Source organism: Scyliorhinus torazame, chromosome 24 (assembly GCF_047496885.1).
Source record: "Scyliorhinus torazame isolate Kashiwa2021f chromosome 24, sScyTor2.1, whole genome shotgun sequence".
NCBI lineage: Eukaryota > Metazoa > Chordata > Chondrichthyes > Carcharhiniformes > Scyliorhinidae > Scyliorhinus > Scyliorhinus torazame.
Window position 1 is genome coordinate 32,352,762 of NC_092730.1, and position 72,089 is coordinate 32,424,850.

The 72,089-nt window shown below is 46.8% G+C and overlaps 3 non-coding genes across 3 annotated transcripts; 1 reads left to right on the forward strand and 2 right to left on the reverse strand.

The window, feature by feature from the left end:
• Positions 1–14,290: 14,290 nt before the first annotated feature.
• On the reverse strand, positions 14,291–14,372 carry trnas-gcu (transfer RNA serine (anticodon GCU)). The gene has a single exon. It is a non-coding gene; the product is annotated as a tRNA-Ser (tRNA).
• Positions 14,373–15,646: 1,274 nt separating this feature from the next.
• Positions 15,647–15,728, reverse strand: trnaa-ugc (transfer RNA alanine (anticodon UGC)). Its single transcript has one exon. It is a non-coding gene; the product is annotated as a tRNA-Ala (tRNA).
• Positions 15,729–16,414: 686 nt separating this feature from the next.
• trnak-cuu (transfer RNA lysine (anticodon CUU)) lies at positions 16,415–16,486 on the forward strand. The gene has a single exon. It is a non-coding gene; the product is annotated as a tRNA-Lys (tRNA).
• Positions 16,487–72,089: the final 55,603 nt, after the last annotated feature.

Consider the following 72,089-nt stretch of genomic DNA (forward strand, 5'->3'; position numbering starts at 1 on the left):
CGAGAAGGTGATGAGTTTTCTTCTGTGACGTCATTCTGATGGGATAGTGAAAAGTGACTGGAGCCACATTTACAGAAGGGGTTCGACTGGAATGTCTGTCGCTCTTTTCACCACAGGACGGCCCAAACATTTACAGACAATAAAGTACGTTTACAGTGCACAGGTTAATGTCCAACAGTTTTTTTTCAAATCACCACAGAACATAGAACATTACAGCGCAGTACAGGTCCTTCAACCCTCGATGTTGCGCCGACCTGTGAAACCACTCTAAAGCCCATCTACACTATTCTCTTATCATCCATATGTCTATCCAATGACCATTTGAATGCCCTTCGTGTTGGCGAGTCCACTGCTGTTGCAGGCAGGGCATTCCACGCCCTTACTACTCTCTGAGTAAAGAACCTACCTCTGACATCTGTCCTATATCGATCGCCCTTCACTTTAAGGCTACGTCCCCTCGTGCTAGACATCACCATCTGAGGAAAAAGGCTCTCACTGTCCACCCTATCCAATCCTCTGATCATCTTGTATGCCTCAATTAAGTCATCTCTTAACCTTCTTATCTCTAACGAAAACAGCTTCAAGTCCCTCAGCCTTTCCTCATAAGATTTTCCCTCCATACCAGGCAACATTCTGGTAAATCGCCTCTGCACCCTTTCCAATGCTTCCACATCCTTCCTATAATGCGGCGACCAGAATTGCATGCAATACTCCAAATGCGGCCGCACCAGAGTTTTGTACAGCTTCAACATGACCTCATGGCTCCGAAACTCAATCCCTCTACAAATAAAAGCTAACACACCTAACGCCTTCTTAACAACCCTCTCAACCTGGGTGGCAACTTTCAGGGATCTATGTACATGGACACAGATATCCCTCTGCTCATCCACACTGCCAAGAATCTTACCATTAGTCCAGTACTCTGTCTCCCTGTTATTCCTTCCAAAATTAATCACCTCACACTTTTCTGCATTAAACTCCATTTGCCACCTGTCAGCCCAGCGCTGCAGCTTATCTATGTCCCTCTGGAACTTGTAACATCCTTCCGCACTGTCCACAACTCCACCGACTTTAGTGTAATCTGCAAATTTACTCTCCCATCCTTATACGTCCTCTTCCAGGTCATTTATAAAAATGACAAACAGCAGTGGCCCCAAATGGTTCCCTACCGGGCAGAATGAGAGCATTCGGTCCAAAAAGTCTGCACCAAACCTCCGACGGAGCACCACAGCTCGGCCCTATCCATGCCCTACCCCCAAAGCTCTAACTAATGTTTGGAAAATAAGGGTCAATTAAACATGGCCCATCCACTTAACCTGCAGATAGTTGGACTGTGGGAGAAATCCGGTGCAGTACCGAGGTCCAACTGCCTGATCGCTTCCCATTCTACTCATCCTTCAGCCTCTGATTTGAGCAATAAAGTAATATCCAGGAATTTTACTCATTACTTGTCTGCAGGACAGAGCTCCAGGCACAGCTTTTCTGTGGTCTTCTCACAGACAAGTCCACTCTTCACTTTTTCACAAGGAAAATCCAGGTGATCTGTTGCATAGCGGAAGATAGCTTCGATCCATTGACTTCTGGATCATGCGATCAGTCCGCTCCGCTGCGCTATTCTGCTCAGGACCAAGTTGCTACAGTCGGTACTGCTGTACGGTAGCCAGGCAACAAAGACAAGACATACCTGTTGCCGAAGCAGTGGCACCCATGTGAAACTCCAGTGAAAGCACGACTGGATTATACTTCGTGTGAGTGTAAATGATTCACTCTGTATCAGTCATTCTCTGGTTCAATATATCTGTGTAATATTCAGACTGTTTTTGCATTTCCCGCTGCTGTGTGAAGGTTGGATCACTTGCTAATTGTGTCGGTGTCGGTCGGTTTCTTCAAACCAGCCCCTCCACCCGCCCACCAAGGTCTCAGGTAGTTTAAGTGTTTCTCTGGAATTCGCAAGAAGAGGATCACAGTGTCTGTGAGGGCATATAAGGGTTTAATCCACACTCACATACAGACTGATAATGAGGGACTGACACACAAACACACACACACACATCCCGCCACGGCAGATGGTGAAATATGAAATCAATAAAAATATCTGGAATTAAAAGTTTGATGACCATGAACCGATTGTCCGAAAGCCCAACTGGTTAACGGATGTCCTCTAGGCAGAGAAATCTTACCTGGTCTGGCTGTACATGTGCCACCAAGCCGCTCAGTTCACGGCAATTTGTGATGGGCAATAATTTCTGGCCAAGCCATAAATGAATTTAAAAGTTCGGAAATGCAGAACGAGGAGATACAGAAACTCGTTTCCAGTACCAGAGATTGACATATACAAAATTAATTCCAAACTAATTTACAGTCCGGAATCTGGCAATCAGAATAAATCGCTTGTACATGCACGGTTCCACCGACACAATTAGCAAGTGATCCAACCTTCACACAGCAGCGGGAAATGCAAAAACAGTCTGAATATTACACAGATATATTGAACCAGAGAATGACTGATACAGAGTGAATCATTTACACTCACACGAAGTATAATCCAGTCGTGCTTTCACTGGAGTTTCACATGGGTGCCACTGCTTCGGCAACAGGTATGTCTTGTCTTTGTTGCCTGGCTACCGTACAGCAGTAACGACTGTAGCAACTTGGTCCTGAGCAGAATAGCGCAGCGGAGCGGACTGATCGCATGATCCAGAAGTCAATGGGTCGAAGCTATCTTCCGCTATGCAACAGATCACCTGGATTTTCCTTGTGGTAAATGTTTATCAGACTCCCCTCAATCGACTAACAATCTCCAGAGTCATTTTTATTAACAAATTGACGCGAGCAGTAAGTGCTTCAAAAGCACACCCGCCGAGGATTTCCCCTTTCTCTCAGCCCATTTCAGGCCATACTCAGAATTACATGGAGCATGGAGTGCCGCAGGAGGCCACTCGGCTGATCGAATCTGCACCCACCCACTTCCACCCTGCCCCCGTAATCCAACAGCCCGTCCTAACCTTTTTGGACACGAAGGGCAATTTATCATGGACAATCCATCTCACCTGCATGTCTTTGGACTGTGGGTGTAAACCGGAGCACCTGGACGAAACCAACGCAGACAGGGGGGGACGTGCAGACTCCGCACAGACAGTGACCCAGCAGGGAATCGAACCTGGGACCCTGGCGCTGCGAAGCCACAGTGCTTGTGCTACCTTGCACCCTAAGGCTATTGGCCAAGTGCTGGGACATTGGATTCGGTCGCCAGGTCACGTGTTTTTCATGCGTCGGTGTGGATTCGATGAGCCAAAGAGCCTCTTCTGCATGTATAATTCTGTGATTCAGTGACATCGAGAAGGAGAAGAGGGTCAGCACAGCGGAAACAGCATCACTTTAAATACACAGTTAATAAGTATTTGACGACTTCCGGGTGCGGCGATGACCAGCTAAGTCGCACGTTTCGGCAGCTCCCGGTGGAACGGACTTTTGGGCTCTTGAAAGGAGCCCCAACGGCAATTTTAACGGCTAAAAACACCGTGCGGTAAACCAGAAGGGAATTCCCCCTGGACACGGATGGAAAAAGGAGAGGAAAGTGGCCGGATTGCAGCGGATCCTTTGGAACAACGGCAAGGAAGGCAAGCAGAAACCAAGATGGCGTCGGAAGGTGGCAGTTTCATATGGGGCCCTGAACAACAAGAGTTTTTGAAACGCTGCGTGGAGGAGATAAAAAAGGAAATGAAGAAAGAGTTGTTGGCCCCGATATTACAGGCGATTGAAGGGCTGAAAGAGGAACAAAAGACCCAGGAGCAGGAGCTTCGGGTCGTGAAGGCGAAAGCAGCAGAGAATGAAAACGATATACAGGGCCTGGTGGTGAAGTCGGAGATACAGGAGGCACACCAGAAACGATCTGTGGAGAGATTGGAGGCACTGGAAAACAACGCAAGGAGGAACAACTTGAGGATTCTTGGCCTTCCTGAAGGTGTGGAGGGGGCGGACGTCGGGGCATATGTGAGCACGATGCTGCACTCGTTAATGGGAGTGGAGGCCCCGACGGGTCCGTTGGAGGTGGAGGGAGCATACCGAGTTATGGTGCGAGGATCGAGAGCAGGAGAAGCTCCCAGAGCCATAGTGGTGAGATTTCTCCGTTTTAAGGATAGAGAAATGGTCCTTAGATGGGCGAAGAAAACCCGGTGTAGTAAATGGGAGAACGCGGTGATCCGCGTCTATCAAGATTGGAGTGCGGAGGTGGCGAGAAGGAGGGCGAGCTTTAATCGGGCCAAAGCGGTACTTCACAAAAAAAAGATAAAATTTGGAATGCTGCAACCGGCAAGACTGTGGGTCACATATCAAGGGAGGCACCACTACTTTGAGACGGCGGATGAAGCGTGGACTTTTATTGTAGAAGAAAAATTGGAATGATTGGACTACGAAAATGAACGTTTGGACAAAGTGGTGGGACGAGTGGGGGGGGGGGGGGCGAAGAGGGATTGTATGATTAATCCTGCGGTATGGTAACTTTTCTTTCTCCCACAGGTGGTGATGGGGGAGGTGGGGAGGGAGAGGAGATGGGGCGTTGGCCATGGGAGGCGGGGCCGAGGGAGAGGCGCGGGCTTGGTTCCCGCGCTATGATAATTATGGCGGGAATAGAGAAGCAGGAAGGAGGGGGCGCCGTACGGGGCGAGCCGTGATCACGGGGGGAAGCCGAGGTCAGCCAGAGTTTGCTGACTTCTGGGAGCAACATGGGGGGAGTAATTACGCTAGCGGGGGGTCTAGCGGGGGGGGGGGGGGGGAGGGGGGAATTACTGGGTTGCTGCTGCTGGGGAAAGGGGGGAGTGGGTACGGGAAAGGATGGGCGGGGGGGCACCGTCTGGGAGAAATACAGCTGCGTGGGAACTGGGCGAGAAGCTGGGAAAAGATGATGGCTAACCGGCAAGGGGGGGGGGGGGGTGGGAAGCCCCCCAACTCGGCTGATCACGTGGAACGTGAGGGGGCTTAACGGGCCGATAAAGAGGGCACGAGTACTCGCACACCTTAAGAAACTTAAAGCAGATGTGGTCATGTTACAGGAAACGCACCTGAAACTGATAGATCAGGTTAGGTTGCGCAAAGGATGGGTAGGGCAGGTGTTCCATTCGGGGCTGGATGCGAAAAACAGGGGGGTGGCTATATTAGTGGGGAAGCGGGTAATGTTCGAGGCAAAGACTATAGTGGCGGATAACGGGGGCAGATACGTGATGGTGAGTGGCAAATTACAGGGAGAGATGGTGGTGTTGGTAAACGTGTATGCCCCGAATTGGGATGATGCCAATTTTATGAGGCGAATGCTAGGACGCATCCCAGACCTAGAGACCGGAAAGCTGATAATGGGGGGAGACTTCAACACGGTGTTGGAACCAAGGCTGGATAGGTCGAAGTCCAGGACTGGTAGGAGGCCGGCAGCAGCCAAGGTGCTTAAGGATTTTATGGAGCAGATGGGAGGGGTGGACCCGTGGAGATTCAGTAGACCTAGGAGTAAGGAGTTCTCGTTTTTCTCCTATGTCCATAAAGTCTATTCACGCATAGACTTTTTTGTGTTGGGTAGGGCATTGATCCCGAGGGTGAGGGGAACAAAATATACGGCTATAGCCATTTCGGATCATGCCCCACACTGGGTAGACTTGGAGATAGGGGAGGAAACAAGAGGGCGTCCACCCTGGAGAATGGACATGGGACTAATGGCGGATGAGGGGGTGTGCTTAAGGGTGAGGGGATGAAATAGGGGGGGTGAGAGACGAAGATGGAGAGACGGAGCGGGGAGCGGAGAGAGTGAATGAAGTGTTCAAGACATTTTATAAAAAATTGTATGAAGCTCAACCCCCGGATGGGAGGGAGAGAATGATGGAGTTTTTGGATCGGCTGGAAATTCCCAAGGTGGAAGAGCAGGAAAGGATGGGATTGGGAGCACAGATCACGGTAGAAGAAGTGGTGAAAGGAATTAGGAACATGCAGACGGGAAAGGCCCCAGTACCGGACGGATTCCCAGTTGAATTTTACAGAAAATATTTGGACTTGCTCGTCCCGCTACTGACGAGGACCTTTAACGAGGCAAAGGAAAGGGGACAACTGCCCCGACTATGTCAGAAGCAACGATATCGCTTCTTTTAAAGAAGGAAAAGGATCCGCTACAATGCGGGTCCTACAGACCAATCTCCCTCCTCAATGTAGATGCCAAGGTCCTGGCCAAGGTAATGGCAATGAGAATAGAGGAATGTGTTCCGGGGGTGGTTCATGAGGACCACACTGGGTTTGTGAAGGGGAGACAGCTGAACACGAACATACGGAGGTTGTTAGGGGTAATGATGATGGCCCCACCAGAGGGTGAAACGGAGATAGTAGTGGCGATGGATGCCGAGAAAGCATTTGATAGAGTGGAGTGGGATTATCTGTGGGAGGTGTTGAGGAGATTTGGGTTCGGAGAGGGGTATGTTAGATGGGTGCAGCTGTTGTATAGGGCCCCAGTGGCGAGTGTGGTCACGAATGGACGGGGATCGGCATATTTTCGGCTCCATCGAGGGACAAGGCAGGGATGTCCTCTGTCCCCATTACTGTTTGCACTGGCGATTGAGCCCCTGGCGATAGCGCTGAGAGGTTCCAAGAGATGGAGGGGAATACTTAGGGGAGGAGAAGAACACCGGGTATCTTTATATGCGGATGATCTGTTACTATATGTGGCGGATCCAGCGGAGGGGATGCCAGAAATAATGCGGATACTTGGGGAGTTTGGGGATTTTTCAGGGTATAAATTGAACATGGGGAAGAGTGAGCTGTTTGTGGTGCATCCAGGGGAGCAGAGTAGAGAAATAGAAGACCTACCGTTGAGGAAGGTAACAAGAGACTTTCGTTACCTGGGGATCCAGATAGCTAAGAATTGGGGCACATTGCACAGGCTAAATTTGACGCGGTTGGTGGAACAGATGGAGGAAGATTTCAAGAGATGGGATATGGTAGCATTGTCAATGGCAGGGAGGGTGCAGGCGGTTAAGATGGTGGTCCTCCCGAGATTCCTCTTTGTGTTTCAGTGTCTCCCGGTGGTGATCACAAAGGCTTTTTTCAAAAGGATAGAAAAGAGTATCATGGGTTTTGTTTGGGCCGGGAAGACTCCGAGAGTGAGGAAGGGATTCTTACAGTGTAGTAGGGATAGGGGGGGCTGGCACTACCGAGCCTAAGTGAGTATTATTGGGCCGCTAATATTTCAATGGTGAGTAAGTGGATGGGAGAGGAGGAAGGAGCGGCGTGGAAGAGATTAGAGAGGGCGTCCTGTAGGGGGACCAGCCTGCAGGCTATGGTGACAGCCCCATTGCCGTTCTCACCAAGGAACTATACCACGAGTCCGGTGGTGGTAGCTACACTGAAGATTTGGGGACAGTGGAGATGACATAGGGGAAAGACCGGAGCACTGGGGGGGTCCCCGATAAGAAACAACCATAGGTTTGCCCCGGGGGGAATGGATGGGGGATATGGAATGTGGCAAAGAGCAGGTATAACGCAATTGAAAGATCTATTTGTGGATGGGAAGTTTGCGAGTCTGGGAGCGCTGACCGAGAAATATGGGTTGCCCCAAGGGAATGCATTCAGGTACATGCAATTGAGGGCTTTTGCGAGGCAACAGGTGAGGGAATTCCCGCAGCTCCCGACACAAGAGGTGCAGGACAGAGTCATCTCAAAGAAATGGGTGGGGGACGGTAAGGTGTCGGATATATATAGGGAAATGAGAGACGAAGGGGAGACTATGATGGACGAACTAAAAGGGAAATGGGAAGAAGAGCTAGGGGAGGAGATTGAGGAGGGGATGTGGGTAGATGCCCTAAACAGGGTAAACTCGTCGTCCTCGTGCGCCAGGCTAAGCCTGATTTAGTTTAAGGTATTACACAGGGCACATATGACTGGAACACGGCTCAGTAAATTTTTTGGGGTGGAGGATAGGTGTGCGAGGTGCTCGAGAAGCCCAGCGAATCATACCCATATGTTTTGGTCATGCCCGGCACTACAGGGGTTTTGGATGGGGGTGACAAAGGTGCTTTCGAAAGTAGTAGGAGTCCGGGTCGAACCAAGCTGGGGGTTGGCTATATTTGGGGTTGCACAAGAGCCGGGAGTGCAGGAGGCGAAAGAGGCCGATGTTTTGGCCTTTGCGTCCCTAGTAGCCCGGCGCAGAATATTGCTAATGTGGAAAGAAGCCAAGCCTCCGGGGGTGGAGACCTGGATAAATGATATGGCGGGGTTCATAAAGTGAGAGCGGATTAAGTTCGTGCAAAGGGGGTCGGCTCAAGGGTTTACTAGGCGGTGGCAACCGTTCGTCGAATATCTTGCGGAAAGATAGATGGGGGAGAACAAAGAAGGCAGCAGCAGCGGCCCAGGACTTGGGGGGTGGGGGGGGGGGGGGGAGGGATGGGGGGGGGGGATGGGGGGGGGTGTGGCCTGAGACAAGGCAGTTGCCAATTAGGGCTAGTTTTTTTTTTCTTGTTATTTAATATTTATTTATTTGTTGTTGTTTTTGTTTAAATTAAAAAAGGTCATTATTATCTGTATTGTTACAATGTTGTGTAAAGGATGCACAATGTACTGTGTTGGTTGACCAAAAATTTTCAATAAAATATTATTTAAAAAAAATAAAAAATAAGTATTTGACAAATATGATCGTTCCTCTCAATCACTGGTTTAAATTTGGAAATAAATCTCCAAGTTCACCATGAGCAATTTTCGTATCTTGAGGTTTACATGAGAAACATATATTAAATCATTCTGTGGGTGTTTCTGGTTGATGAACTGATGATGCTCGGAGTTCCCAGCGTTTACTCATTGATCCTTATAACAGTTCATCCAGTTTTAATTTTGACTTGTTCTCGGGCAGAGGATAGTAACACATGTCAGTGAGCATCCACATTTATGGATGATGCCTCAAAACCCTTCACGGCTCACGGAGTGAAGAATATTATCGACATGGAAAATGACCAAGTTTGGCAGCTGGAGCTCCCCTTGTATTTTCTGCGATCTGGGTGACAGCGGATCATGAAAACTGAAAAAGCGTTGCAGCCGTTGGCCGCGCGGCCGAATGGATAAGGCGTCTGACTTCGATGATGTCAGAAGGTTGCAAATTCAAGTCTTGCCGCGGTTGCTTTGTACCGAAATCCAGTCCACCTTGCTGAGGTTTTTCCTCGTCAGCTCAAAGTTCCGCCTTTCCTTCCAAACATTGCAGGGCTTTTCTCAGAATGTATTTCCTTGTTATTTTGTGCATTCAATTCTCTTTACTCGTCGTACTTTGTTTGGCTCCGAACTAATCCACAATATATGTTTCACCCGGATAAAGTATTGATGCTGCCAACTAGAACAAAATGCTTTGTCTCAATCGATTTAATAAAATCCTGTGGAGGGAATTCCTTTCTCCTCAGGAATGAGCTGAATTACCTGTTTGTTTGTTCACGGGGGTGAAAGCTTATGTCACCGCTTATCATCGTTGTTGCTTTTTGATTGTTATTTCACATGCAGCTGTTATTTTTTTAATAGTTTTAAATCCTGCTCTCGTGGCAGCGGCCTGTGGAGCAGGTGGCTGTGGCCCCAGCAGAATATTCAATCCCCAACTCATTGGTAAAGGTTTCACATGCACATTTCTCCCTAAAATTTTCGAGATTGCCAAACATGATTGTATTTTTTCATCTGTTCTTTGGTTTGTCAAGTGAAACACGTGTCTGTTGAGTTTTATATTCTTCACCGGACGGCAAATATTTTCTTGCTTTATTTCAATTACTTCTGGGGTCCACTTCCTCCGCCTCCATTTGAAAAACAAACCACCCAAACTTCTGGCTGCCATCGGAACCCGCTAAGTTTAGTAATGTGACAACTTGTATCTTTATTGACTTGTCAGAGACACCACAGTAAATACGCCACTCCTGCACGAACTGCACCTAACTGTACGCAATGTGGTGGTCAGACACAAGTGAGTCATGTGGGGAAGTCCTTGTGCCGTACATCCCACTCCTGACACCATGGAGATCAGCTAATTCCTCAAAGACTGGCGACCAAGGTCTTGTAAGAAACAACAATGAGCGGCAGGAGCCCAGTGGTTAGCACTGTTGCTCCACAGCGCCAGGGTCCCAGATTTGATTCCCCGCTGGGTCACTGTCTGTGCGGAGTCTGCACGTTCTCTCCGTGTTTGCGTGGGTTTCCTCCGGGTGCTCAGGTTCCATCCCACAAGCCCAGAAATATGTGCTTTTAGGTGAATTGGACATTCAGAATTGTCCTTTAGTGAACCCGAACAGGCGCTGGAGTGTGGCGACTAGTGGTTATTCGCACTAACATTATAACAGTGCTAATGTAGGCATGCTTGTGGCACTAAAGAAAAGGGCAGCACAGTGGCGCAGTGGGTTAGTTCTGTTGCCTCAGGGCGCCGAGATCCCAGGTTCGATCCCGGCTCTGGGATCCCGTCTGCGTGGAATTTTCACAACCTAAAGTGGTGCAGGGTAGGTGGATTGGACATGCTGAATTGACCCTTAATATAAAAAAATATAATTGGGTACTCTAAATTTCAAAAAAGGAAAAGTGGCTGAAAGCGAGTTGTGCAACAAGGCAACGATGTATTCATAACCCGTTTGAATTGCATTGAAAAAACATCAACTTAATAATCATCTTTATCAGTGTCGTAATTCCGATTCCGTGATGATGCTGTGAAAATCCCCTAGTCGTCACACTCCGGCGCCTGTTCGGGATAACTGAGGGGAATTCAGAATGTCCAATTTGCCTAACAAGTACATCTTTTGGGAGGAAACCGAAGCAGCCAGAGGAACCCCACGCAGACACGGGGAGAACGTGCAGACCCGGCACAGTCAGGGAATCGAGCCCAGGTCCCTGGCACTGTGCAGGAACAGTGCCAGTCAATGTGGTACAGTGCCGCCCAACATGGCTTTTAGCGGTTAACATTATTGTAAAATACCAATTAATCATTATTAAAGCCCCAGACATCTGCTTTCTGACTGAGCGAACCTGCTCATCCCGGTCTGTCAGAAAATGTAAGGCTCCCATTCCAGCCATATTGTTGCAAAACAATCTAATCTCTGATTTAATCCATTATCCCGGTTCATTGCTTGTGTATTCGTTTTATAAATACAGAGGGGGTGACATAGCCTGGTGAAGGATTATGGTAAAGTGGTGTCTGTCCGAACATTTGCCACAGGTTCAGTTCCTGGCTATCACAGTGGTGAATTATTGAATTAGATATCGCAGGTCAGGACAGAAAATGAGGGGACAGTCCTCAAATAAAATTCATAAAATATTCTCATCATCTAATTTAATCTATCCAGCTACCATTTGTTTTCCGTAGAAACTTTAGTAAACAATAGTAAATAGAAAATTGAAACATTAGTAAAAGGGTGGGTTAATCGGGTCAAAAAATGACACAATCAAAGTTCAATTTACAAACTGTGTTATGGATACTCCTGGGGCCAGATGAAATTAGCAACTAAATTATTTACATAATAAACAATAATAAAACATATATGATCCGTGGCTCTATGGAGCAAGTAATACAGTGTAGGACTTGTATTTCGTGTTCTGCTGAGACGTTCTGACGTTATTGGTACGAATTCCGCCAGAGTCGGCTTTTTAAAATAAATTTAGAGTACCCAATTCACTTTTTCCAATTAAGGGGCAATTCAGCGTCGCCAATCCACCTAGCTTACGCATTTATTTTGGGTTGTGGGGGCGAAACACACGCAGTCACGGGGAGAATGTGCAAACTCCACATGGACAGTGACATAAAGCCGCGATCGAACCTGGGACGCGTGGTTAGCGCGTGAGACCACAGTGCTAACCACTGCGCAAGCGTGCTGCCCAGTGGAGTCGGCTTTTGGGTGGGACCCAGGCACAGTGGTTAGCACTGCTGCATCACAGAGCCAGGGATCCGGGTTCAATTCCAGCATTGGGTGACTGTGTGCGGAGTTTGCACGTTCTCGCCATGTCTGAGTGGGTGTTCTCTGGGTACCCTGGTTTCCTGTCACAGTTCCCTCCGCTGACTCAATTCCTGAGATTGACTGGCCCGGCTAAATTGCCTCAGGTGAGGTTCCAGGGGGAGGTTAGGGTTTTGGACCAAGGTACAGTCCTCATTCCGAGGGTCAGTGCCGATTCGAAGACCTGTGTTACCCCGGAATTGAACCCGGGTCCCTGTCTCTGTGAGGCAGCAGTGCTAACCCCTGTGCCACGGTGCCGCCCAAGAGCAGACTCTTGTGGAATTCGAACCGATAACGTCAGAATCCACTGGAGGGACTGTAGATTACTGAATAATGGTGAAATACACAGGATCAGGACAAGGTTCGGTCTCAGGCCGGAGTAAGAGTCCTATGTCAGAACACACAGAACATCGGAATTCAATTGCATAAATATATTTATTGCGGACTCGGCAATTCTTCTGGCTGAGCGGGAGCCGTGCGACAAGGACACTTTCATTCAGGAGCATATTAAATTGGAGTAAAATAACAGAAGCTTAGTACGACTTTTTTACATGATGTGGAGATGCCGGCGTTGGACTGGGGTGAGCACAGTACGAAGTCTTACAACACCAGGTTAAAGTCCAACAGGTTTGTTTCGATTCAAAACAAACCTGTTGGACTTTAACCTGGTGTTGTAAGACTTCGTACTGGACTTTTTTACAAACAGTTTATCAAACAAATGCCAGGTACCAAAAGGACTCAGGCAGTGAGCGGCGGTGGTACAGTGGTGAGCATAGCTGCCTTCTAAGCAGTTCAACCGAGATTGAATGCCGGCCATCGCAGTAAAAATGTAATCGTAAGCTTTTGCGCGACATTGTGGGTTTCAAAGTGAAGAAGAGAAACAGTTTGTAACTGTGGCGTTTTACGCTGATATCTACTTGAGGTGTATAAACTGCAAAACGGTCAGGATCAAGTATATGTGGAGATAATGCTTCCTCTTTTGCGGCATTCTCAAACCAGAGTTCTTAAGCTTAGAGTAAGAGATCGCAAATTTAAAAAACATTTGAGGAAAAACTACTTGTCCCATCGCAGTAATAGTTGTAACGGATGTTTTTGCGCGACATTGTGAGTTTCAAACTGAGGAAGACTGGCCAACAGTTTCTCATTCAGAATTGATGCGCAATTCTGTAATTGAGGTGTATAAGATGTCAAACGGTATGGATAAAGTAAACGTGGAGTTGGTGCTTCCTCTTGTGGGGCATTCTAAATTGCGAGGTCAGAATCTTACAATAAGAGATCTCAAATTTAAAAAAGATTTGAGGAAAAATATACTTTTCCCAAAGGCTTGTGATTCTGTGGAATTCGCTACCCCAGAGTGCTGTGGATGCAGGGACAGTGAATAAATTTAAGGAAGAGTTAGAGAGATTTTTATTGGTATTGAGTGGAAGGGTTATGGAGAACGGGTGGAGTTGAGGCCAGTATGGGATCAGCCAAGATCTCATGGAAGGTGTTAGGCTCAGGAGGCTAAATACCTCCCGCTCCTAGGTCATGTGTTATAGTGAGGACGTATTCTAGCTGAGATCAAACACCCTCTTCATCTGTAACATTGTAGGTAGCAGATGAAGAATACATCAGCCATGATAGAATGGCAGGGTAGACTCGATGGGTCTAATGGCTTAATTCTGCTCCTATATTTTATGAACTTATCTTTTGCGCGACGTCGTGAGTTTCAAACTGAGGAGAAGGAACATTTTCCAACTCAGAATTTATGCGCAATTAGGGCAGGGAGTGAAAATTAACTTTCTCAGCTTTTTATTATTTGGCTTCACCATGGACAGTGTTCGACTATTCACCGCCCGCCAAGCCCTTTAACAAAAGCTAAAAATCACAGCCTTTTTCTATATCCTCATGAAGTGGACGAAACAGAGATACAACAGACACGTTACAGACAAGAATGGGATTTGAATCCACGTGTGCAGAGTACAATGGAGTATTGTGCATCACCTTAACCATGTGGTACAACCCCTTTACTTCATGGAACTTTAATATCTGATCTTGTCACAGACAAGTAGCCGAAGCACCCCACCAATGTACAATCAGGAGGACGTTCATCCACGAGAGGTGGCAGAAGTTAATAATGGGAGAAGTGAACCCGGTAACCTCGACTGCACAGTGGGGAGCCGAAGAAGACGTGGTGGCAATGTGGGGTTAAGCCCCAAACACGTCTGCCTCCGTTCGTCCCTCCTCTAACCCAACTCGATGCAACTGGCTTGACAACTTTGTCACAGCAGTGATTGCAGATCCATCGTGGAAAAATGAGTCCAACTTCCGAGAAACAGTGAACGAAAAATCGACGAGGATGGGATTCGAACCCACGTGTGCAGAGCACAATGGATTAGCAGTCCATCGCCTTAACCACTCGGCCACCTCGTCGCACAAGTTTTCGCATCAATACGTTTCAATTCGCTTTGCATCCATGAACTGATGGAAATTATCTGCCTCTTTCTATTCAACCCCGTGTTCAACGGGGGAAGCGCAGCGATGGTGGTACAGTGGTGAGCATCGCTGCATTTAAAACCGTTGATTCCGGTTCGATTCGCGGCCATCGCAGTAATAGTTGAATCGGATATTTTTGCGCGACATCCTGAGTTTCAAACTGAGGAAGACTGTTTCTCACTCAGAATTTATGCGCAATTCATAGAATCATAGAAGTTTACAGCATGGAAACAGGCCCTTCGGCCCAACCAGTCCATGCCGCCCAGTTTTTACCATTAAGCTAGTCTAAGTTAACTAAGTGAGGTGTATAAGATGCGAAAAGGTGTAGATATAGTAGACGTGGAGCTGATGTTATCTGTTGTGGGGCAGTCTAAAACGAGAGGTCATCATCTTAGAATATGAGGAGGCAAATTTAAAAAAGATTTAAAGAAAAACTACTTCTCGCAAAGGGTTGTAATTCTGTGGAATTCACTTCCTCAGAGTGTGGTGGATGCAGGGACAGTGAGAAAGTTAAGGAGGACTTAGAGAGACTTTTATTGGTAATGAGTTGAAGGGTTCTGGAGAACGGGCAGGACGGTGCAGTTGAGGCCATTATGTTTGATCAGGCAAGATCACATGGAAGGTTTTACGCCCAGAGTGAGAGTCAGACTGCAGTCACCTCGTTCTCTCTCAATCCCTTTATCCCAGAACCACCTCACAACCAGGAATGGAACTTCTCACAGAGCCAAGAAAGGAATAGTTTGTCGATTCTTCCACTGATTCAGGCCCGTCCATCGCCAGGACGTATTCGTCCAAAAGTGTTGGGATGAGACGGGGCTGAGTTTCACTGTGTATCCAATCAGTCCCCGGAGAAGAACAAAAACAGTGAGTGAGGGAGAGGGAAAGAAACAACGAAACAGATAGAGAGACAAAATCTGTTCCATTTCTGCCACGATCTTTTTACACAGAAATCCGTTCACCTGAATGAAAGCAAACCACGTTTCCATTCGCTGCCGTTGCTGCTTCTCCTTCCAAACGTTGCAGGAAACCTTATTATTTATTGATTGTTGTTTTGAGTGCGAGCTTCTTTCTGTTTCGTTCAGTTTCCAAAAAGAATGTTAAATATCTGACTGAACTCGATATAGGTTCATACCTTTCATTTACAAACATCCCGGTTCAGTCTCGAGTCAGCGGCTTGCGCGGGGAGGTCAGCAAACATTTCGAATCACAGTCGCTGCGAGCAGGGCTCGGACCCGCGCGGGTAAACCCCATTGCATTGCATGTCCAACGCCTTAACCACTCGGCCATCGCAGCTGTGTCTAGTGTGTCATTTATTAGTGATTTGGTCGATAGAATACATTCTAAAACCAGCCTGGAATCAGTCCAGGAAGTTATCGCATTCAAACGATCAACAGAGCTTTGGGGTTTATGTGAGGAGGGGTTGAATCTTCGTGGCAAATGACCATTGGATTTGGAGAGAAGCCTTGAGAGACTCGAAATTTTCAGCTCCCTAAATGCACAATTCCACTGATTAAATAGTTTGTGTAACAGCATCAGTTACATTGGAAACATATTAGAAATTCTGGAAGAAAATTAAAATGATGAAATCTAGAAATTACAGCACAGAAGGAGACCTGTGCAGGCCGAACGGTCACATGATGACCTGGTGACGCAACTAAAATGGTCACGTGTCGGGATTCCGGCAGTTCCCCGGATCGCGGTCAGAGCACAAGCCAGGTGGAGCTGCTCAATTATTAAGTCAGTTATTTTTTATTACATGTCCTTGGTCGCCAGTCATTGAGAGACCAGCATTTCTACATGGTGTCAGGAGTGGGCAGTATGGCAGAAGGACTTCACCGCATCAACATGCTTGTATCACAGAATCGTAGAATCTCCAGCTCAGAAGGAGGCCATTCGGCCCCACGAGTCAGCACTGAGGCTCCGAATGAGCACCGCAGCAATTCTCTTCAAGAAGAGGTTTACCAGCTAGCGTACCAGCAGCCCGGCTAGCTCAGTCGTCGAGCATAGGACTCTTAATCCGAGGGTCGTGGGTTCGAGCCCCACGTTGGGCGCTTTCTTGTTATTATCTGAATATATTGATGCTGAATGAACTGTCTTCATAACAGGAACCTTGACTGGGAATCCAGAGGTCTAAACTAATCTTTCGTGACAAATTTTAATAAATATGGAATTAAAATTTCGTCTCAGTAACGGCGCAGAAAGGTTCTGCTTCAGACGGAATCTTATTTCCACAACTGGGAACACATTACACAACAGGGAATAATTTGACACAACGACAGTGAAGATCTGTTCCACGACAGAGAGAACAGTTACATAACAGAGAGCTCAGTTACACAGCAGGATATACATTTACAAACAGGGCCTCTCTGTGTGCAGCAGAAGATGTGCAGGTTAGGTGGATTGGCCATGACAAATTGCACTTAGTGTCCAAAATTGCTCTTAGTGTTGGGTGAGGTTACTGGGTTATGGGGACAGGGTGGAGGTGTTGACCTTGGGTAGGGTGCTCTTTCCAAGAGCCGGTGCAGACTCGATGGGCCGAATGGCCTCCTTCTGCACTGTAAATTCTATATTAAAAATCTATGATAAAATCTAAGACACATTTTCCCAAATAACCAGTTTCTCTATCTCGGCACCTTTTCTGAGTTGTCATTGTGTGTGTGTCCTGGTAGTCTCTTCTTGATTTTTTTGTGTGTCTTTCTCTGTCTGTTACAGCAGTGCTGATGTTATGTATTAATCTCACTTTTCCCAAACCGTAATTGTGATTGATAGATACAGAAAGATTTCCACACTGACATTCAGTACCAATGTCTGATAGAGACTGAAACCCACCCTCATATACAGTACCAGACATTGACTCATAATGAAGGAATCTTGCTCTCACAAACTGTCCCAGAGACTGAGGTGCAGAGTGTTCCCTCCACTCGCGAACACTACCTGTGATTTACAGATACAGAACAAATCTCAGTCAGGTGAGTAGCAGAGTTTTATGGGTACGACATGTATTCCACAATTACCTTCTCTGCGCCAGATAATCAGATGCAGATGACATGCAGTGTCTGTGTTGGTTTGACAAGGGTTTTACCCAAGAACAGGAACACATTTACACAATATCAGGGTATAAGAGGTAGGAGCAGAAGTATGCCATTCAGCCCATCGAATATGCTCCGTATTTCAATGAGATCATGCTTGATCTGATATATGACGTGTTATGACCTCATACGGTGGCACGTTGTCACAGTGGTTACCTCACAGAGCCAGCGATCCGGGTTCAATTCCAGCCTTTGGTCACTGACTGTGTGGAGTTTGCACTTTCTCTCCGTGTATGTGTGGGTTTCCTCCGGGTGCTGTGATTTCCTCGCACAGTCCAAATGTGTGCGGGTTAGGTGGACTGTCCATGCTAAATTGACTCTTAGTGTTCAGAAAGTTGGGTGGTGTTACAGGTATGTGGTGGGGACACAGGGGCTGTTTCAGAATATCGTTGCAGAGTCGATTGGCAGAATGGCCTCCTTTTACATTTTAATGATTTCATGATAATCCCCATGTCCACTTTCCCGGCTTTTTATCTCTAGATTTCATGATGAACCTTTAAAACCAACATTCCAACCAAGCCTCAGGTAGCGGTAACTCCTCAATGGTCGTTAATTTCCCGGCTGTCAATCATTTGGTCATCTGAGGGAAGTCACATCCTGGAAATGTCATACATTGATCCAGTTCTAAAGTAAATTACGTCGCTCTAGTCCCTGATGACCATAGGCCCTTTGAGGGTAAGATCTGACTGGTGGTGATTTAACCTGAGGATCACCATACCTCAGGCGAGGAGCAATAATAATAATACTAATAATCTCTTATTGTCACAAGTAGGCTTCAATGAAGTTACTGTGAAAAGCCCTGTAGCCATGTAAAATGGCTAACTCCCAATTAGAATTGCCAAACCCCGATTTAAAATGGCGAACGGAAGCTACATAGAATTTACAGTGCAGAAGGAGGCCATTCGGCCCATCGTGTCTGCACCGGCTCTTGGAAAGAGCGCCCTACCCAAGGTCAACACCTCCACCCTATCCCCATAACCCAGTAAACCCCACCCAACACTAAGGGCAATTTTGGACACTAAGGGCAATTTACCATGGCCAATCCACCTAACCTGCACATCTTTGGACTGTGGGAGGAAAACGGAGCACCCGGAGGAAACCCACGCACACACGGGGAGGATGTGCAGACTCCGCACAGACAGAGACCCAAGTCGGAATCGAACCTGGGACCCTGGCACTGTAAAGCAATTGTGCTATCCACAATGCTACCGTGCTGCCCTAATGGGGTCCTAACGATGGCAAATCAGCCAACAGGACTCAGACAGATATCTGCAGGTAAAACAGTGTATTCGTCTCTGGGGAAGCCAGACCGAATCGATACCTGCAGCGATGAACATAACAACACCCCAGCCATCTGCATATTAATCAGCAATCCCCGGGAACAATTGATACAAAATAGACACACAAAGCCAACCCAGACCTTTCGGCGCCAGCAGGAGCTGACACAAAGAGAGGTAAACGACCACCCCCCGATCAAGGAATCGCTCCAGTATTGGAGAATATCGAACCAAGTGATTGGGACCAAGTCCAATCACTTGGAACCAGGTACAAGGTCCGCCCCGAGAGGCGGGAAGCCCCTGGGGACTATAAGAATAGGGGCCAAGTTCAAATCGACCCTTCTTCTCCTCCCCGCACCCTTCAAGACCCTTCTGCAAGAGAACGTATGTTTTACTCCAACGATCGCTACCAGATAGACACTCCTGACTATCGACCTGTACCAGCTTTTGAATCCCGCAGGCTCAGAACCCATTCGAAAGGCCATTTGTTTCCCTGACCTGGTGGGCCATTTCCAAAGTTAAGTATTGGCCTGTTAGTTATAGGAAGTAGCTTAGAAGTAGAATTAATGTATAAGTATTAATTGCTGTATATAATAAATGAGCGTTGATTTAACTCTTACTAAGCGGTGTGTTGGATTATTAATCATTACTCGGACTTGAACCACATGGTGGTATCAGAAAGATACCTGGCGACTCAAGAGCGAAGGTGACAGAATAAGTGCAATTAAACTAAGGATAAAACGAGCATCATGTTGGCGACATCCTGATGGGAACCGATCTAGAAGTGGAAAACCACTCCGGGAGAACCCCAGAAATTTGAATTAGAAACCCAATTGGAAACAGAAAACCACAAGCGTTCAAGCAGTTCTGATCAATAGTCATAATTCGGAAGTGTGTGTATGCATGCGTAACGAACAGGGCTATAAGGTAAAACTGATAGATTTTTGTTGCGTCAAAACTGTCGGAAGTCTGTATTTTCGGAAAATAGCGAAAGCCGTACCCGCATCTACAACACCGCCTTAGCCACCAGTCCCCAATTTAAACAAAGCAGTCGGATAGGAGAGATGGCCATGCAGGCAATGCAGCGCCTCATGAACCCTGAGGAATTTGCGGTTGCAGCGACCAGCAGCAGTAGAGTGGGACAGTTTCCCATTTGGGAGGAGGAAATCCGGAAATTTCTCAAGGGCAAAGGATGGCCCCTGTGGAATGATTTCTGCGGTAACGACGAATCAGGTCCCGGAAGTATAGGGCATACTTGGTGGGAGAACGTGAGCGAGATACACAAAAAGAGCTTGGGAAGCCCTGTGTCCTGTTTGGCACAATTGCAAGGCACAGAGGAGGTCGTCAGGACGCGCCACAAAGAAGTTGAGGGCATACATCGGATGAGTAAAGTCGATGTAAGCGAAGTTGAGAAAGAGAATTTAGAGTTAAGGAGGAAATTGGCAGCAAAGGATGAAAAAGTGGCTGACGCCAAACGGGGTCACCAGTCTTGTCTGGCGCATTTAAGCAGTTTCCAGTCACAGTATGAAAAGGCCTATCACGACACGCAACGTGCAGTCCTGGTAAGAGAAGAGACAGAGAAACAGGTAGAGACGCTACAGAAACAGTGTAGTGATCTCAACGCAGCCTCAAGAGCACTCCACGCTGCCACCACAGAACAAAGACAGAGCACCATAAATCATGCAAAGTGCCGGAAGCAGATTGCAGAGCTGCAATCACTGCTTTCTGTTCAGAAAGGATTTCAGGAAACCTTTGGGGAAAAATTAGACCAGGAAGACCGCCCTGATTGGGAAGAGTTACAAGGAACAGCGCAGAGATATGTTCAGGGAACATGTGCGCAGGGGAAAGCCCCAAAGGAGAAAGGCAGCCCAACCCCCCCTTTCCCCCCCCCCCCCCCACACACACACACACAGCAGGTTGTTCAGGCTCCAATGAACCCTGTAACCACCCTCCGCACAGCCACACCAGACGATGCGGAATATCTATATTCCACGCCCTTAACAGTGACCCAATTACGGGACGCATGCGAGAAGATCACACCGTTCCTCCCCAGCTCAGACCCCCACCATTTCTTTGCCACAGTTAGACATCAGGCGAACATGTACGGCCTGGATGAGAGAGAGCATGTAAAGCTCATGGTTTTAAGTTTAGATCCATCGGTAGCAGCAGCCCTTCCTGACCCACAGAACGTAGGAGGAGGCACCCTTGCAGAAATGCATACCGCGATCCTGGATGTGATCGGGTATAACCGGGGTGACCCCGTAGATGGCCTAAATAAATGTAGGCAGAAGAAATCTGAGCACCCCACAGCGTTCGCTGGACGCCTGTGGATTCACTTCGCAGCAGTCTTCGGAGACATAGACTGCGCTCATTTGTCCCCAGACAACATGGCCAAATGGACCCGCACCCTTATCTCCCATGTCAGAGATGCAGGACAGGAAGCCTGTACTAGTTATGATCCCTCAGAGGAGGCCCATAACGAGAAGTGGGTAGTTAAAAGATTGTCTCGCGTTTGGGAGCAATCCGTTCAGAGTAAACCCACAGTTAAAAACACAGAAGAAAAGCAGGCCACCGCAGACATGCAGGCAGTAAAAGCATCACAACCCCGCCTGGGTAAATGAGGGAAAGAACAGTCCCCCACCCAAGTCACTAGAGTGTTACAACTGCGGACATTTGGGACATTTCGCGAAAGAGTGCAATGCCCCTAAAAAGCCACAGAGAGCCCAACAAACAGGCACTCTGATTAAGAAAAAGACAGAGCCCATCCATAGCGTTAGCGCCCTTTCGGATCAGATGGACTTGACCGGAACGGACTGACTGTGTACGGGCTCCCCCAGTTGGGTCTGTGACACCCTTTGGGAGCAGGACAGGACGACCCGTAGTCGCAGCGAAAATTCGGGGACAGCCTATCGAATTTCTTTGGGACACAGGAGGGTCCCGCACCACCATAAATTCCTCCACCCTATTTCAAAAAGACACGTGGCCCACTACAGCCACTATCACCCTCAGCGGCTTTACAGGCCACTCACAGCAGGGACAGATCACAGCCCCTGTACCCATTCAAATCGGAACCATCACCACCAAACACCCCGTAGTTTTAGTAGACCTGCCCCACACAGCAGAACACATTCTGGGAATTGACTTCATGAATTCCCACCACCTTTCATTCGATCCAGTCAACCAGTGTGTCTGGAAGATGGCAAAATCCGCTAGAGCCCCCGCCACGCTCAACGTAGGCGAATATATGAACAAAATTAGCGCCATAGGCGAATTTTGGTTCAACCCGACCACGCTTAGTACGGACAAGCAGGTTAGGGCAGTCCTGCAAAAGAACAGGGCAGCATTCGCGACCCACAAGCACGACTGTGGACGGATGACTGGCTCCGTACAAGTGACAGGACCTGACCCTAAACCCCAAAAACAGTACGGATTTCCCCTAGAGGCAGAGGGAGAAATCTCAAAAGTAATAGAGAGCTTATTAGAGTAGGGCGTACTTAGATCAGTAGCCTCCACTAATAAAGCCCCGATTTGGCCAGTGAGAAAGCCCGATGGATCATGGCGACTGACCATTGATTATCGGGAGCTCAACAAAGTCACCCCCGCAGCAGCCCCCACCGTAGCAACAAGTCCCGAGACCATGCTCAAGCAAGGACTCAATTCCCGCTCCTTCACGGTTTTGGACATCAGTAATGGATTCTGGTCCATTCCATTGGCAAAGGCGTGCCAGTACAAATTTGCCTTCACCTTTAAAGCACAGCAGTACACGTGGACATGTCTGCCACAAGGATTCCACAACTCCCCCTCCATTTTCCACCGACAGCTGGCAAATGGATTAGCAAAATTTTCTCGCCCCGAATGTCTGGTACAGTATGTAGACGATCTACTACTGCAGACAGACACTAAGAAAGAGCACATTGAGCTTCTGTCCGAACTCCTGGAATTGTTACATTCAATTGGTTGTAAAGTCAACCCCAAAAGGGCCCAGATTTTGGAAGAAAAAGTGGTATATATGGGAACAATTATCACGCACAGTAAACGCGAGATCGAGCATAAAATAATTGACTTGATCGCTAAATTGCCCCTTCCCCAGAATGTTTCAGCCCTCCGGTCGTTTTTAGGACTGGTCGGCTACTGCCGAAACCACATTGACGGTTTCGCCAGCAAGGCAGCACCCCTCTCAGACCTCCTAAAGAAGGGAGCCCCCTGGGAATGGCTTCTGCAGCATACGGATGCTGTGGAATCGTTAAAACAGACACTCATAGACGCCCCCGCACTACAAGTTCCTAACCCGCTTTCCCCTTACGCCATAGAGGTAGCGACCACGGACTGCACCCTTTCAGCCATGCTCCTCCAGGAACGGCACGACCAGCTAAGGCCCATAGCTTATGCCTCCAGACTTTTAGATGCTGTGGAGCAGGGATTTTCGGCCTGTGAGAGGCATCTGCTCGCAGTTTTCTGGGCAGCCCAGTACTTTTCATACATTACCAGACTGAACCGCATCACAATTCTGATCGAACACACCCCCACCCAACTTTTACTGGATGGACGAATCAAGGACGGTACAGTAAGCCAAATAAGAGCAGCCAGATGGACCCTTCTCTTGCAGGGACGGGACATCACAGTAAAAAGGACAAAGACACACACCTACTTAGCCAATAATTTACAGTACCCCTTTACAGTACCCCGGAACCCCCCATGAATATGAGATTATCTCTCCACACCACATTATCCTTTATCGCTAAAACACCCCCCCCCCCCCCCCCCCAGAAAGATAGGAAATTCATCTCAGAGCCCCTGCACACGGACACGTGTGAGCTCATCAAGATTTATGTGGATGGATCATCCACAGTCTTAGATGGGAAGCGCATAACAGGTTGCGGGATCTATGTCAAGGACGCGCAGGGACGCGCCCTTGAGGAAATAGCGTTGAAACTACCCGGACACTTAGGCGCGTAGGCAGCAGAGCTTGCGGCCATTGCATACATAGTTGAGCACCCAAATTCCTTCCCCAGCCCAGCAGACATATACTCGGACAGCCTCTATGTATGTAACAGCCTCACGGAACTCCTGCCCCTGTGGGAAGCAAGATGATTTGTTTCCGCAGATGGGAAACCCCTCCCCTCAGCCCCATTACTCCGCCATATTTTAGAAAAATCCCAGAACAGGACTTTTGGGATCATAAAAGTCCGCAGCCACCATCGTTCCTCCCCCCCTGGAAATGTAAAAGCTGACGCACTGGCTAAGGCAGGTTCCAGACATGGGTATTTTTGGAAACCCCCCGAAAGCGTGCCAGTGAGTGCAGTTCAGGTCACACAGACTAGAATAGAGGATCTAGTAGAGGCCCAGAAGCAGGACAGCAATCTCGCAGAGATTGTAAAAGGAAAGTATCCCGTCTTCTACGAGAGGTTTAGAAATACACTGACCACGCATGACGGTGTGGTGTTAAAGGACACCCTTTATGTGGTTCCTGAACAGGACAGGAACCAATTGATTTGTTTGTTCCATGACGGTCATGGACATCAGGGAATCGATCCCACTACAGCCCATCTCAAACAGCTTTGTTGGTGGCCAGATTTGAAGGAAGATGTAAGCCATTACAAAGAAAATTGTCTTATCTGTGTGCAGAATAACCCCGACAGCTATGCCAAAAAGGCCCAACTCAGCCACACCCGACCAGTTAATGGCCCCTGGACTAACCTCCAGATTGATTTTATAGGTCCATTGCCCCCTTGCAGGAATGGCTATAAATATTTACTTGTGGTCATAGGCACATGTACAAAATGGATGGGAGCATTTCCAACCCGCACAAACACTGGAAAAACCACAGCCGAGATCCGAACCCACCACATCTTTACAAGATGGGGTCTCCCCCGCAGTCTTGGATCGGACCAAGGTTCTCATTTTACGGGACGTGTCATGCAGAACGTCCTCACGATATTTGGCATCACCCAAAAATTCCACATTGCACACCACCCTCAGTCGAGTGGTATCGCGGAGCGCATGAATCGGACACTAAAAACCACCCTCAGAAAAATGGTCCAGCAGAACAACACCAAAGAACAAACAAAGAAAAATAAATGTACAGCACAGGAACAGGCCCTTCGGCCCTCCAAGCCCGTGCCGTCCATGCTGCCCGACTAAACTACAATCTTCTACACTTCCTGGGTCCGTATCCCTCTATTCCCATCCTATTCATGTATTTGTCAAGATGCCCCTTAAATGTCACTATCGTCCCTGCTTCCACCACCTCCTCCGGCAGCGAGTTCCAGGCACACACTACCCTCTGCGTACAAAACTTGCCTCGTACATCTACTCTAAACCTTGCCCCTCTCACCTTAAACCTATGCCCCCTAGTAATTGACCCCTCTACCCCGGGGGAAAGCCTCTGACTATCCAATGACTTGCCAATTCTTATACTCAATGCCCCGGCCAATGAAGGCAAGCATGCCGTATGCCTTCTTGGCTACCTTCTCCACCTGTGTTGCCCCTTTCAATGACCTGTGGACCTGTACTCCTAGATCTCTTTGACTTTCAATACTCTTGAGGGTTCTACCATTCACTGTATATTCCCCACCTGTATTAGACCTTCCAAAATGCATTACCTCACATTTGTCCGGATTAAACTCCATCTGCCATCTCTCCGCCCAAGTCTCCAAACAATCTAAATCCTGCTGTATCCTCTGACAGTCCTCATCGCTATCCGCAATTCCACCAACCTTTGTGTCATCTGCAAACTGACTAATCAGACCAGTTACATTTTCCTCCAAATCATTTATATATACTACAAAGAGCAAAGGTCCCAGCACTGATCCCTGTGGAACACCACTGGTCACAGCCCTCCAATTAGAAAAGCATCCTTCCATTGCTACTCTCTGCCTTCTATGACCTAGCCAGTTCTGTATCCACCTTGCCAGCTCACCCCTGATCCCGTGTGACTTCACCTGTTGTACTAGTCTACCATGAGGGACCTTGTCAAAGGCCTTACTGAAGTCCAGATACACAACATCCACTGCCCTACCTGCATCAATCTTCTGAGTGACCTCCTCGAAAAACTCTATCAAGTTAGTGAGACACCACCTCCCCTTCACAAAACCATGCTGCCTCTCACTAATACGTCCACTTGCTTCCAAATGGGAGTATATCCTGTCTCGAAGAATTCTCTGCAGTAATTTCCCTACCACTGAAATAAGGCTCACCGGCCTGTAGTTCCCTGGATTATCCTTGCTACCCTTCTTAAACAGAGGAGCAACATTGGCTATTCTCCAGTCGTCCGGAACATTACCTGAAGATAGTGAGGATCCAAAGATTTCTGTCAAGGCCTCTCAGCAATTTCCTCTCTCGCCTCCTTCAGTATTCTGGGGTAGATCCAATCAGGCCCTGGGGACTTATCTACCTTACTATTTTTTAAGACACCCAACACCTCGTCTTTTTGGATCTCAATGTGACCCAGGCTATCTACACACCCTTCTCCAGACTCAACATCTACCAATTTCTTCTCTTTGGTGAATACTGATGCAAAGTATTCATTTAATACCTCGCCCACTTCCTCTGGCTCCGCACATAGATTCCCTTGCCTATCCTTCAGTGGGCCAACCCTTTCCCTGGCTACCCTCTTGCTTTTCATGTACGTGTAAAAAGCCTTGGGATTTTCCTTAACCCTATTTGCCAATGACTTTTCGTGACCCCTTCTAGCCCTCCTGATTCCTTGCTTACGTTCCTTCCTACTTTCCTTATATTCCACGCAGGCTTCGTCTGTTCCCAGCCTTTTAGCCCTGACAAATGCCTCCTTTTTCTTTTTGACGAGGCCTACAATATCTCTCGTTATCCAAGGTTCCCGAAAATTGCCGTATTTATCCTTCTTCTTCACAGGAACATGCCGGTCCTGAATTCCTTTCAACTGACATTTGAAAGCCTCCCACATGTCAGATGTTGATTTACCATCAAACATCCGCCCCCAATCTAGGTTCTTCAGTTTCCATCTAATATTGTTATCATTTGCCTTCCCCCAATTTAACACATTCACCCTAGGACCACTCTTTTCCTTGTCCACCAGCACATTTAAACTTACATTTAAACAGTGTGGTCACTGTTCCCGAAATGCTCCCCTACTGAATCTTCTACCACTTGGCCGGGCTCATTCCCTAATACCAGGTCCAGTACAGTCCCTTCCCTAGTTGGACTGCCTACATATTGTTTTAAGAAGCCCTCCTGGATGCTTCTTCTAAACTCTGCCCCGTCAAATCACGTAGCACTAAATGAGTGCCAGTCAATATTGGGGAAGTTGAAGTCTCCCATCACAACAACCCTGTTTTTTTTACTCGTGTCCAAAATCTGTCTACCTATCTGCTCCTCTATCTCCCGCTGGTTGTTGGGAGGCCTGTAGTAAATCCCCAAAATTGTGACTGCACCCTTCTTATTGCTGATCTCTGCCCATATAGCCTCGCTGCCCTCTGAGGTGTCCTCCCATAGTACAGCTGTGATATTCTCCCTAACCAGTAGCGCAACTCCACAACCCCTTTTACATCCCCCTCTATCCCGCCTGAAACATCTAAATCTTAGAACGTTTAGCTGCCAACCCTGTCCTTCCCTCAACCAGGTCTCTGTAATGGCAACAACTTCATAGTTCCAAGTACTAATCCAAGCTCTAAGTTCATCTGCCTTACCCGTAATACAGATTGCATTAAAACATGTGCACTTCAGGCCACCAGACCCGCTGTTTTCAGCAACATCTTCCTGTCTGCTCTTCCTCAGAGCCATACTGGCCCTATTCCCTAGTTCTCCCGCAATGCTTTCACCTTCTGACCTATTGCTCCGGTACCCACCCCCCTGCCATACTAGTTTAAACCCTCCCGTGTAACACGAGCAAACTTCGCGGCCAGGATATTTATGCCTCTCCAGTTTAGATGCAACCCGTCCTTCTTATACAGGTCACACCTGCCCCGGAAGAGCTCCCAGTGGTCCAGATAATGGAAATCCTCCCACCTACACCAGCTGGCTAGCCACGTGTTGAGACATTCTGGATCCTGGCACCAGGGAAGCAAACTACCATCCTGGAGTCTCTTTCACCTCTACAGAATCGACTATCTGTGCCCCTGACTATAGAGTCCCTATGACTATTGCTCTTCTGCGCTTTGACCCTCCCTGGTTAACATCAGAGCCAGCCGTGGTGCCACTGCACTGGCTGCTGCTGTTTTCACCTGATAGGCTATCCCCCCGACAGTGTCCAAAGAGGTAAACCTGTTCGAGTGGAGGACAACCACAGGGGATTCCTGAGCTGACTGCCTGCCCCTTCTGGTGGTCACCCATTTCTCTCCCTGCACCTTGGGTGTGACCACATTTATATAACTGCTATCTATGACGCTTTCCGCCACCTGCATGCTCCTAAGTGCATCCACCTGCTGCTCCAACCAAACAATGCGTTCTGTGAGGAGCTCTAGTTGGGTGCACATTCTGCAGATGAAGCCATCCGGGACGTTGGAAGCCTCCCGGACCTGCCACATCTCACAGTCAGAGCACTGAACCCCTCTAATTGATATTGCGTCAAATAATTATTAAATTAAATTAAATTTAAACATTTTTTTAAAAAAAGGTTACTGTTAACTATATGTTTCCTGGAATTAGATTTCTACTATAAATGTGAAAGGTAAATACAGTACTCTCCGATCTCTGGCTTAGATACCCCTCTAAATCATAATTAAGTAATTATGTAATTAAGTAATTATGTTTAATTAGTTTATCAATGCTTAATTTTTAAATTTAGTGTAGATTCCCAACCAGCCAATCAGGTCACACGTTTACTGTGATGTCACTTCAGTTTTCCCCTCCCTGCCCCACACAATTTGAAAAGGTAATAAAAAGAAAAATAAATAACAATCACTTACCTTCCCAGGTCCTCAGATACTCTCTAATTCTCTCCCTAAAGATTAAAGGCTACAGGCCAGAAGACAGAGATAGAACAAAACAGGAGGGAAAAACACCTTCTCCCGCTCTGCACCGAATAACCTCACTGCACCAAGTTACCAAGTTCCAATTCCCCATCTGGGTATGTCTCACTCACGCAGGATGTGTCTCCTTGACCTGAGCAAAGCTTACTGAGTGCGCTTTCTGTCTGTCTTTTATACAGATGTCAGCTAACCAGGGTGACTCACACTCCTTCAGCTTCAAAGAGAAGAATACAATGTGCACCTTTGTGCCACTAAACAGGCCTCAGGTGACTGACAGATGACTGCCTCTCAGCAAGTAGGATGGGGGCAGCTTCAGCAAGTCATATACTAAGCTAAACATTGCACCTTTAACTGAGAAACAGCAGAATTTGACTTACCACTTACCTTTCCTGATGTCCTCACTGCACACAATTACGAAGTTCCAATTCCCACTCTGGATGTGTTTCACTCACGAAGGATGTGTCTCCTTGACCTACGCAAAGTCAGATGTGCTTTTCCTATTTTTCAACTTCAGCCAGAGTCCGGTATCTGAGTGCCATACTTCTCCAAGCCGCTGGGGGTTAAGGATCTTCTCATTGATCAGTTTGCTGCAAACAACAAAGTCCGAACTGCCGCCGACCTGTTCCTCACACGAAGGTATTGAGAGTCTAAAATCTGAGCTGCGTGAAGGATCCAATTAGACAGTTGCATCCTGGCGACTGGAATCTCTCCCAACAGCTGCTTCTACTGTTGCTTTCACAGACAAGTAGCCAAAGAACCCCTGTAGTGTCCAAACAGGAGGAAGTCCATCCAGTAAAGGCTGCAGAAGAAGATTCTGGGAGAGGTCAACTGAGTTACCTCGACAATCCAACCAGCCAAACTATTCACAGCAAGAGAAGAGGAAATTTACCCGGAGTCCAGGGATCATTATTAATTTATCAACCAGAGTCACTGAGCATATTATCCAGTCATTAAATGGGCTTTTGCCAGTGGGGTTTTACTGTGCCAATTTAAGCAGGAATCCCACGTCCTGAGGCCACCGATTCCCCATTGAATGGGAGATATTGGATGTTTTGTCGTTGAACATTTTGCTGGAGAAATGTCACCTTGTGGAGGAAAAGTTAATGTTAGAAGTGGGATTCGAACGCGGGTCTCCAGAGAAGACTGCGTCCGCGACCTTAACGCAGCGCCTTCGACCGTTCGGCCATCCTGACGCGCTCTGTCAAAACGCATGCTCCGTGCTCAAACCGATTTAAATTCTATCTTCATCGTCATTTCCTTTCAAACAAGATATGCTTTTCCTATTTTTGAACCCCAGCCAGAGTCCTGCATCTGAGTGCGATTCTTCTCCAAGCCGCTGGGGGCGAAGGAACTTCTCATTGCTGCATTGATCAGTTTGCACCAATGAACAAAGTCCGAACTGCCGCCGACCTGTTCCTCACACGAAGGAATTGAGTGTCTAAGATCTGAGCGGCGTGAAGGATCCACTTAGACAGTTCCATCCTTGCGACTGGAATCTCTCTCCACAGCTGGTTCTCGTGCTGCTTTCACAGACAAGTCGTCAAAGAACCCCTTCAGTGTCCACATAGGAGGAAGTTTATCCATTAAAGACGGCAGAAGAGGATTCAGGGAGAGGTCAACTAAGTCACCTCAACAATCCACCAAGACAGGTTCTTTACAACAAGAGAAGATGAATCTTACCCGGCGTCCTGGAATCAATATTAATTCCTCAACCAGACTTCCTGCGCAGTTCATCCAGTCATGAACTGGGCTTCTGCTGTGGGTTTTGCTGTGCGGGTTTAAGCAAGAATCTCATGCCCTGAGGCCACCACTTCCCCATTGAACCGGAAGTATTGGGTCTTCCTGGGGTTGAACGTTTTGCTGGAGAAACGTAACCTGGTGGAAGAAGAGGCAATGCCAGAAGTGGGATTCGAACACACGTTTCCAGAGAAGACTGCGACCACGTCGCAGCGCATTCGACCGCTCGGCCATCCTAACGCTTTGTGACAATATGTGCGCTCCGTGCACAAATCGATTAAAATTCTATCTTCATCGAAATTTCGTTTCAAACTTGATGTGCTTTTCCTATTTTTGAATCCCAGCCAGAGTCCTGTATCTGAGTGCCATTCTTCTCCAAGCCGCTGGTTTAACGAGCATCTCATTGCTGCATTGATCAGTTTGCTACAATCAACAGAGAGAGATTCCAGTCGTCAGGATGCAACTGTCGAATTGGATACTTCACGCCGCTCAGATCTTAGATTCTCAATACCTTCGTGTGAGGAAAAGGTAAGCGTCAGTTTGGTCTTTGTTGATTGGAGCAAACAAATCAATGCAGCAATGAGAAGCTCCTTAAACCCCAAGTGCTTGGAGAAGGATGGCACTCAGACACAGGACTCTGGCTGGGTTACAGAATTAGGAAAAGCACATCAAGTTTGAAAAGAAATGCAAACCAAGGTAGAATTTCAATCGATTTGTGCACGGGGCATATCTTCTGCCAGATCGCGGCGGGATGGCCGAGTGGCCGAAGGCGCTACGTTAAGATCAGAGTCTCCTATGGAGGCGTGGCTCCGAATCCCACTTCTGACATTAACTTTTCCTCCACGAGGTTACGTTTCTTCAGCAAAACGTTCAACTCCAGGAAGATGCAATACCACCGATTCAATGGGGAATTGGTGGCCTCAGACCTCCAGATTAAACCTCCTTAAATTGGCACAGCAAAACCCCACAGGCAATAGCCCAGTTAATGACTGGATAGATAATCTGCTCAGTGACTCTGGTTAAGGAATTAATAATGATCCCAGGACCCCGGGTAGATTTCGTCTTCTCTTGTTGTAAATAGTCTGGCTGGTTGAATTGTCGTGTTGACTCAGTTGACTTCTCCCAGAATCCTCTTCTGCCGCCTTTATTGGATGAACTTTCTCCTGTTTGCGCACTCGAGGGGTTATTCGGCTACTTGTCTGTGAATGGTGCACCTGAAGCAGCTGTGGAGAGAGATTCCAGTCGCCAGGATGCAACTGTCTTATTGGAACCTTCACGTCGCTCAGAACTTAGTCTCTCAATACCTTCGTGTGATGAACAGGTATGCGGGAATTCGGTCTTTGTTGATTGGAGCAAACTGATCAATGCAGCAATGAGAAGCTCCTGAAACCCCAGCGGCTTGGAGAAGGATAGCACTCAGATACAGGACTCTGGCTGCGGTTCAAAAATAGGAAAATCACATCAAGTTTGAAAAGAAATGACGATGAATATGGAATTTAAATCGATTTTTGCACGGAGCATATCTTTGCCGCAACGCGTCAGGATGGTGGAGCAGTCGAAGTCGCTGCGTTAAAATCGCAGTCTCCTTTGTTGGCGTGGGTTCGAATCCCACTTCTGGCATTAACCTTTCCTCCACGGGGTTACGTTTCTCCAGCAAAATGTTCAACCGAAGGAAGATCCAATACCTCCCATTCAATGGGGAAGCGGTGGCCTCAGGACATGAGATTCCTACATAAATTCGCATAGCAAGGCCCCACAGGCAGAAGCCCAGTTCATGACTGGATGACCTGCTCAGTGAGTCTGGTTGAGGAATTAATATTGATCTCACGACTCCGTGTAAAATTCATCTTCTCATGATGGTTTCCGCTGCGGCACTCTGCTAGTGGATGCATCTCTCCGGGTCGTACTTGAGGCAAAGTTTGAAGAAATCAGTCACAAGTTGATCAATGTTCCCAGAGAGATGAATCTGCCGCCCCGAATTTCCTTCTATAAAGCTGATTCCAGTCACTCCGCACTTCCCATCAGAAAAACGTCACAAAAGAAATCACATCACCTTCACAGAACAACCATTCAGCACGAAAGTAAAGTATCTGAACGATGCTGACCAGAATCAGTGAGCTCAAACGTGTGTTCTTGTTGAAAGAAAAAAATGAGGCAGTGAATAGTTGTGTGGCTACCGCAGGGCAGTCATGTCGTTGCTCCTGGTTTAAGGAGCAGAATGCCGCAGCGGAAGCGTGCTGGGCCATTAGCCCGAGGTCGAGGAATCGAGGGTATTCTCTGCTATTTACATTCTCCCTCACACCAAAAGTAAACATAACGCACGTTCCTGTTTGCTGTGCACCAAATACCTGTCAGAATGTTTCTTGCAGTCTCATCCCGACATTAGTCCCAAGAATGAAAGAGACAGCATGACACATTGCAACATTGTAAAGCTCACACATAGGGAACCACAGAGAAAATGCTTTAAAGTCTCAGCAGGTCTGACAGCATCTGTCGCGAACGAAAAGAGCAAACGTTTCGAGTGCAGGTGACCCTTTGTCAAACCGGAAACGTTATCCAGCAGTACCCCACAGAGGGGCAATATAGATATATAACGATATCCAGTAATAACTCACAGGGGGCCAATAAGGAAATAAATCCAATTGGAGAGTTGCATCCTGGCGACTGCAATCTCGCTCCACAACTGCTTCCGGTGCAGCTTTCACAGACAAGTAGCCGAAGAACCCCCTCAGTGTCCAAACAGGAGAACGTTCATCCAGTAGAGGCGGCAGAAGAGTGTTCTGGGAGAAGACAACTTAGTCACCTCGACTGTACTGTGGCTAGCTGAAGAACAGGTGTCAAAGAGCGGATCAGACTGAAAGCAAAACATTTATACGAATAAAGAAAAAGGCAGATGTGCTGCTGGGTGACAGCGACTTGTTCGCTTTTGGTGTGCGTGAGAAAATAAATAGCAGAGGATGGTGTAGATCCATCGGCATCTGTGTTATGGGCCCAGCACGATTCCGCTGCGCCACTCTGCTCGTGGTTGACGTTCTCAGGGGTCGGACTTGAGGCAAAGTTTGAAGAAATCAGTAACAGGTTGATCAATGTTCCCAGAGAGGTGAAACTGCCGCCCCGAACTTCCTTCCATGAAGGTGATTCCAGTCACTCCCCACGTTCCCATCAGAACAACGTCACAGAAGAAATCACATCACCTTCACAGAACAACCATTCAGAACGAAAGTAAAATATCTGAACTATGCTGACCAAAAGCAGTTGAGTCGGGTTCGATTCCCAGCCATCGCAGTAATAGTTGTATCGCATGTTTTTGCGCGACATCGTGAGTTTCAAACTGAGGAAGACTGGCCAACAGTTTCTCACTCAGAATTTATGCGCAATTATCTAATTGAGGTGTATCAGATGCCAAAAGGTCAGGATAGAGTTGACACGGAGCTAATGCTTGCTCTGGTGGGGCATTCTGAAACGCGAGGTCATGATCTAAGAATAAGAGATTGCAAATATAAAAAAGATTTGACGAAAAAACACTTCTCCCAAGGGGTTATGATTCTGTGGAATTCCCTACCCCAGAGTGCGCTGAATGCAGGGAGAGTGAATGAATTCAAGGAGGAGTTAGATAGATTTTTATTGGTAAGGAGTTGAAGGGTTATGGAGAACGCGCAGGTGGAGATGGGGCCAGGATGGGATCAGCCAAGATCACATGGAAGGTGTTAGGCTCAGGAGACGAAATTGCCTACTCCAGCTCCGAGGTCATGTGTTCTCGGTAGGAGGTGCTCTGGCTGATATCGCAATCGATGTCTTAGTCTGTAACATTGTCGGAAGCAGATGAGGAACATATTAGCCATGATAGAATGGCTGAGCAGACACTTTGGGTCCAACGGCTTGATTCTGTTCCTATATCTAATGTACTTATCTTTTGCGCGAATTCGTGCGTTTCCAACTGAGGGAAAGAAACAGTTTCCAACTCAGAATCTATGCGCAATGAGGGCAGCGAGTGAAATAATCAACTTTCTCACCTTTTTATAATGTGGTTACAATATGGACAGCGTTCGATTATTCACCACCCCCAAGCCCTTAAACAAAAGCTAGAAATCACAGACGTCTTAATTTATTTTGCACATATGAACTGATGGAAATTATCTGCCTCTTTCCATTCAACCCGGTGTTCAAGGTGGGAAATGCAGCGATGGTGGTATAGTGTTGAGCATGGTTGCCTTCCAAGCAGTTGACCCGGGTTCGATTACCAGCCAGCGCAGTAATAGTTGAATCGGATGTTTTTGCGAGACATCGTGGGTTTCAACTGAGGATGACTGGCCAACAGTTTCTCACTCAGAATTTAACAATTATCTAATTGAGGTGTATAAGATGACAACAAGTATCGAAAAAGTGGACGTGGAGCTATTTCCTTCCTCGTGTGGGGCATTCTAAAACGCGAGGTCATAAGAGATTGCAAATTTAAAAAAGATTTGAGGACAAACTACTTCTCCCAAAGGGTTGTGCTTCTGTGGAATTCGCTACCCAGAGTGCGGTGGATGCAGCGAGAGTGAGTAAATTTAAGGAGGAGTTAGAGAGATTTTTATTGGTAAGATGTTCAAGGGTTATGGAGAAGGGGCAGCACGGTGGAGTTGAGGCTAAGATTACATGGAAGGTGTTAGGTTCAAGAGGCTAAATTGCCTACTTCCACTCCGAGGTCATGTATTCTTGGGAGAATGTGTTCTGGCTGATATCATAATCGATCTCTTGGTCTGTAACATTCTAAGTAGCAACTGAGGAACCTTTCAGCCATGATGGAATGACGGGCAGATTCGTTGGGTCGACTGGCTTAATTTTGCTTCTATACCTGATGAACTTATCTTTTTGGCGCGACTTCATGCCTTTCAAACTGAAGGAAAGAAATAGTTTCCAACACAGAATTTATGCGCTATTAGGGCGGGCAGTGAATAAAGTCAATTCCTCGTCATTTTGTAATGTGGTTTCACTATGGAAAGTGTTCGAGTATTCACCACCTCCAGCCCTTAAACAAAACTAAAAATCACAGCATTTTTACTTCACCCTCATCAAGTGGACCAAACAGAGACGCAACAAACACGTTACAGAAGATAATGGGATACGTACCCATGAGCGCAGAGCACAAAGGGTTATTGTGCATCCCCTTAACCACGTGGTACAACGCCGTCACTTCATGGAACTTTAATATTTGATCTTCTCACAGACAAGGAACCGAGGCACCCCTCCAGTGCACAAACAGAAGGAATTCCATCTGGGAGAGGTGGCAGAACTTAATTACAGGAGAGGTCAACACGGAAACCTCGACTATACTGTGTTTGGCCGAAGAAGAACTTGTGTCAACGGGCGGTGAAGCCCCAACACGTCTGCCTCCGTTCCTCCCTCCACTAACCCAACTCGAAGCAATCTGGCCTGAAAACCTGGAATAGATTGTCACATCAGTGATTGCAGGTCCATCTTGGAAAAAGGAACCACACTTCCGAGAAACAGTGGATGAAAGTTCGACGAGGATGGGATTCGAACCCGCACGCGCGGAGCGCAATGAATCAGCAGTCAATTGCCTTAACCACTCGGCCACCACGTACTCATACGCCGATACGTCTAAATGCGGTTCGCATCAAGTGTCAGTTGAAAGGAATTCAGGACCGGCATGTTCCTGTGAGGAAGAACGATAAATACCGCAATTTTCGGGAACTTGGATAACGAGAGATATTGTGGGCCTCGTCAAAAAGAAAAAGGAGGCATCTGTCAGGGCTAAAAGGCTGGGAACAGACGAAGCCTGTGTGGAATATAAGGAAAGTAGGAAGGAACTTAAGCAAGGAGTCAGGAGGGCTAGAAGGGGTCACGAAAAGGCATTGGCAAATAGGGTTAAGGAAAATCCCAAGGCTTTTTACACGTACATAAATAGCAAGAGGGTAGCCAGGGAAAGGGTTGGCCCACTGAAGGATAGGCAAGGGAATCTATGTGTGGAGCCAGAGGAAATTGGCAAGGTACTAAACGAATACTTTGCATCAGTATTCACCAAAGAGAAGAAATTGGTAGATGTTGAGTCTGGAGAAGGGTGCGTAGATAGCCTGGGTCACATTGAGATCGAAAAAGACGAGGTGTTGGTTGTCTTAAAAAATATTAAGGTAGATAAGTCCCCAGGGCCTGATGGGATCTACCCCAGAATACTGAAGGAGGCTGGAGAGGAAATTGCTGAGGCCTTAACAGAAATCTTTGGATCCTCACTGTCTTCAGGGGATGTCCCGGAGGACTGGAGAATAGCCAATGTTGTTCCTCTGTTTAAGAAGGGTAGCAAGGATAATCCAGGGATCTACAGGCTGGTGAGCCTTACTTCAGTGGTAGGGAAATTACTGGAGAGAATTCTTCGAGACAGGATATACTCCCATTTGGAAGCAAATGGACGTATTAGTGAGAGGCAGCATGGTTTTGTGAAGGGGAGGTCGTGTCTCACTAACTTGATAGAGTTTTTCGAGGAGGTCACTAAGATGATTGATGCAGGTAGGGCAGTGGATGTTGTCTATATGGACTTCAGTAAGGCCTTTGACAAGGTCCCTCATGGTAGACTAGTACAAAAGGTGAAGTCACACGGGATCAGGGGTGAGCTGGCAAGGTGGATAAAGAACTGGCTAGGTCATAGAAGGCAGAGAGTAGTAATGGCAGGATGTTTTTCCAATTGGAGGGCTGTGACCAGTGGTGTTCCACTGGGATCAGTGCTGGGACCTTTGCTGTTTGTATTATATATAAATGATTTGGAGGAAAATGTAACTGGTCTGATTAGTAAGTTTGCAGACGACACAAAGGTTGGTGGAATTGTGGATAGCGATGAGGACTGTCAGAGGATACAGCAGGATTTAGATTGTTTGGAGACTTGGGCGGAGAGATGGCCGATGGAGTTTAATCCGGACAAATGTGAGGTAATGCATTTTGGAAGGTCTAATGCAGGTAGGGAATATATAGTGAATGGTAGAACCCTCAAGAGTATTGAAAGTCAAAGAGATCTAGGAGTACAGGTCCACAGGTCACTAAAAGGGGCAACACAGGTGGAGAAGGTAGTCAAGAAGGCATATGGCATGCTTGCCTTCATTGGCCGGGGCATTGAGTATAAGAATTGGCAAGTCATGTTGCAGCTGTATAGAACCTTAGTTAGGCCACACTTGGAGTATCGTGTTCAATTTTGGTTGCCACACTACCAGAAGGATGTGGAGGCTTTAGAGAGGGTGCAGAAGAGATTTACCAGAATGTTGCCTGGTATGGAGGGCATTAGCTATGAAGAGCGGTTGAATAAACTTGGTTTGTTCTCACTGGAACGAAGGAGGTTGAGGGTCGACCTGATAGAGGTCTACAAAATTATGAGGGGCATAGACAGAGTGGATAGTCAGAGGCTTTCCCCCGGGGTAGAGGGGTCAATTACTAGGGGGCATAGGTTTAAGGTGAGAGGGGCAAGGTTTAGAGTAGATGTACGAGGCAAGTTTTGTACGCAGAGGGTAGTGGGTGCCTGGAACTCGCTACCGGAGGAGGTGGTGGAAGCAGGGACGATAGTGACATTTAAGGGGCATCTTGACAAATACATGAATAGGATGGGAATAGAGGGATACGGACCCAGGAAGTGTAGAAGATTGTAGTTTATTCGGGCAGCATGGTCGGCACGGGCTTGGAGGGCCGAAGGGCCTGTTCCTGTGCTGTACATTTCTTTGGTCTTTGTTCTTTGCATCCATGAACTGATGGAAATTATCTGCGACATTCTATTCAACCTGGTCCCAAAACTAAAAATGGAGCGATGGTGGTACAGTGGTGAGCAGAGCTGCCTACCAAGCAGTTGACCGGGGATCGGTTCCCGGCCATCGCAGTAATAGTTGTATTGGATGTTTTTGCGCCACATCGTGAGTTTCAAACTGAGGAACACTGGCCAACAGTTTTTCACTCAGAATTTATGCGCCATTATCTAATTGAGATGTATAAGATGTCAGAAGGTATGGATAAAGTAGACGTGGAGTTGATGCTTCCTCTTGTGGGCATTCTAAAACCAGAGGTCATGATCTTATAATAAGAGATCGCAAATTTAACAAAGATTTGAGGAATAACCACTTCTCCCAAAGGGTTGTGATTCTTGTGGAATTGGCAACCCCACAGTGCGTTGGATGCAGCGAGAGTGAGTAAATTTAAGGAGGAGTTAGAGAGAGTTTTATTGGAAAGGAGTTGAAGGTTTATGGAGAGCGGGCAGGATGGTGGAGTTGAGGCCACAATGGGATCAGCCAAGATCACATGGAAGGTGTTAGGCTCAGGGGGCTAAATTGACTACTCCCGCTCTGAGGTCATGTGTTCTCGGGAGGAGGTGCTCTGGCTGATATCGCAATCGACCTCTTCATCTGTAACATTGTAGATAGCAGATGAGGAACATATCAGCCAGGAGTGAGACAGCAAAGATTGAGTTTGGGAATTTGAATCGAGTTGGGAATTCGAAGCTGGGTGGAGGGGAAGTGCGTTTTATCCCTGGTAAGTAGTGTTTCTGTTTTTCTGTTTCTTTTCATTGGTATATTTATTTATTCTTTTCCTTCGTTGTTTATTTATTTATTTAAATTTTTTGGGGGGGAAATTGAAATTGTTGAAGTTAACCGAAGGTTTAAGACATGGCAGGAGATCTCAGACCCGTGTCATGCTCCTCGTGTGCGATGTGGGAGCTCAGGGACACGTCCACTGTCCCTGGCTCTTTCACGTGCAAGAAGTGTGTCCAGTTGCAGCTCCTGTTAGACCGCTTGACGGCTCTGGAGCTGCGGATGGACTCACTTTGGAGCATCCGCGATGCTGAGGACGTCGTGGATAGCACGTTTAGCGAGTTGGTCACACCGCAGGTGAAAGGTACTGAGGGAGATAGTGAATGGGTGACCAAAAGACAGAGCAAGAGTAGGAAGGCAGTGCAGGTGTCCTCTGCAGTCATCTCCCTGCAAAACAGATATACCGCTTTGGATACTGTTGAGGGAGATGGCTCACCAGGGGAAGGCAGCAGCAACCAGGTCCATGGCACCGTGGCTGGCTCTGCTGCGCAGCTGGGCAGGAAGAAGAATGGCAGGGCTATAGTGATAGGGGACTCAATTGTAAGGGGAATAGACAGGCGGTTCTGCGGACGCAATCGAAACTCCAGGATGGTATGTTGCCTCCCTGGTGCAAGGGTCAAGGATGTCTCGGAGCGGCTGCAGGACATTCTGGGGGGGGGGGGGGAGGGTGAACAGCCAGCTGTCGTGGTGCACATAGGCACCAACGATATAGGTAAAAAACGGGACGAGGTCCTACAAGCTGAATTTAGGGAGCTAGGAGTTAAACTAAAATGTAGGACCTCAAAGGTAGTAATCTCAGGATTGCTACCAGTGCCACGAGCTAGTCAGAGTAGGAATGTCAGGATACGTGGCTCGAGAGATGGAGCAAGAGGGAGGGATTCAAATTCCTGGGACATTGGAACCGGTTCTGGGGAGGTGGGACCAGTACAAACCGGACGGTCTGCACCTGGGCAGGACTGGAACCGACGTCCTGGGGGGGGGGGCGGGGGGGGGGGGGTGTTTGCTAGAGTTGTTGGGGAGAGTTTAAACTAATGTAGAAGGGGGATGGGAACCGATGCAGGAAATTGGAAGGTCGTAAAACAGGGCCAGAAATAAAAGACAGTCAGGGGGAAAGTGTAAGGCAGAGAAGCCATAGTCAAAAATCAAAAAGGGCGACAGTACATGGTACAGTGACTGAGGGGAGCTCAGTGAATAGGACCAGGAATACTAAAAGAAATAAAACGGGAAGTGAAAACATTAATGGTAAGCGACGCGGCAGGTTGTTACAGGAAGATATGGGTTCGACGACAAGGAAAATTAGGAGAAAGGTTAAGAGGAAATATAACTTCGGAGAGGTTAATGATCGAGGTGTTAAGATTAAGAACAGAGGTAAAAAAGCCAACATAAGTACTTTACCTGAATGCTCATAGTATTCGGAATAAGATAAATGAGTTGATGGCGAAAATCATCGTGAATGACTATGATTTAGTGGCCATTACTGAAACATGGTTAAAGGATGGTCACGACTGGGAGTTAAATATCCGAGGGTATCAAACTTTTCGGAAGGACAGAGTGGATGGTAATGGAGGTGGTGTAGCTCTGTTATTTAAGGATGACATCTGGGCAACAGTAAGGGATGACATCGGTGCTATGGAGGATGAAGTTGAATCTATTTGGGTGGAAATCAGGAATAGTAAGGCGAAAAAGTCACTGATAGGAGTAATCTATAGGCCACCATATAGTAACATTATGGTGGGGCAGGCAATAAACGAAGAAATAACAGATGCATGTAGAAATGGTACAGCAGTTATCATGGGGGACTTCAATCTACATGTTGATTGGTTTAACCAGGTCGGTCAAGGCAGCCTTGAGGAGTTCATAGAATGTATCCGCGATAGTTTCCTCGAACAGTATGTAATGGAACCTACGAGGGAACAAGCGGTCCTAGATCTGGTCCTGTGTAATGAGACAGGATTGATTCAGGATCTCATAGTTAGGGATCCTCTCGGAAGGAGCGATCACAATATGGTGGAATTTAAAATACAGATGGAGGGTGAGAAGGTAAAATCAAGCACTAGTGTTTTGTGCTTAAACAAAGGAGATTACAATGGGATGAGAGAAGAACTAGCTAAGGTAGACTGGGAACAAAGATTTTATGGTGAAACAGTTGAGGAACAGTGGAGAACCTTCCAAGTGATTTTTCACAGTGCCCAGCAAAGGTTTATACTAACAAAAAGGAAGGACGGTAAAACGAGGGAAAATCGACCGTGGATATCTAAGGAAATAAGGGAGAGTATCAAATTGAAGGAAAAAACATACAAAGTAGCAAAGATCAGTGGGAGACTAGAGGACTGGGAAATCTTTAGGGGGCAACAGAAAGCTACTAAAAAAGCTATAAAGAAGAGTAAGATAGATTATGAGAGTAAACTTGCTCAGAATATAAAAACAGATAGTAAAGGTTTCTACAAATACATAAAACAAAAAAGAGTGGCTAAGGTAAATATTGGTCCTTTAGAGGATGAGAAGGGAGATTTAATAATGCGAGATGAGGAAATGGCTGAGGAACTGAACAGTTTTTTTGGGTCGGTCTTCACAGTGGAAGACACAAATAACATGCCAGTGACTGATGGAAATGAGGCTATGGCAGGTGAGGACCTTGAGAGGATTGATATCACCAAGGAGGTAGTGATGGGCAAGCTAATGGGGCTAAAGGTAGACAAGTCTCCTGGACCTGATGGAATGCACCCCAGAGTGCTAAAAGAGATGGCTAGGGAAATTGCAAATGCACTAGTGATAATTTACCAAAATTCACTAGACTCTGGGGTGGTCCCGGCGGATTGGAAATTAGCAAACGTGACACCACTGTTTAAAAAAGGAGGTAGGCAGAAAGCGGGTAATTATAGGCCAGTGAGCTTAACTTCGGTAGTAGGGAAGATGCTGGAATCTATCATCAAGGAAGAAATAGCGAGGCATCTGGATAGAAATTGTCCCATTGGACAGACACAGCATGGGTTCATAAAGGGCAGGTCATGCCTAACTAATTTAGTGGAATTTTTTGAGGACATTAACAGTGCGGTAGATAACGGGGAGCCAATGGATGTGGTATATCTGGATTTCCAGAAAGCCTTTGACAAGGTGCCACACAAAAGGTTGTTGCATAAGATAAAGATGCATGGCATTAAGGGGAAAGTAGTAGCATGGATAGAGGATTCGTTAATTAATAGAAAGCAAAGAGTGGGGATGAATGGGTGTTTCTCTGGTTGGCAATCAGTAGCTAGTGGTGTCCCTCAGGGATCAGGTTAGGTGGATTGCCTATGCAAAAGTGTGTCAGGATGGCCGAGCGGTCGAAGGCGCTGCGTTGAGATCACTGTTTACTCTGGGTTCGAATCCCACTTCTGGCATTGACCTTTCCTCCACGAGGTTATGTTTCTCCAACAAAATGTTCAACCCGAGGACGATCCAATACCTCCCATTCAATGGGGAAGCGGTGGCCTCGGGATGTGAGATTCCTCCTTAAATTCCCACAGGCAGTAGCCCAGTTCATGACTGGATGGTCTGGTTGAGGAATTAATATTGATCGCAGGACGCGTGGTAAAATTTCTCTTCTCTTGTTGTAAATTGTCTGGTTGGATTGTCGAGGTGACTCAGTTGACCCCTCCCAGAATCCTCTTCTGCCGCCTTTACTGGATGAACTTCCCCCTATTTGGACACTGAAGGGGTTCTTTGGCTCCTTGTCTGTGAAAGCAGCACCAGAAGCAGCTGTGGAGAGAGACTCCAGTCGCCAGGATGCAACTGTCTAATTGGATCCTAACGCGGCCCTGATCTTAGACTCTCAATACCTTCGTGTGAAGAACAGGTAGGCGGTAGTTCGGTCTTTGTTGATTGAAGCAAACTGATCATTGCAGCAATGAGAACCCCAGCAGCTTGGAGATGGATGGCACTCAAATACAGGGTTCAGAAATATTAAAAGCACATCAAGTTTGAAATGAAATGACGATGAATATAGAATTTAAATCGCTTTGTGCATTCCGCTGAAATAATCTTACCATTTCCTCCCAAGCAAAGCTTATTTTATCAATTCAATGGGCTTGTTAATTCCTGTTGAATTTTGTTTCGTTGTTGATGTAAAATCATAAGAAACTATTTTTGTCCCTTGCTTTTATAACGGGATCCCTGGGTCAATTTGATTCTTTCTGGTTTGTTGGCCTCCACTGGGACCAGAACAATAGACAGAAGGGACAAGTCTTTGTAAATAGAAGCGTCGGGCACAAGGGCAATGCCGCTATGGAGATTCTTCATAAAATCCTGAAAGACAAATAGAAATTGCTGGATAAATCGGCTGGTCTGACAACATCTGTGGAGAGAGAAAGACAGTTACAGTTCCGAATTCAGTATGACCCTGCTTCCCATTCTATGTTTCGCTATCCACAGCTGCTGCGAGGCCTGTTGAGATTTTCCAGCATTTTCTGTTTGTATCACGGTACTATACGCCAGCTCTAGGCGATTGTCATGGACACGGTGGGCGGAATGGACTCACCCTGATCTGTTACCATTTAATGATTCTCTGAACGAGAGTGAGCAACGTGAAATATCCAATTGGAGAGTTGCATCCTGGCGATTGGAATCTCTCTCCCCCGCTGCTTACGGTGCTGCTTTCACAGATACTTCGCCAAAGAACCCTTCCAGTGGACAATCAGGAGAAAATTCATCCAGTGGAGGCGGCAGAGGAGGGTTCTGGGAGTGGTCAACTGAGTCACCTCGACTGCACTGTGGGCAGCCAAAGAACTGGTGTCAAGAAGCGGTTAAGCCCCCAAATGACCCTCGCTCCCTCTCCTCCAAACTGCTCCTTCGTTCAGTCAATGGCACCATATCGTTCGCACAGATATTTAAAAGAGCTTTACAGGGCTCGTCCATGACTTGAACCCGGGACCTCCCGCACTTTATCGCAGCAGGAGACCCTAAGCGAGAATCATACCGCTAGACCAACGAAACAGGTGTGGTCAGTGTCCCGCCGAAACCATCTTACCATTACCTCCCAAGCAAAGTTTATTTTATCAACTCAATGGATTTCTTAATTCCTGTTGAATTTGGTTTGGTTGTTAAAGTAAAATCAAAAGACACTCTTCTTTGTCCCTTGCTTTTCTTATCGGGATCATTGGGCCAATTTGGTTCTTTCTGGTTCGTTGTCCTCCACTGCGAACAGAACAATAGACATACGGGACCAGTTTTTATAATTAGAAGCGCCGAGCACAAGGGCAATGCCGCTATGGCGATTCTTCATAAAACCCTGAAACAGCAATAGAAAATGGTGGATAACTCGGATGGCCGGGCAACACCTGTGGCGGGAGAAAGAGAGTTACAGTTCCGAATCCCGTATGACTCTGCTTCCCATTCTCTGTTTCCCTCTGCACATCTGCTGCCAGCCTGTTGAGATTGTCCAGCATTTTCTGTTTTTATCACGGGACTACACGCCAGCTCTAGGCGACTGACATGGTGGGCGGAATGGACTCACCCTGATCTGTAACCATTCTATGATTCTCTGAACGAGAGTGAGCAACGTGAAATATCCAATTGGAGAGTTGCATCCTGGCGATTGGCATCTCTCTCACCCGCTGCTTACGGTACGGCCTTCACAGATACTTAGCCAAAGAACCCTTCCAGTGGACAATCAGGAGGAAATTCATCCAGTGGAGGCGGCAGAGGAGGGTTCTGGGAGTGGTTAACTGAGTCACCTCGACTGCACTGTGGGCAGGCAAAGAACCGGTATGATTTTCTAAACGAGAGTCTAAGATCTGAGCACCGTGAAGTATCCAATTGGAGAGTTGCATCCTGGCGACTGGAGTCTCTCTCCCCCGCTGCTTCCGGTGCTGCGTTCACAGACAAGTAGCCGAAGAACCCCTGCAGTAGACAAACAGGAGGAAATTCATCCAGTGGAGGGGGCAGAGGAGGATTCTGGAAGAGGTCAACTGAGTCACCTCGAATGAACTGTGGGCAGCCGAAGAAGTGGCGTCAAGAAGCAGTTAAGCTCCAAACATGACCCTCGCTCCCTCCCGACTTTTCATCCAAACAGCTCACGAATTTAGTCAATGGCACCAGATCGATCGCACAGATGTTAAAAAGCGCCTATTCGTCCGGCATTTGAACCCAGGACCTCTCGCATTTTATCGAGCAGCAGACCCTAAGCGAGAGTCAAACCCCTAGACCAACGAGCCACCTGGTGATGAACGTCCCTCTGAAACCATCTTACCATTACCTCCCAAGCAAAGCTTATTGTATCAACTCAATGGGCTTCTTATTTCCTGTTGAATTTGGTTTGGTTGTTAAAGTAAAATTTTAAAACACTCTTTTCTGCCCCTTGCTTTTCTTATCGGGGTCATTGGGTCAATTTGGTTCTTTCTGGTTTGTTGGCCTCCGCTGCGAACAGAACAATAGACATCCGGGACCAATCTTTATAAATAGAAGCGTCGAGCACAAGGGCAATTCCGGTATGGAGATTCTTCATAAAATCCTGAAAGGGCAATACAATATATTGGATAACTCGGCTGGTCTGGCAACATATGTGGAGAGAGAAAGACAGTTACTGTTCCGAATCCCGTACGATCCTGCCTCCCATTCTATGTTTCCCTCTCCACAGCTGCCGTCAGGCCTGTTGAGATTTTCCAGCATTTTCTGTTTTCATCACAGGACTACACGACAGCTCCAGGCGACTGACATGGAGACGGTGGGCGGAATGGACTCACCCTGAACTGTCGCCATTTTATGATTCTCTAAACGAGAGTGAGCAACGTGAAGTATCCAATTGTAGAGCAGCAACCTGGCGATTGGAATCTCTCTCCCACGCTGCTTCCGGTGCTGCTTTCACAGACAAGTGAAGAACCCCTCCAGTGGCCAAACAGGAGGAAATTAATCCATTGGAGGCGGCAGAGGAGGATTCTGGAAGTGGTCAACTGAATTACCTCGACTGTACTGTGGGCAGCCGAAGAACAGGTGTCAATGAGCGGTTAAGCCCCAAACACGCCCCTCTCTCCTTTCTCTCAAAACTGCTCCCGAGTTCAGTCAATGGCACCATATCGATCGCACAGGTGTTAAAAAGTGCTTTGCGCGGCTCGTCCGGATTTTGAACTCAGGACCACTCGAATTTTATCGCAGCAGGAACCCTAAGCGAGAATCATACCCCTATACCAACGATCCAGCCGGTGGTCAGCGTCCGCTGAAACCATCTTACCATTACCTCCCAAGCAATGCTTATTTTATCAACTCAATGTCTTCTTAATTCCTGTTGAATTTGGTTTGGTTGTTAAAGTAAAGTCAAAATAAACTCTTTTTTGTCCCTTGCTTTTCTTATCGGGATCATTGGGTCCATTGGGTTCTATCTGGGTTGTTGGCCTCCACTGCGAACAGAACAATAGACACACGGGACCTGTCTTTATAAATAGAAGCGTCGGGCACAAGGGCAATGCCGCAATGGAGATTCTTCATCACATTCTTAAAGAGCAATAAAAAATGTTGGTATTGTGCAATGAGAGAGGATTAATTCGCATTTACTTATTCTAGCATGGATAGAGGATTGGCTAACTGGCAGAACGCAGAGTGTGGGGATAATGGGTTATATTTCAGGATGGCAGCCGGTGACTAGTGGTATGCGTCACGGGTCTGTGCTGGGACCACAATATTTCACAATATTCATTAATAATCTGGAAGAAGGAACATAAGGCACTGCGGCTAAGTTTGCAGATGATACACACATCTGTAATGGGACAGGTAGTATTGGAGAAGCGCGCGGGCAGGAAGGACTTGCGCAGATGAGGAGAGTGGGTAAGGAAGTGGCAGATGGAAAACAATGTGGAAAACTGTGATGTTATGCACTTTGGAAGGAGAAATGGAGGCACAGATTATTTTCTAAATGGGCAAATACTTTGGAAATCAGAAGCACAAAGGGACCTGAGAGTCCTTGTTCACGATTCTCTTAAGGTTAACGTGCAGATTCAGTCGGCAGTTGGGAAGGAAAATACGTTTGCACTCATGTCGAGAGGGCTAGAATACAAGAGCAGGGATGTACTTCTGAGGCTGTATAAGGGTCTGGTCAGACCCCATTTGGAGTCTAGTGAGCAGTTTTGGGTCCCGTATCTAAGGAAGGATGTGCTGTTCTTGGAAAGGGTTCAGAGGAGGTTCGCCAGAATGATCCCTGGAACGAAGAGCTTGGCGGATGAGGAACAATTGAGGATTTTAGGACTGTCCTCGTTGGAGTTTAGAAGGATGAGGGGGAATCTTATTGAAACTTACAGAATACAGCGAAGCTTGGATAGAGTGGAAATGGTGAGGATATTTCCACTTGCAGGAAAAACTAGAACCAGAGAACATAATCTCAGAATAAAGGGGCGATCCTCTTAAAGAGAGGTGAGGGAGAATTTCTCTCGTCAGAGGGTGATGAATCTGTGAGACTCTTTGCTGCAGAAGGCAGTGGAGACCACATGACTAAGTGTCTTTTAAACGTACAGTGCAGAAGGAGGTCATTCGGCCCATAGAGTCTGCACTGACCCACTTAAGCCTTCACTTCCACCCTGTCCCAATAACCCATCCTCATCTTCTGTGCACTGAGGGCAATTTATCATGGCCAATCCATCTAACATGCACGTCTTTGGAAAGAAACCAGAGTACCCGGAGGAACCCCACGTAAACACGGGGAGAATGTGCAGACTCCGCACAGACAGTGACCCAGCAGGGAATCGAACCTGGGACCCTTGCGCTGTGAAGCCACAGTGCTCGCCACTTGTGCTACCGTGCTACTCGACAGAGATCGATAGTTTCTTGATTAATAAGGGGAACAGGGGTTATGGAGAGAAGGCAGGAGAATGGGGATGAGAACATGTCAGCCATGATTGAGTGGCAGAGCAGAATCGATGGGTCCAGTGGCCTAATGCTGCTTCTAGGTCTTATGGTCTTATCTGGTTCCATGGGTTGGAACTCCACTGTGGCAGTATATATAGACAAAGTCAAACATGAAAGACAATACTTCGAATGCGAGCCTTTGCAGGTAATTAAGTCTTTACAATCCAGAGAGAGGGGTAAACACAGGTTAAAGAGGTGAGAATTGTCTCAAGCCAGGACAGTTGGGAGGATTTCGCAAGCCCAGGCCAGATGTTGGGGGGGGGGGGGGGGGGTGAATGTAATGCAACATGAATCCAAGGTTGCGGTTGAGGCCGTACTCATGTGTGCACAACTTGGCTATAAGTTTCTGCTCGGCGATTCTGCGTTGTCGCACGCCCTGAAGGCTGCCGTGGAGAACGCTTTCCCGACCATCAGAGGCTGAATGCCCTTGACGGCTGAATTGTTCCCCTACTGAAAGGGAACATTCCTGCCTGGCGACTGTAATTCACGTGAGGAAGGAGCAGTGCTCCGAAAGCTAGTGATTCGAAACAAACCTGTTGGACTTTAAACTGGTGTTGTAAGACTTGTTACTGTGTAAGATCCCAATTCACAATCCTACCAATTGTCCTGCCTTGAGACAATTCACAATTCTTTAACCTGTGATTACCCATCTCCTTGGATCTGTAAAGACGTAATTACCTGCAAAGGCTCGCATTCAAAGTATCGAGTTTCATGTTTCACTTTGTCTATATATTTTTTTCTGGAATCGACCTCTTCATTCACCTGAGGAAGGAGCAATGCTCCGAAAGCTAGTGATTTGAAACAAACCTGTTGGACTTTAACCTGGTGTTGTAAGACTTCTTACTGTGCTCACCCCAGTCCAATGCTGGCATCTCCACAACAGGTTTAGATCGATTAGGGAAACTGTATTGATTGGAAAGAATATATTGGTTTGATGACCTGAAACTGATGGATGGACAGTGTCTGATCGAGGGGCTGCATACATTTGAATGATTGTGCCAAACAGAGTGCCTTTATCGGTTGGATAGACTTCATCATTTGTGATATTGTTTCCATCGGAGAGACCTCATTGACTGCAGAGGCGCAATCGTTTTTAGGATATAGCTGTGACGCGATGTGACTTTGAAGGGCTCTGCAGGTTTGAGTGTTTTGGGACAGTTTATGCTGGATGGGCAGTATTGTTAGAAGAATTTTATTCGTTGACATGTTCGCATCAGTTTAAGAGATTTTATCTGTTGAAGTGCATATATTGGGTAAAAGGTAATGTTTTTCAGTGGATGGGATGTTTTTTGTTGAAGGGCTTGTATCAATTGGAGTTGTTCTACTACTTGAAGGGGGTTATTAGTTGGAAGTGTGTAGTTGTGGAAGATGTTTCTTGGGTAGGATATGTGGACAGGCTAGGTCATGTTGACATCGAAAAGGAGGGGGAATTGGGTGTTTTAAAATACATTAAGGTAGATCCGTCTTCTGGGCCGGATGGGATTTACCCCAGAATACTGAGGGAAGCAAGGGAAGAAATTTCTGGGGCCTTAACTGATGTCTTTGTATCCTTATTGGCTGCAGGTGAGATCAAGTAAGACTTGGGAATTGCTAATGTGGTACCACTGTTTCGGAAAGGTAGCAGGGATCATCCAACAATCTCTAGGTCAGTTAGCCTCATGTCGGTAGCAGGTAAATTATTGGAGATGATTCTCAGGGACAGGATTTATATCCATTTGGAAACAAATGGACTCATTAGCGATAGACAGCAGGATTTTTGAAGGGGAGGTCGTCCCTCACTCCCTGATCGAGTATTTTGAGGAGGTGACAAGATAATTAATGACGGGGGGGGGGGGGGGGGGCGGGGGCTGTGGGTGTTGTTTACACGGAATTCAGTAAAGCCTTTGACAAGCGTGCCTAATGGCAGACTGGTGCAAAAGGGGAAGTCACACGGGGTCAGAGGTAAGGTGGCAAAATGGATACAGAGCTAGCTCGGTCACAGAAGGCAGAGGTTAGAAGTAAAAGTGTGGCTTTTCTGAACGAAAGGTTGTGAGCCGTGGTGTTCCACGGGGATCTGTGCCGGGACCTCTGTTGTTTGTAGTATACATAAAATATTTGGAGGAAATGTCGCTGGTCCGAATAGTAATTTCGTGGATGACACCATGGCTGGCGAAGTGGCAGATAGTGTTGAGGATTGTCAGAGGATATGCAATACATAGATAGGTTGGAGACTTGGCAGGGAAATGGATTTCATCCAGACAAATATGAGGTATTGGATTTTGGTAGGTCTAACATAGAGGGCAATTATACGGTAAATGGCAAAACTCTTAGAACTAAAGAAAGTCAGAGAGATCTGGGCGTGCAGGTCCACTAATCTTTGAAAGTGGCAACACAAGTGGACAAGGTATTCAAGAACGCATACATAATGCTTGCCGTCATTGGACGAGACATCGAGAATGAAAACTGGCAGGCATGCTACAGTTGTATAGAACCTTGGTAAGGCCGCACTTGGAATATTACGCAAATTTCTGGTAGCCACACTACCAGATGGACGTGGAGCATCCGTGGAGGCTGCAGGCAAATTAACGAGCATGTTGCCTGGTCTGGAGGGTGGTAGCTATGCGGAGCGGCTGGGTAAACTCGGATTTCTCTCATTTGAAGGACGGAACTTGAGGGGTAACCTGATATATGTCTGCAAGACCATAAAAGGCATGGATAGAGTGGATGGGAAAACAGTCTTTTCCAGGGTGGAGGGGTCACCCACCAAGGGCATAGGTTAAGGTCCGTAGGGAAACGTTTAGTGGAGATGTGCGAGGCAGGCTTTTTACACAGAGGGTGGTGAGTGCCTGGAACGTGCTGCCAACGGAGGTTGTGGAAGCAGATATATTGACGGCGTTCAAAAGGCATCTCTACAAATACATGGATAGGGTGAGTGTAGAGGGATACAGCACTAGGAAGTGCCGAGGGCTTTGACCAAGCGTGATATCATGACCGGTACAAGCTTGGAGGGCCGAAGGACCTGTTCCTGTGCTGTATTGTTCTTTGTTCTTTGACTGTATTGTTCGAGTGGCTGTATCATCTGAAGGGGATGTGTTGGACGAAGCACGTGCACTGCATGAGTGCTGCATTATTTAACGTGGTGCTTTTATTCACAGATTCGAACAAACCTGGATAGAGATCAGAATGAAATAATGGGCAGCACGGTGCACTATGGTTAGCACAGTTGCTTTACAGTTCCAGGGGCCCAGATTCGATTCCCGGCTTGGTCACTGTCTGTGCGGAGTTTGCACGTACTCCCCGTGTCTGCGTGGGTTTCCTCCGGGTGTTCCGGTTTCCTCCCACAATCCAACGATGTGCATGTTAGGTGGAGTGGCCCTGCTAAATTGTCCTTAGTGGCCAAAGAGGTTAAGTGGGGTTACAGGGTTACGGGGATAGGGTGGAGGCGTGGGCTTGAGTAAGATGCTCTTTCCAAGGCCCGGTGCAGACTCGATGGGACGAATGGTCTCCTTCTGCACTGTAAATTCTATGATTCTAATCATCGTGTCTGTGAATATGAGGGAGCTGAAACCTGTCATTTGGGATAAACGGCCCTGGAAGATTGAAATGTGTCAAATATAGTTGTGGAGAAGAATGGAGATGTTCATTTAGATAGAAAAAAGAACAATGCAGAATTTGATAGGATTGTTGAGGAAGATGCATGCTGAGTGAAGGAAACGCGGCATGCCTGGATTGAATATCTTCTACCGACTTGCTGAAGGGCTGATTGTTGGAGACTATTGAGAACAACTTAAAAGTTGGAACTTACATAAAAAATGAACCAGGAGGAGGCCATTCTGCCTTTCGAGCCTGCTCAACTATTCTTTATGACCATGGCGCATCAATAAATACAATACGCTGATACAGCCTTCAACCCTCCCCCCCCCCCCCCCCCCCCACCCCCAGTATCTCTTAAGCCAGAAGAGCTCTATCTAATTCCTTCTTGAACAGTGTCCCTGTCCTTTGGTAGATCAGTACCCCATTTCCTGGGTCTAGTTGCGCTAGATTGAGATGTTATATTGGTGTCTGAAGTTACATTATTTTATGATGCTGCATTAGCCGAAATCAGCAATGCGGAGTCACAAATCAGCTGCTTGAGAGCATTTACTAATTGGACACAGTTAAGTATGGTAGTCACATAGCTGAGTTATTAGCATTAATATTGATTATTATCTTTATTACCAATAATAATGCTATCGTCATCATCATTGCCAACATCAGCATCGTCATTATCTATCGTTCGCTAGCAAGTATGAGTGTCTTCCATGAGTCCAAAGATGGTTAATGTGGCCGATTCGGACCCACAGGCCTCAGGTAGGAAATGCCTTTTCTGACGATTGGGATGTCTGAACGTGTATTATCAGTTCGGATCATGCCATCACCTTCTAACGGCTGTTCTCTGAATTTTGTCGCCTTTGGGTCTCAAATGCCTGCATCCATCTCATGGCCTCTGCTGCCACCTGGCTCAGTCTATGGCGAGGTTGCGCAGGGGTTGGAGTAAATGCTGCAGCTCTTAATATTGGCTTTAAGAGGATCCTTGAAGCGCTTCTTCTGTCATCCTCTGGTGTGTCTGCCCTCACTGAGCTGGCCGAAGAATACCAGCTTTGGGACGATGAACCTGACAACGGACATATATGACCACCCCAATGAAACTGATGATGGATAATCATCGCCTCGATTTTTGGGGTGCATTTTTGTGCGAGGACATTGTTGTGGATGCTTCTGTCCTCCCACTTAATATGTAAGTCATTCTGCAGGCATCTTGAATGGTTTTACTCCAGTGCTTTCAGGATGTTCCTCCAATTTATCCATGCCTCTTGTTGGTATTTTAAGGAAGGAACCGCAATAACATGGTAGGCCATCAACTTGGTTTTAGTTTTGATGTCGAGATCATCACACATTCGCGTCATCAGGTGGCCAAAGGCTGTGCCGGCGCCGGCGCTGTTAAACGCAATTTAATATTTTGTACGTGATTTATGAATGATCAATTACCGAGCGCACCACTTCACAAGTGCAGGAAACAGCCCTGAGAGCGAGATTTTATTAGTTGAACTTTAACTACTGTATTGTCACAACAACGTTAACGACGCCAACAAAGCCATGTGAGATATAGCGAGCAGCCTATTTTATTGGAATAGCCACACCATTACATACTTTTAACCTGAGGTTATTTAATTAATTACATCAACATTTTCCAATTCAGTCTCAGCTCTAAATATAATCAATCCCACCCGGTAATTTACGTGTCGTGAGCAGCTTTTTTGCGATGAGAAAAACATAAATTGAAGATGTTGCAACATTGTATCCCTCAAGAGATCCCACGTGGTATAAATTAAAGAATCAGGGAACGCACCAACTCAGAGTTTGATACAGATACGCCTGCAGCGCGAAGCGACAGTTCACTTCACACAGAAAATGCATCGACCAATAGACAGTATCGAGAAAATATACTACACAATCATTGCCGCTATTGGTGTTCCCGGTAAGTGATTGGAGCCGCTGAGAGTGATGGAAACTTTTTTCATAGAATCATAGAATTTACAGTGCAGAAGGAGGCCATTCGGCCCATCGAGTTGGAAAGAGCACCCTACTCAAGCCCACACTTCCATCCTATCCCCATAACCCAGTAACCCCACCCAGCACCAAGGGCAATTTTGAACTCTAAGGGCAATTTATCATGGCCAATCCACCGAGCCTGCACATCTTTGGACTGTGGGAGGAAACCGGAGCACCCGGAGGAAACCCTGTTGTGATGTATTGCTGGGGCTTTATTTCCCTGAATTGAATGTAGACCGCTTGTTCTAATGAAACACCTCAACCCAATGTCTTTGCAGTTGTGAAAAAAAACCTTCAAAATAAAATTGTACTTCGTGTATGTCACTACCAGAAGTGGAACACTTCATCCCAGTATATGTACAGTACTAGAAATATCTGTCATTATAAAATTGCCCTTAGTGTGTGTCACCAACAGGAGTGGACTACTTCCGCCTAGAATATGTCCAGCACTGGGAGGATCTGGCATTGTAGAATTGCACTTAGTGTATTTCACTAACTGGGGTGGAACACTTCAGTCATGTTTCTTTGCAGCACTGGGGGATTCTACCATTATAGACTGGTGCTTAGGTATCTCACTAACTGAAGCGGAGCACTTCAGCCCAGTGTCTCTATAGCACTCAGAGAACATGTCATTACAGACTTGTACTTAATGTGGATGAAAAACTAGGGTGGGAATGTCAAGTTCGGTGGCTATGTATTAGTGGACGAAACTGTCATTGTGGAATTGTAATGAGTGAGGATCACGAACTGGATTCAAGCTAGCCGATATTATTTTAACCATTGGTTATGTGACTGATACCGTAACTTCCTGCTTACGGCTCTGTATTTTGCCAATTAAATACATGTCAAAGAGGAATATTTTAGCCCATGTTTGCCAATGCATAATGTGAAATGTGAAATTATTCCCTCTTCTATTTTACTGATCAGGAAAAGACACAAGCATATTCACTGGCAATCATTTTTAGCATTTACATTATTTATATAATGCCGTTTTCTGAGTCTCAAAATCGTTACCGAACACGTTGCCGAGAGTCTCTGAACAAGGAGTGATAAAACCTACAGTCTGTCACTGACAGACAATTCGCACTGCCTGCAAATGTTGAATTTGTGCATCTGCCTCCGGAGTCGATATCATTTGTGTGGAACCGTGAACAGAATTGGTTCAGGCGATTCTGACAATCGGAGTAAATTGGGCTACTTTCACGACCTTTTGTAGATTCCTGCGGTCGTTGGCAGAGAACTATGATGCCAAGCTGCGATACAACCAGAAATAATGCTTTCTCTGGTGCATCTCTAAAGGTTGGTGAGAATCGTAGCTGACATGCCAAATGTCCTTAGTCTGAGAAAGTAGAGTCGTTTGTGGCCTTTCTTAACTATCGTGTCGTCATGCAGGGACCACGATAGGTTGTTGGCGATCTGGACACCGTTTCCATTGATGTAGACAGGGGCATGTTCTCCACTACACTTCCTGAAGTCGATGACAATCTCCTTCGTTTTACTGACATTGAGGGAGAGATTGTTGTCGTCGCACCAGTTCACCAGATTTTCTATCTCATTCCGATACTCTGTCTCGTCATTGTTTGAGATCCGACTCCTAACCTCTGTTTTTCGTTTTTATTGGCAGCTCGCTAGTTTTGCTGGAATTTGTCCTCTGACTTAAATTGTTTTGTCCTTCGTCATTAACCTGACATGTAGCAGTTTGAAGGAAATTACATTTTCGAATTATATTATTTATGTCATTAATATAGAACCTTAGTTAGGCCACACTTGGAGCATAGTGTTCAATTCTGGTCGCCACACTACCAGAAGGATGTGGAGGCTTTAGAGAGGGTGCAGAAGAGATTTACCAGAATGTTGCCTGGTATGGAGGGCATTAGCTATGAGGAGCGGTTGAATAAACTCGGTTTGTTCTCACTGGAACGAAGGAGGTTGAGGGGCGACTTGATAGAGGTATACAAAATTATGAGGGACATAGACAGAGTGGATAGTCAGAGGCTTTTCCCCGGGGTAGAGGGGTCAATTACTAGGGGGCATAGGTTTAAGGTGCGAGGGGCAAGGTTTAGAGGAGATGTACGAGGCAAGTTTTTTATGCAGAGGGTAGTGGGTGCCTGGAACTCGCTGCCGGAGGAGGTGGTGGAAGCAGGGACGATAGTGACATTTAAGGGGCATCTTGACAAATACATGAATAGGATGGGAATAGAGGGATACGGACCCAGGAAGTGTAGAAGATTGTAGTTTAGTCGGGCAGCATGGTCGGCACGGGCTTGGAGGGCCGAAGGGCCTGTTCCTGTGCTGTACATTTCTTTGTTCTTTGTTCTTTGTTCCCTCATCTTTCTGATAATCAAGCAAAAGCAATAATATTGATAAACCATGATTATTCATTTGAAAAATGTGTTTCTCTCCAATACAATCATAGAATCCTAGAACACCTACAATGCAGAAGGAGGCCAGTCGGTAGATTGTGCCAGCACCGACCCTCCGTAAGGTCACCCTACCCAGGCCCACGCTCCGACCCCATCCCCGTGGCCCAGTAACTCCCCCGAATCTTTTACACTCTAAGGGGAAATTTAGCGCGGCCTATCCACCTAACCTGCACATCTTTGGATTGTGGGAAGAAACCGAAACACCCGGAGCAAACCCACGCAGACACTGGGAGAAAGTGAAGCTCCACAGAGACAATCATCCAATTACGGAATTGAACCCAGGTCCCTGTGACGCTGTGAGGCAGCAGTGCCAACGCGCTGCCCTTAATGTTATTTGATGTGGCTCCAGATGCTTTTCTGTTATATCGTTGAATTATGATCGCATTATCTTTTTTCCCACTGAGGCTATTGAACTGTTCTGTGAATTTCCACTCTCTTTTGTTTCAAATGTACTAATATCATCAGTTGTCTGTCAGTTCCCTGAAACAAATTGTTCGCCTCATAAAATTATTTAAACAGCTTTCTGGTCCTGCTGTCTCTTCCCGAAATATGTTATTTTGTGCGTATGATGTCCGTATGGATCGGCGCTTTTATCCTTTCTTTAATTATCAACGTGTCTCACTTTTCAACTTCAATATCCAGTATACATTTTACCAGATCTACCCTGTTTACAAATGGGCTATCCTGTCTCTGACAATAACGTACCGCCTATCTCCGCCTGCTATTCTATCGTTCTCTCCATCCAACTTATCCAGCTTGGACAGTTTCAGCTAAAGCGATCAGCAGATATGTCTTCTGCTCCACGACCATTTTCCCAGCACACGAATTTCCCACAGTTTACCTCCTGCATTTGATTCGAATGATGACGTTTACTTTACCCTTCAGAACGTCAAGGTTAGTTGAATGATTACTTTCCTGAAGTCCCCTGCTCAATCTGAAATCGTGACGCGAACGTCCAGTGACCTGTCACTGAATACCACACCACACGACCCCATGACATCTATTTCCTCGAATTATTTCACTGCCGTTCAACGAGGAAAATCAACGCAATTTCCAGGCAGGCTTTATAATACCTGTTGATTCTTCATTGAAATTAAGCGCTGTGAATGATAACTACCGCTCCCATTTGACCTAATGACAAGTCGGATAATGCAGGGTAAAGATACCAGAGTCACTCCAGAAGATCTGGTATGGGATGTTACATAGGTTAGGAGCTCCATTACATTTGGCAGTTTGTACTGCAACCCGAGGGTTTAACCACCATTCTCCCTTACCTTTCAAAACCATTGCTAGATGTTCCACGATCTTCTGTTATACTATTGTAATCAGATATACATCCTCTGGAACGATATTCTGGTGCTTTCAATTGTCCTCGTCAGATTGCACCACAATCCCTTTGTCATTTCACCTCTCCTGCACTCGAATATAATTTTCTCTCCTACCTTTTTGTGACGTTGATCTTCATCTGTCACCGTCTTAAAACTGTTAATCTCGATTAATTTCCAGGTGTAGTGAAAGATTATTGACCTGAGAATTTCACTCGGTAACTCTCTCCGAACTTGTTTCCATACCTGCTGAATGTTTCTAACGTTCTTCAAGTTTTTTGTGACGGGTTTATTTAGTTTTTGCTCCAGTGTTTTGTCTTATATATTTACCGAGAAGAGTGACATTCTTGTATAACCTGGTTTCGGAATTTCTGTCTCTATTAACCATAGAAAGATCATGTTAATGCAGTCATAATGACTGTCAGACTTGGTTTCCAGGCGGGCAGGGAGGACTGTGAAAGAGGTCGCGCAACCAAACCATATTCCATGGCGTCAATTCCTAAAATCGGGGAGGGTATCATGAAAGCATGTATCCGGTTGTGAGAGCTTTCAATGCCCGTCATTGCTGTAGCTTAAAAAATTCTGTTCCTGGTCCTAAGTGACTTCAAATCCACACCGTTTGTTGGAATGAATCACTTTGGTTTTGTTTGCTGCGGCGATTCGTCAAGGGGAGTTCATGCCAGGCAAATCTGTTAGAATTCTTTGAGGGGGTAACTAAGAAGTTAGACAATGGTGAACCAGTGGACGTGACCTATTTGGATTTCTAGAACGTATTTGTCAAGGTGCCGTACAGGGTGCTGCAAAGTACCATAAGAGCCCATGGCGGAAGGGACAAGGTCCAGGCATGGATAGAGGATTCGCTGACTGGAAGAAGGCATTGGAAGACTGAGTTAGAATAAAAAAGACATTCGAGATGGCAGCCGGTGACTAGTTGCGTTCCGCAGGGGTCAATATTGGGACCACAGCTATTCACGATATTCATAAATGAGCTGGAAGGAGGAACTGTGGACAGTGTTGATAATTTCCAGATGATACAAAGATATGTACAGGACATGTTGCGTTGAGAAACAGTTGGGCTGCAAAAGGCCCAGGGCAGGCTAGGAAAGTGGGCAAATAAGTGGCAGATGGAATGCAATATGGATAATGGTAAGGTTATACGCCTGGGGAGAAGAATGAAGCATAGACTATTTTGTTAAATGGGAAAAGGCTTCGGAAATCAGAAACACAAAGGGACTTAGGTGTCCTAATCCAGGATTCTTTTTGCCTTAACATGCAGGATAATTTGGCAGTTAGGAAGGCGAGCGCAATGTTAACATTCGTGTCGAGAAGGCGAGAATACAAGCGCAGGAACGGACTGTTGAGGCTGACCCCACATAGAATATTTTAATACGTTTTGGGCCCCGTGTCTAGGGAAGAATATGCTGGCCTTGGAGAGGGTCCAGAGGAGGGTCACAAGAATGATTACTGGAATGAAGGACATTTCATCTGAGGCGCAGTTGAGGATTCTGGGAGTTTAGAAGGATGTGCGGAGATCTCATTGAAACTTACAGAATATTGAGAGGACCTGATGGAGTGAAAGTGGAGAGGATGTTGCCACTAAGAGGCAGGAGAGGAAACTGCTGAGGCTTTGACAGAAATCTTTGGATCCTCACTGTCTTCAGGTGATGTCCCGGAGGACTGGAGAATAGCCAATTTTGTTCCTCTGTTTAAGAAGGGTAGCAAGGATAATCCAGGGAACTACAGGCCGGTGAGCCTTACTTCAGTGGTAGGGAAATTACTGGAGAGAATTCTTCAGTAAGAATCTACTCCCATTTGGAAGCAAATGGACGTAATAGTGAGAGGCAGCATGGTTTTGTAAAGGGGAGGTCGTGTCTCACTAACTTGATAGAGTTTTTCGAGGAGGTCACAAAGATGATTGATGCAGGTAGGGCAGTGGATGTTGTCTATATGGACTTCAGTAAGGCCTTTGACAAGGCCCCTCATGGTAGACTGGTACAAAAGGTGAAGTCACACGGGATCAGGGGTGAGCTGGCAAGGTGGATACAGAACTGGCTAGGTCATAGAAGGCAGAGAGTAGCAATGGAAGGATGTTTTTCTAATTGGAGGGCTGTGACCAGTGATGTTCCGCAGGGATCAGTGCTGGGACCTTTGCGGTTTGTAGTATATATAAATGATTTGGAGGAAAATGTAACTGGTCTGATTAGTAAGTTTGCAGACGACACAAAGGTCAGTGGAATTGCAGATAGCGATGAGGACTGTCAGAGGATACAGCAGGATTTAGATTGTTTGGAGACTTGGGCGGAGAGATGGCAGATGGAGTTTAATCCAGACAAATGTGAGGTAATGCATTTTGGAAGGTCTAATGCAGGTAGGGAATATACAGTGAATGGTAGAACCCTCAAGAGTATTGAAAGTCAGAGAGATCTAGGTGTACAGGTCCACAGGTCACTGAAAGGGGCAACACAGGTGGAGAAGGTAGTCAAGAAGGCATACGGCATGCTTGCCTTCATTGGCCGGGGCATTGAGTATAAGAATTGGCAAGTCATGTTGCAGCTGTATAGAACCTTAGTTAGGCCACACTTGGAGTATAGTGTTCAATTCTGATCACCACACTACCAGAACGATGTGGAGGCTTTAGAGAGGGTGCAAAAGAGCCTGGTATGGAGGGCATTAGCTATGAGGAGCGGTTGAATAAACTCGGTTTGTTCGCACTGGAACGACGGAGGTTGAGGGGCGACCTGATAGAGGTCTACAAAATTATGAGGGGCATAGACAGAATGGATAGTCAGAGGCTTTTTCCCAGGTTGGAGGGGTCAATTACTAGGGGGCATAGGTTTAAGATGACAGGGGCAAGGTTTAGAGTAGATGTACGAGGCAAGTTTTTTACACAGAGGGTAGTGGGTGCCTGGAACTCGCTACCGGAGGAGGTGGTGGAAGCAGGGACGATAGTGACATTTAAGGGGCATCTTGTCAAATACATGAATAGGATGGGAATAGAGGGATATGGACCCAGGAAGTGTAGAAGATTGTAGTTTAGTCGGGCAGCATGGTCGGCGCGGGCTTGGAGGGCCGAAGGGCCTGTTACTGTGCTGTACATTTCTTTGTTCTTTGTTTGTTCTTTAGTAGGAGAAACTAAAACCCGAGAGTACAGCCTCAGACTGAAGGTAACATCCTTTCAACTGAGATGTGGAAGAATTTATTCAGCCAGAGGGTGGTCAATCTGTGGAATGGATTTCCGCTGAAGACTGTAGAGGCCACGTCACTGAGTGTCTTTAAGACAGATATAGATATGTTCTTGATTAATAATCGTATCAGGGGTAATGAGGAGAAGGCAAGAGAATGGGAATGAGGAACATATCAGCCATGATTGAATGGCAGAACAGATTCTATGGGCTGAATGGCCTAATTCTGCTCATACGTCTCATAGTCTTATGCTGCGCTATTGATCATATCGCCTATTGGATTATCCAGTTGACCTTTCATTGGGAGTCGGCTTAGAACGCCTGCAAACTCCTCATGTGTGCATATCATTAATAGGAAAGATACGCAACATTGCCAAACAAGATAAATGTTATTTGTGTCCCTCTTCACTTCAGCAGAGTGCCACTGAACCTGACAGGGCGCCAGGGTAGCATAGTGGTTAGCACAGTCGCTTCACATCTCCAGGATCCCAGGTTCGATTCTCGGCTTGGGTCACTGTCTGTGTGGAGTCTGCACGTTCTACACGTGTCTGCGTGGGTTTCCTCCGGGTACTTTGGTTTCCTCCCACTGTCCAAAGGCCTGCAGATTAGGTGGATTGGCCATGCTAAATTGCCCTGAGTGTCGAAAAAGGTTAAATTCGTTTACGGGGATAGGGTGGAGTTGTGAGCTTAGGTAGGGTTCTCTTTCCAAGGGCTTGTGCAGACTCGATGGGCCAAATGTCCTCCTTCTGCACTGTAGATTCTATGATCTATGACTCTCTGGTCAAGTGGATCTCCAACTCCCTTTTTCACATCTTCATTCTTAGTTCATCAGGACGAGCGTTTCAGTCCGCTTTTTCTTTCCGATGGAGCAGTCACCAATTTCTCTAACTCTCTCTGACCTTTGCTGTTTTGCGTGTTGACGTTTTAGCCTTGATAACGGTGTCTGCGACATCCATCGCCATATCTGGAACAATTGTTCACTGGTGGGAATCTCGTAAACGATTGGTTCAACCTGCGATGGGGCCTCTGTAAAAAGCCCAGTGATATGATCACCCAGCTGTCCTGCCACCCGCATGTTACCCGTGCAGGTCAAGTCACGAGGTTAGCATTCCACCACTCTTGCTGACCCTGTAGCTCAAAAAAGAGCAAATAAATGTACAGTACAGGAATAGGCCCATCGACCCTCCAACCCTGCGCCGACCATGCATTCTGTATAACCTAAAACCATCCACACTTCCGGGTTCCGTATGCCTCTATTCCCATCCTACTCATGTATTTGACAAGACGCCCCTTAAACGTCACTATCATACCTGCTTCCACCACCTCCTCCGACAGCGAGTTCCAGGCACCCACTACCCTCTGGGTAAAAAAACTTCTCTCGCACACCTCCTCTAAACGTTGCCGCTCGCATATTAATCTTATTTCCCCTGGTAATTGACTCTTCCACGCTGGGAAAAATATTTTCATTATCCACTCTGTCCATGCCCTTCATAACTTTGTCGACTTCTAGTAGGTCGTCCCTCAACCTCCATTGTTCCAGGGAGAGCATACCGAGTTCATCCAAATTCTCCTCATAGCAAATGCCCTCCACACCAGGCAACATGCTGGTAGTCTTCTGTACCCTTTGCAAAGCCGTGACATCCTTTGGTAGTGTGCCGAACAGAATTGAACAATATATTTCAAGTATGGCCTAAATAAATTTCTATCGAGCTGAAATATGCCTTGCCAATTTTTAAACTCAATGCCCCGGCTGATGAAGGCAAGAATGCCGTATGCCTTCTTGGCTACCTTCTCAACCTGCGTTGTCACTTTCAGTGACCTCTGGACCTGTTCACTGAAATCGTCATGCCTGACAGTACTCTTAATGGTTCTGTCAATTACTGTGCATTTTCCACCTGTATTTGACCTTCCAAAATGCATTAGCTCACAATTGTCCGCATTAAACTCCATCTGCCATCTCTCCGTCCAAGTCTCCAAACCATCAGTGTCGTCCTGTATCCTCTGTCAATCCTGAACACTACCCATAATTCCACCAATCATTGTGTCCTCCGCAAATGTACTAATCAGACCAGTCACATGTTCCTCCAAATTATTTATGTATACTACAAACAGCAAAGGTCCCAGCACTGATCCCGGCAGAACACCGCAAGTCACTGCCCTTCGTTCAGAAAACCATACTTCCACTGCTACCCTCTGTCTCCTATGACCCAGCCAGTTCTGCATCTATCTTGCCAGCTCACCATTGATCTCTTGTGACTTCATCTTTTGTACCGTCTGCCATAGGGAACCTTGTCAAACGTCTTGTCAAAGTCCATGTAAACAACATTCACTGCCCTACCTTCATCAAGCATCTTCGCCATTTCCTCGAAAAACCCACTCGATCATGTAAGTGAGACCAACACCTCCCCTTCACAAAACCATGCTGTCACTCGCTAATACCTCCACTTACTTCAAAATGGGAGTGAACCCTGTCTCGAAGAATGCTCACCAATAATTTCCCTCTCACTGGCGTGAGGCTCACTGGCCTATTAGTTCCTGAATTATCCTTACTACCCTTCTTAAACAAATGAAACATTAGCTATTCTCCAGTCCATTGGCACCTTAACTGTGGCCAGTGAGCAGACAAACAATTCTGCCAAGTCCCCAGCAATCTCCTCCCTTGCCACCCTCAGTATTATGGGGTAGATACCATCAGACCCTGGGGACCTATCGACCTTAATGTTTTTCAAGACGTTCTACACCTCCTCCTTGTTGATCACAATGTGACCCAGCCTATCTACGCACCCTTCCCCAGACTCACCATCCATCAACTCCTTCTCTTTGGTGAATGCTGATACAAAGTACTCAATTAGTACCTCGCCCATTTCCTCTGGTTCCACGCAGACATTCCGTCCCCGGTCCTTGAGTGGACCACCCATTTCCCTGACTACCCTCTTGCCCTTTAGCTACGGATAATAAGCCATGGTAATTCCCTTAATACTGTTTGCCAATGACTTTTGTGACCGCTTTTAACCCTCATAGCTCTTTCCTTAAGTTCCCTTCTACTTTCCTTACATTCGTCACGGGCTTTGTCTGTTCCCAACTATCTAGCCCCTCTAAATGCTTCCTTTCTCCTTTGGACTAAGGCAGAATCTTTCAGTTACACTCAGAGTGATCTGAGTGATCAGCTTCATTTGCAGACTGGCTCGTCACCGTGCAGAGAATTCCGGTCAATGTCTTGCAATTGGCCATTTACGCCTTGCCGTTATTTCTTATTTGTTGCACCCACCGCATATGCACAGCTGCTATAGTAATGCTCTTCTACAAATATTTCAGTGTGAATTTAGACTGCAGGCCCGGAGCCCTTGTTTCCTCACGTCCTCCAGTTCTCTACATTTTCACGGGCCCGGTCCCACAGTCACTTATCCCACATGCCCCAGCCCGTCCCTCTCTCATTCTCTCTCTCACTCTCTGTCTGTCTCTCTCTCTCTCCCTCTTTACGTGCACGGTCTCCGACTCTCTCTATCTCTCTCCTCTCTCTCCCTCTCTTTCCCTGCACGGTCTCCGACTCTCTCTCCATCACTCTCTCTCTCTCACCTTCAAAAGGTGAAATGACACGGGATCAGAGGTGAGCTGGCTAGGTCATAGAAGGCAGAGAGTAGCAATGGAAGGGTGCTTTTCTGATTGGACGGCTGTGACTAGTGGTGTTCCCCAGGAATCAGTGCTGGGACCTTTGCTGTTCGTAGTATATATGAATGATTTGGAGGAAAATGTAACTGGTCTGATCAGTAAGTTTGCCGACGACACAAAGGTTGGTGGAATTGCGGATAACGATAAGGATTGTCAGAGGATACAGCAGGATTTAGATCGTTTGGGACTTGGGCACCGAGATGGCAGATGGAGTTTAATCCGGACAAATGTGAGGTAATACATTTTGAAAGGTCTAATACAGGGAGGGAATATACAGTGAATGGTAGAACCCTCAAAAGTATTGACAGTCAGAGAGATCTTGGTGTACAGGTCCACAGGTCACTGAAAGGGGCAACACAGGTGGAGAAGGTAGTCAAGAAAGCATTCGGCATGCTTGCCTTCCTTGGGCGGGGCATTGAGTATAAAAATTGGCAAGTCATGCTGTAGCTGTATAGAACCTTAGTTAGGCCACACTTGGAGTATTGTGTTCAATTCTGGTCGCCGCACTACCAGAAAGATGTGGAGGCTTTACAGAGGGTGCAGAAGAGATTTACCAGGATGTTGCCTGGTATGGAGGGCATTAGCTATGAGGAGAGGTCGAATAAACTTGGTTTGTTCTCACTGGAAGGAAGGAGGTTGAGGGGCGACCTGATAGAGGTCTACAAAATTATGAGGGGCATAGACAGAGTAGATAGTCAGAGGCTTTTTCCCAGGGTAGAGAGTTCAATTACTAGGGGGCATAGGTTTAAGGTGCGAGGGGAAGGTTTAGAGGAGACGTACGAGGCAGGATTTCTGTACAGAGGGTAGTGGGTGCCTGGAACTCGCTGCCGGAGCAGGTGGTGAAAGCAGGGACGATCGTGACGTTTAAGGGGCATCTTGACAAAACATGAATAGGATGGGATTAGAGGAATACGGGCCCCGGAAGTAAAGAAGATTTTAGTTTAGATGGGCAGCATGGTCGGCGTAGGCTTGGAGGGCCAAAGGGCCTGTTCCTGTGCTGTACATTTCTTTGTTCTTTGTTTTCTCTCTCTTTCTTCCGAACCAGAGCCACAGGCCCAACTCTGTCTCTCGTGCTCGACGGGCCGCTTCCCTGACCCCCACTGTACCCGCACCGCCCCCTATGGGACCCGAATGATGTTGGACATGACTTACCAAGCAGGACAAGGGCAGCAGATACATGCGAACAGCACCAACCTGAAGTGCCCTCCAGGTCAATCACCATCCTGACTTGGGTATACGCCCTCTCTGCCACTGTATCAAACTCCTAGATTTCCATCTCCAACAGCAGTGTCGGTGTAACGGCACCACAGGCACTTCAGTAGTTCAGGAACGCAGCTCACCATCTCCTTTTCAAGGAGAATTTGTAATGCGGAATTAATGCTGGTCGAGCCAGCGACACTCATATCCCATAAATACATCTTTTAAAAAAGGATATAGAATGTCGAACAGAAGCGAAGGTAGGAACAGTGTGCTTTAGACAGGTATAGCCAGATATACTGCATGGCCAGGAAATTTCCCCCCATCGCTATCTTCGATTATCATTGCTTTATTCATTCGTGGGTTGCGGCCGCCGCCATGCAAGATTTTGACAATCCGGGGCCACGCGGATGTATTTACTCATCCCGCTCGCGTAAGTAGGTGCAAGAAGGTGGGATGTAGCTTCTTATTTCAGTAATAACTGACCTTATACGTCATTGTTCTCCACCCTAAATTAAGCATGCCTGAGTGTATTTCTTTGTGTAATGATGGCACGCTGATTATTAATCCCTCGTCGACTTTGTTCTTTTGTACATACTCATAGCAGTTTCACAGGAACATAGAACATAGAAAATACAGCACAGAACAGGCCCTTCGGCCCACGATGTTGTGCCGAACCTTTGTCCTAGATTAATCATAGATTATCATTGAATTTACAGTGCAGAAGGAGGCCATTCGGCCCCCCGAGTCCGCACCAGCTCCCGGAAAGAGCACCCTACCCAAACTCAACACCTCCACCCACCACCAAGGGCAATTTGGACATTAAGGGCAATTTATCATTGGCCAATTCACCTAACCCGCACATCTTTGGACTGTGGGAGGAAACCGGAGCACCCGGAGGAAACCCACGCAGACACGGGGAGGACGTGCAGACTCCGCACAGACAATGACCCAAGCTGGAATCGAACCTGGGACCATGGATCTGTGAAGCAATTGTGCTATCCACAATGCTACCGTGCTGCCCTTAAGAACAAATAAATCTACACTATATCATTTTCCCGTAATCCATGTACCTATCCAACAGCTGCTTGAAGGTCCCTAATGTTTCCGACTCAACTACTTCCACAGGCAGTGCATTCCATGCCCCCACTACTCTCTGGGTAAAGAACCTACCTCTGATATCCCTCCTATATCTTCCACCTTTCACCTTAAATTTATGTCCCCTTGGAATGAGGAACCTGGAGCTATCTAGTGGTTCTTCTAATCTTACACATCCGAACATTAATTATACTTTCTATACACCTCTGTTTGAAATACAATGCGGCAATTTTCTCTTTTTATCAGCCGGAGCCTTTCACTGGTTCCTCCATCGTACACGCCCCAGAACATGTGCAGGTGAACGCCTGAGAGGCGTCCGCCAAGGTGGCCTCCGTTTGGCCTTAACTGTGTTCGACCATTCTTTGATCCGTGTTGTCAAGCCTGTGATATTGATTTATGTGCAGAGAGCACTCGCCCAAAATGATGGCCCGCGTTTCAGTTCCTCCTTCATTATAGCTCGAAGGTCATTCTGTAATTGCCTTTTAACCTGTTGTGGTGTATTCTACCTCGAGGGGATAATCTTGGTAAGACATCTTCAGCACGAGGATTCCTCCTCGTGCTGGTAAATCGTGTTAATGGTCTAATGGTAAGTGTCTGCTAGAGGTCTTATGATTACACCTGGTGAGAGATCTCCAGCTCATCATTTACCATAGCTTAACTATTGCTAAAGCAATACCTCCAGAAGCTGCTGCAAGAGACGTTGACGCAATTTGTTATATTCATTTCTTTCTATTCCACGTAAATGACGCAACTGCGGGTGAATGCAAAAGAACTGGGTCTGTCTTGCACTGTAATAGTTGAGGGACAGTGGTATTATGACTGGACTAATAATCCAGAGACCCAGAGAATGTGGGCAGCACGGTAGCATATTGGTTAGCACAATTGCTTCACAGCTCCAGGGTCCCAGATGCGATTCCCGGCTGGTCACTGTCTGTGCGGAGTCTGCACGTTCTCGCCGTGTCTGCGTGGTTCCTACGGATGCTCCGGTTTCCTCCCGCAGTGCAAAGATGTGCGGGTTAGGTGAATTGGCCATGCTAAATTGCCCATAGTGTTCAAAAAATGGTTAAGTGGGGGTACGGGGTTACGGGGATAGGATAGATAAGTGGGCTTGAGTACGGTGCTCTTTGTAAGGCCGGTGCAGACTCGATGGGCCGAATGGTCTCCTTCTGCACTATAAATTCTATGATTGTATGATTCTATGACTGCTCGTGGGACACGGTTTCGATTTCCACCACCACAAATTAAATCGAAATCCGGAATTAAAAGTCAAATTATGACTACGTTGGCGATTGTCGATAAAGCATATCTGGTTCGTTAATTTGCTTTCAGGGACGACATTAGTTGGGCTTACACCTGACACCATACCCACGGCAATGTAGCTGGCTGTTTAACTCCAGTTATGGATGAGGAACAAACGTTGGTGTGACCAGCGACGTCCACAACCCATGACAAAATAAAAAAAGGAAAATCGAAGATAGCGTCGGGGGGGGGGGGGGGGATGACACTGATTCACTTGTGACTGAAACTTGAGCGTCCCCGTCTACGCATCAGATTGTACCTGGGCTGCAAATAGCAGCTTTATAAACTATATACCCACAATTTGAATGTTTCATGTATTAGGTGCTTCCAGTTTGTCCACCTTCCCAGCGGGGTGCTGGTAGAGTATTACTGACATTCACCAGAAGCTCGAGCCTATGGGGATGACGGTGATACGAGGAAAGTATTTGGTCCATTTCACCTCTGGATATGGCCCGTCCACGAAGGAGGCTCCAATCATGGGATGGTGTAACATCCCGGGAGGGATGTATGATCCCGGAGGTGGATTGGGGAGGGGAACTGATTCTGTGGTGGGGGTGGGGTGGGGGGGGGGGGGGGGGGGAGGCAGTGTGATCCAAAGGAGAGGAATATGATTTCAGGAGGAGAGCTTATTCCCTAGAATCCCATGATCCCTGCATCTCCAAATCAAGTGCATGTTCTGGATAGCTGAAGGGAGTTACATGCTGTCTAAGGCGAGATTTGATGCCAGAAGTATGTTTATCTCCCAGACAGGTTTCCAGTACCGATCGGGATTATGTGATCTGAGTCAGAGGACCATGCCTCAGGTGATGGTGGTCTGAGCCGGGACTGATGGCTTCAGCTCAGGGGGTCATCTCCGACTCAAAATGGGAATTTTCAATACCGCTGGCGTCTCACCACTTCAGAGGGCTTCGTCCCTGGATGTTCACCGTTACCAGCCGCCCAATCCAGAATGTCTCCGAGCTCAGAGGCACTAGGTATTCAGCAAAACTCGATGCGTTCTGACTGAACGCTGCCCACAACTCAATAACGTATCCAACCAATGTGATATTCTGATTGTTCAGTTCCTAATAGGACAGCGCCCTGCTGAGGGACTGCATCATCACTCATGATTTTCCCTGTGTCTGGCATGGGTTGTGAAGAGAAAATCTGTCTGGGAATATTTAAACCTTTAAAACAAATTATATCAAGTTATTCCAGCCTCATTAAAATGTTTAAATTGAAAGCGCACCTACTGAAGGGCTGTTACCAATCTGACCGCAGTTCAGACTCTGCTGAGCCCAAACTGTGGGTAAAAATCTGTCACTTTCTGATGCTAAAATTCAGACATTCCTCTTAGGGGAAGGACACTGAGAATAGATGGTCAGTAATTGCCTGTCTCTTTCCCCTTCTCTCTTTTACAGTTAATTTAGTGGCGATTGCAATTCTTTCTCGGGGAAAGTGCGGCCTCTCTAAATGCACCACTCGCTATCTGGTGGCCATGGCAACGGCGGATCTACTGGTCATTATCACTGATGTAATTTTGTCAAGAATCAGCTATTATTATTTCCCAGGTACTTTCCTGAACACTACCGCTGTATTTAAAGTTATCCTTGTCCTGGTTGGCGCAGGCACAGACTGTTCTGTCTGGTTCACTGTCACTTTCTCCTTTGATCGCTTTGTGGCTATTTGTTGCCAGAAACTGAAAACTAAATATTGCACTGAGAAAACAGTGGCTGTGATTCTAGTGACGACCTGCACCCTGCTATGTTTAAAAAATGTTCCTTTCTACTTTACCCTCGAACCTGGATGGGTAATAAACGATGTACCATGGAGCTGTAATGCAAAGCCAAGCTATTTCACTGATCTCGGATGGGTGATATATGACTGGTTTGATACAATTTTGACTCCATTGCTCCCATTTGTTTTAATTCTGTTGTTGAATGCTCTAACAGTCAGGCACATTTTAGTAGCCAGCCGAGTTCGTAAGGGACTGAGGGTTCAGAGCAAGGGAGAGAATCGAAGTGACCCAGAAATGGAGAGCAGAAGGAAGTCTATGATTTTACTCTTCGCCATATCTGGCAGCTTCATAATTCTTTGGTTGATACGTGTTATAGAGTTCTTATATTATACCATGACAGCGACAAATCCTAAAGATTATGAGGGTTCTTTGTATATCTTCCGACAAGTTGGATTTATGCTGCAAATATTAAGTTGCTGCACCAACACATTTATTTATGGGGTGACGCAGTCAAAATTCAGAGGGCAGTTCACGAGTGCGGTCAAATATCCACTTATATCAATTAGGCAATTAATTAATAAACAAATCAATTGAGGTCAACTCTGAAGCCAGTCCCAGTCCATCAATGTAATGTTTATCCTGAGTCTTACTTCTGAATATTCTGACGCCCACTGCAGTACAGGAAGGGAAATTTAAATGCAATAAAAATGTGGAATTCGAAGGTTGTTCGTGCTACGAGTCCGACGGAAGAGGAAATTAAACCAGTGTGGACAAAGGAGATGCTGAGGCTGCTACCCCCCCCCCCCCCCCCCACACACACACACACCACCACACACACACATACACAGACACACACACACTACCCCTGACCTTAGTTGGGTTGCAGCTCCAACCTCACCTGCATTGGAAAAGGTCAGCAGGACAAGTAGATTTACTACAGCGCCGCCTACAGTACAGGAGGAGAACATTAGCCATTGTTTCCTCAATTCTGCCACAGGTTCCATTCTCAGTGCTGGAGGAGCGGAGAATCTTAGAGACCCCTGCAGGACCAGAGCAAAGCCGCAGTCGTGTAGTGCACTCCATCTCACTGGTCCGACTGTCGGTGGAAAGACGGTAGTTAGAGATTAATAGAGCACATCTAGTACAGTCGGGGAAACAACAGAATCCCCCACGCACCCCCCGCCCGGCCCCGCATAATGTGGACTCTTCTGAAAAGTGGGTAAAAGACAAGAGGACGTCTAGGGGTGACCTTAATTGGGAGGAGTTTCTGCAGAGCCGCAATGTCTCGTTCAGCTCCATGGAATCGACCTTTCATGACCATCCGCTAGTTTGACTTATGCTCTTCGAGCAGTTGTAGAGTCATTATGTCAACCACAGGTCAGGGGGTAATGGGGGGCGGGTAGCAGCCTCAGCATCTCCTTCGCCCGCACTGGTTTAATTTCCTGTTCCTGTCGTACTCGTAGCAGGAACAATCTTCGAATTCCACATATTTATTGGATTTAAATTTCGCCATCTCCCATGGTGAGATTGAAACCCACATCCCCAGAGCATTATCCCGAGTCGCTGGACTATAAATCCAATGACAAGACGACTGCACCACCAGCTCCCCAACAATTGTGTTAATTGGTTGGCAATATATATAATCAAACCGTCATCCCTTTAATACCGCAGTTATCACCAATGAGAAATATATAAAAGATAAAAAGTGACTTTTTTCACAACAATACGCAATAGAAGACTGCTTCATTAAATCTACAGATAGTTGAGATGTCAACTGGGGCTAACCCGACATTCCTAAATTAGCTCCCGACCCCAGAGCATTTTAACCCGCTTCCTCTGACTCTCTACGAGTCTAGGTTTTTGAACACGAGTTTTTTTTTCATTAGAACTAAAACAGCATCAGGTGGCGCAGTGGTTAGCATTGCTGCCTCAGGGTGCCGAGGTCCCAGGTTCGATCCCGGCTCTGGGTCACTGTCACGGTGGAGTTTGCATATTATCCTCGTGTTTGCGTGGATTTTTGCCCCCACAACACAAAGATGGGCAGAGTAGATGGATTGGTCACGCTCAATTGCCCCTTTTTTTGAAAAAGTTAATTGAGTACTCTAAATGTGAGGCCGGATTCTGGGTGGAGGTCCTGAGGAGAGTTAACGCATCCTCGTCGTGTGCCAGGTTCAGCATAATACAGTTTAAGGTGGTCCACAGGGCTCAAATGACTGTGGCCCGGATGGGCAGGTTCTTTGAGGGGGTGGAGGAACAAAGAACAAAGAAATGTACAGCCCGGGAACAGGCCCTTCGGCCCTCCAAGCCCGTGCCGACCATGCTGCCCGACTAAACAACAATCTTCTACACTTCCTGGGTCCGTATCCCTCTATTTCCATCCTATTCATGTATTTGTCAAGATGCCCCTCAAATGTCACTATCGTCCCTGCTTCCACCACCTCCTCTGGTAACGAGTTCCAGGCACCCACTACCCTCTGCATAAAAAACTTGCCTCGTACATCTACTCTAAACCTTGCCCCTCTCTCCTTAAACCTATGCCCCCTAGTAATTGACTCCTCTACCCCGGGGAAATGCCTCTGACTATCCACTCTGTCTATGCCCCTCATAATTTTGTAGACCTCTATCAGGTCGCCCCTCAATCTCCTTCGTTCCAGTGAGAACAAACCGAGTTTATTCAACCGCTCCTCATAGCTAATG